Source organism: Amblyomma americanum, chromosome 1, assembly GCF_052857255.1.
Source record: "Amblyomma americanum isolate KBUSLIRL-KWMA chromosome 1, ASM5285725v1, whole genome shotgun sequence".
Taxonomy (NCBI): Eukaryota; Metazoa; Arthropoda; class Arachnida; order Ixodida; family Ixodidae; genus Amblyomma; species Amblyomma americanum.
In genome coordinates, this window is record NC_135497.1 from 375,828,301 (window position 1) to 375,900,389 (window position 72,089).

The 72,089-nt window shown below is 48.1% G+C and overlaps 1 protein-coding gene across 1 annotated transcript; it reads left to right on the forward strand.

Annotated features, from left to right (window-relative positions):
• The first annotated feature begins 28,379 nt into the window (after positions 1-28,379).
• LOC144101308 (uncharacterized) lies at positions 28,380-53,738 on the forward strand. The gene is made up of 4 exons (XM_077634415.1): positions 28,380-28,706; positions 44,685-44,908; positions 51,149-51,481; positions 52,963-53,738. The coding sequence occupies exons 1-4, from the start codon at positions 28,502-28,504 to the stop codon at positions 53,455-53,457; spliced, it is 1,257 nt and encodes a 418-aa protein (XP_077490541.1). The 5' UTR covers positions 28,380-28,501; the 3' UTR covers positions 53,458-53,738.
• The last annotated feature ends 18,351 nt before the right edge of the window (positions 53,739-72,089 follow it).

Consider the following 72,089-nt stretch of genomic DNA (forward strand, 5'->3'; position numbering starts at 1 on the left):
CACTTCGGCTCGGTTGCAGTGCGAATAGGCCTAGCGAGTCCACCGGGTTTGTATGTGCGATGTCGGCGATTGTGGAGAGCGAGTTCACGAGTTTTAGCGAATACAAATTGTCATCTGGCGTAGTTTTGACAACAGTGACCTGAAATCGAGGATTGCTTACATCATAGGACACAAATACCTCGAGCGGGAAGCGCCGCTGCTAGACGGTGTCACCCAGTCTGTCGACCATTGCTGCAGGCGCCCGCGGCGGCAGCTAGCAGTTGTCGGAGTCGCTTGAGGGCAACAAATTAAGCCATTTTGTTTATAACAATTGGGCGACGAGCATACCTCTAGAAAAATCAATTTAAATTCAAGTACTGCACTCATCAGAAAAACCAAAAAAGCAGTTACGGGTCAGAAGCGCCGGTCCTACGCGGTGTCAACAACCTGGCTATGAAGCATTTCCGAGGCTGGCGCTGGCATTCTTCGGTGATTCTTGCAAAGTTATCGCACTGTGCAAAACAAGTAAATGCACAAGCGGGGCAAAAGAGGAGGGCTTGTTTAACCTACCTAATAAGTAGGACGCAGCTTGGAATTCATGCCGAACTAACGTGCAATTGGTGCCTGTATACAGATGCAGATATATAAACTAAAGTAGCGCCGAGATGCAGTCGCCGTCACGGGCGCATTCTTGGGGGAGTTACGTAGCCGTGCGGTAAATTCTGGCTGGAAGCATTCATTTAGCGAATGCATGCACTGTTTGCTAAACAAGCCGCAGATATCGTAATCAGCAGCCACGGGACCCTGAGCAACCTCGCGGCTGCTCGGGCAGAGTGAAGTGAAGAGAGGGACGGGTATCGGTCGGTAGAAAAGGGAGGCATCGTGTCGCTGTAATGTGACCTGGGTCAGTTATGGGCCACGGAGATAGACGTCCGCCGAGTATCGGCGTCGGCGCGGCAAAGGGAAATACAACGCAGAAACCGCGCTGGCATTCACGGTATACCGACTGAGATCGGCCGAAACGAGCTGCTTGGTTTCAAGACTCGGTGTCGTCCCTCGCTCGCTCGGCTTTTCTCCGCATAATCGCAGTACCCAGCAAGTTTGCCGGCACGTGATTTCGAAAGGCGCAGCAATGCACAGCACGTGTACGGGAGCAGACGACGCAGAAATACGTGCGCCACAATTTTTGGGGCCCACGTGACCAAGGTTGCTGATCTTTTCATGATAGTGGCGTCACAACACATCCCGGCGCCCAGAAACCGAAACCGAAATCGCTCACTATAAAGAATGGAACAATAAATTTTTTTACCGCACATATATGGATTACGCAGCGTACATCACGCGTCCTGGGGCAATACGCATTGTTTGAAAAAAAAACATGCCAACCAAAAATTTGGTGTCGCCACCCCTTTAAAATTGTGTAAAGTCTTCGTTGAAACAACGCGTATATTGAAAGTCCCTCTCACTGATAGCAGAACGCTCGGAACATCACGTACATAACATGTCGAAAATGATGTTGAACTTAACGTAGCTCAATACCGTGAAGAATGAGAGAAGCAGCATCATGGCACGGTGACCGGGAGTGCAGCGACACACTATGTACACTGATTGCTAGTCAGAGTGAGAATGTGGGTTAAATGACAAGCATTCACGTAATTTTCCTTTTGACGTAGTTTCATTTGACTCACTAAGGTGGCAGACTGGGCATGTTGGTGATTCATAATGGAAATCTACAGCGCAAATACAGACAAGGACACAAGAAAGAATGACATGGAACACACGAGCGCTGACTTGCAACAGGTTTATTTCGAAATTCGGACCAGTATTTATAGCAAAACCAGGCAATCATCACGCATGCGCAGTAGGAGTCAAATGTTGTCTCAAATATAACAGCTCTTTGTTAGTTAGAGCAATAGATGACTAGGCCACGCAGGACTCACCCAACCGGTCTATCAATTCAGCCTCTACTATCTCTCGAGTTAGTTGGCAACGGTGTTTGGCAATCACAGAACAATCTTTGTACACAGGCCGACACACAAAATCTTCATCAGAATCGCTGTCATCATTACCGTTCTTACATTTTCTGCAGTGAGCGTCCAGGAACCCTCCTCGCCGTTCAGACACATTATTGCAGTGTTCTCGGAGGCGGTCATTCAAACATCTACCGCTTTGCCCTACATAACTCTTTCCACATTTCAAAGGGATGCTGTAGACGATGGACTGCGTACATTCAACGAACTTAGTTCGGTGCTTCTTTTTGCAGTTCTGATTTTTTGAATCAGTGGGCCTGGACAGTCTGCACAATTTTTGCAGCTTATCGGGTGCAGAGAAAAGAACTTTTACGTTCCCCCGTTCACCGATCTTTTTAAGGCGATGGGACAGGCCATGAATGTACGGGATCACAGCAATCCGTTTTGTTGAAGGCAGTAGTGACGTACGAGGCTCTGTTGAGCACAGGCGCTTAAGGAGGGTTTCCGCGACACTGATCAAAACATGAGTGGGATACCCCGCTGCTCTGAGACGAAGGATCTGTTCACTGAAGCTAGCAGCCATTAGCTCAGGACTAGATTTACAAAGCGCATTTTTGAAGCATGGTCTTACAATTCCCCTCTTCACCAATTTGGAATGCGCGGAGCCGAATGGAAGCAGTGGCTTGTTAGCGCGTGGCTCGTACTTCCAGTAAATCTGTGCGTTACGAAATAAAAGCCTGACGTCCAGAAATCGAATACTGTCGTCAGAAGGCATCTCATGCGTTAATTCTAGAGGCGATAAGCCTGCACGTAAGAAGGTCAGTGTGTTAGTAGCTAGTACTTCAAAAGAGTCCGAACTGCAGTCAAGGAATATTAGAAAATCATCAACATACCTAAAAATTTTGGTTACATTAAAATCTGGGAGGCATGCGGTTACGTGGAAGGAATGAAGCTCCTATTTCGCCGCGCTGATCCCGATATGACTGAGGGAAAGAATGCCCAGTTCTTAATTCGCGGCGTCAGGGGACAACTCTTGGTCAGCTTCGTCCGCCAGCTGCCAAAATCCATCGAGGAAATCATGCAAGAAGCCTGCATCATCGAGAAGACCTTTGACGTCCGGACTCGGCAGCAGAACTGCCCAGCTTGCGTCTCTGCATTTCGTCCGAATACGATGACCAACACCAGCAACCGCTTGCGGAAAGTTATCCGCGAAATCATCCACGAGGAGCTGTATACGACGACTGCTGCCATCCTCCCCACAGACGCAAGCAGCGGCTCTCATGGATTTGGTAGTGAAGAAGTGCAACAGGTACTTGGCACACCGCAGGCCACAGAGTCTCAGGCTATTACGCCGCTGCAGTACGTGCTCCTCAGCCTCAATGACACCCCCTACGTCTTTTCCGACATGGACAGCTTGTTCCAGAGCGCCGCTTACCTGCTCCTGCCCGCTCAGCCTTCGAGCGACGCTCAAGCCCCAGGAAATGCGACGCCTGAAGGACTTCCGAAAACCGGCCGTTGTACTTCATTGCGGTCAGGTAGGTCATATGCTTCGTCACTGCTCGTACCTACGTGTCGGTCTTCGCGGATTTACCGTTGGCGCACCACAATCACGCTTCGGCCAACGTCCGCAAGAAATCGACGAGTACCTGCGTCGGGAGGAGCATTCACTGAACCGCCTTTTGCGCTCGGTATCGCCGTCAACCTAACGCTTTGCGTCGCCACGCCGCAGCTACGCAGCCGCGGTACGAGGAACGTCTCCTAGCCCCCGTAGGGAAGGCTAAAGGCAGAAACCACTGGAGTAGAGGTTGCTCACGAGCGAAACTTCGAAGATCCTCCAACGACCATGCCGCGTGAAGACGCCACGCCTCGACACACCGAATGCCGCATACAATGACAACCTCGACCACGAAAAGTACCGCCTTCAAATCGACGCCGCCACCCAGAAAAGCTTCGACGACACGCCCTATCCCCGATATACATACCGGACGAAGCAGTGACCCGACGCCGAGGACAACGTACAACGCTCACAGCCAGTACATCCGACTTAGAAGTGGTCATCAACGGCCGGAAGGTTACAGCTCTAGCCGACACAGGAGCCGATTTCAAAGTTTCAGCGCTGCAAGCTTTCAAACATGGGACGTCAAGATCAGAATGGCCCTCCGTGACCACTGCTATGAATTGAAAGGCGATCTAGTGCAGCCTCAGGGATCCGTGCTTGACAGCTTTCTTGGCGTCACTGCACTGGCGAAACCACCTGCTGGTGGCGACATTTGCTTAACCTTTTTTTAATTTTTCAAGCTTTTAAAAGCTGTTTTCAGGTCAGGGACGCTCTTCATTGTAACGAGGTGGTCTATCGATTCAGGCCAGCTTCAATTTGCCTCCACTGACGACAAATTAAATCGACCAGTATATTAAACCTCCCCCTCGTCTAGCTGCAGTACAAGCAACCGGAACGGGCTGAACGAACCTCACTTAAGGTCACCTTGTAGTTTCTCCTTCACTGCTATGCGTGGGCTCGCCAAAAGGTACGGCACCTTTTCCAAACGCCTTCGCCAAAGGCCTAACCACGTCCTGAAAGTGCCCAACGTTTACATACATTCCAATGCAGTCTCCTTGAAAGGTAAACTTGATGCACTTTGTCCTCCCAACGCGCGGAGATTGTAGTATGGCTACACCGTCCATAGCTGGTTGGATCAAAATGGGCAGATGTGAGTCACGGATGGCCACATCGACGTCGGATACGACGCCTGCCGTAGTGCCGCTGCCCAGGAGGACATGAGAACGAACGCGGATGCCGCCCAGCGTTTTGATGTTTCTCAAACTTTAAAGCACGTTCCGGTGCGTGACATCAATGGCGGCGACATTCCTAAAACGATTCACTCACTCATCTTTAACTGCTCCCGGGACGCGAGCCTCTAGGAACGCAGACGTGGCTTGCCTGTTGATGTGGTTGAGATTGTCGGTGGGAGTCGACGACGGCGAGTCCTCACAATTGCGCAGTCTTCGTATGGCCTTCTTGCTTAGGATTCTGATGAAGCCGTCGTCAGCCGAAGAGTCATCACACGTGGCAGAGTACACCACGGTGGTCTGGCTGCTTGCGTCATTTGGGAGACTCAGACGTTTCTTGTGGGCGGCAACGGCTGACAAACCTGACTGAGGTCCAAGAGCGTCCACTTCCATCGCCGCCACCAAAAAAATAAACAGTGACTTCATTATAATGTCGTAAATTAGGAAAACAACTTTCCATTTAATCGTCCTATTGCCAGCATTACGAATGGAATGCAGTGCAGATACATTGAAACGGTAGTCAAAACTTTTCAAGCCCCCTTGCTGGAAATACTTGATGACTGGTTTCAAAGAGGTCTCACCAGAAACCTTCTACTGAATTTAACAGCTTCTACTAAATCTACCGACGCTGCGCCTTTCCTCCTAGATTTTGACAAATGTTTTGCATTTTTTATTTTCTACTGAGTGAGTTCCTCATCTTTCCGTGACGCTGTTTTGTTCGTCTGCGTGGATAAATATGCTTATAAAAATGAATGGTTGCAAGCGCGTTGTTTTGTAATAATCATGTCAGCTAAGTCTACCACCTGTAGATTTTTTCTGCGGTGGCCATTTGCAAATTTACGTTCCGTAGATCCTGATGTCATGCTCACAGCACTAGTTACTGCATGGGAGCGCGCAAACATGCCAGCATAGATGTTTTTATGCTGGATATGACTGCGAAAGGCCGCTAGCATGTGGATTCACCAATGGAACAGGACTTCTCAACATTTCAAAGACGCCCACACAAATCATTTCTAGCTGTCTGCAGGATGGGGAAAGGACGCAGAAACATTGAGGACGGAAGAAGAAAAGGGCTGATTTTCTGTTTTGTTTTCAAAAATGCCGCGTCTTCTAGGTCAGCTGCCCGCACAGTTCCTATTGTTCCAATGGTGCCGAGAAACGTGCGGAAAACGCTTCTCGGGCAGTTCTTTTGTGAGCATTGGGTATGAATTGTGATCGATTTTGCTCTGAAGTGCTCCTATATAAAACAAGCTTTCCTCGTCTACCTATCGTAACTTAACTTTGTTCCATGGTCATAAACACTTCGTTGAATCTCCTACTAGCAGCACACATGTTTCACTTCACATGTTTGGGCGTAGGCGCATAAGCCATCTTTTCATGATTACGGACATTGTCTTGTTTTTAATCTCATATACAATTGGAATGTAGAACAATCAGTTCCTTCACATAAACCTGTGTTAGGCATCCTACATTTGTGCTATCCTGGGATTCTAGCATAGAGCACTTGACAAACAATTTCCTGGGTTTACCAGACACTACTACTTCAACCGTTTCGCCTTGGTACCAGTCCAACTTGAAACTTTCGGTACGCGTCGCGCCGCCGAGCATGCATGGAGATGGGTGCGAGGAAACTGTCGTTGTGGATGCACCGAAAACTCTCGAGTGCTTGACAATGTCCGAATATGATGGACTCACTTAATCCCTCAGATCAGGCTGAAATGAGGCTAGGCGTTGAGTCAACAACATACGCATCGGAATTTACGCGGTTGAAGAGGACATTAGCTCGCTCGTCGTTGGCAGCATACAAAAGCGCCGTTACATATTCGTCTGAAACGTCATGAGTCATTGGTTGGTGCTATATCTCCGACATCTCTGGTCAAATGGATCCATTCTTTTCTTTGTACGACCTCCAAAAAGTAGCGGAATGCCTCTTCATCGTGTCGAAAAACAGAAGCAACCAGTATTGCGTCGCTGCTCCTCTGCGCAACCTAGAGGCCACCCGCGAACTTCGCCGCGAGATCTTCAGCGGCGTGCGTTACAGGTAGAATCAATATAAAAGAACGTTATGCTCGCAATCTGATAAATTCATTACCTCTATCAAACCTGACAGCTCTTTTTGTAAAATACATCAGGTGAGTCAAATGAAACTACGTCAAGAGGAAAATTACGTGCATGCTTGTCATTTAACCCACATTCTCACTCTGACTAGCAATCAGTGTACATAGTGTGTCGCTGCACTCCCGGTCACCGTGCCATGATGCTGCTTCTCTCATTCTTCACGGTATTGAGCTACGTTAAGTTCAACATCATTTTCAACATGTTATGTACGTGACGCTCCGAGCGTTCTGCTATCAGTGAGAGGGACTTTCAATATACGCATTGTTTCAACGAAGACTTTACACAATTTTAAAGGGGTGGCGACACCAAATTTTTGGTTGGCATGTTTTTTTTTGGTTCCAACAATGCGTATTGCCCCAGGACGCGTGATGTACGCTGCGTAATCCATATATGTGCGGTAAAAAAAAATTATTGTTCCATTCTTTATAGTGAGCGATTTCGGTTTCGGTTTCTGGGCGCCGGGATGTGTTGTGACGCCACTATCATGAAAAGATCAGCAACCTTCGACACGTGGGCCCCAAAAATTGTGGCGCACGTATTTCTGCGTCGTCTGCTCCCGTACACGTGCTGTGCATTGCTGCGCCTTTCGAAATCACGTGCCGGCAAACTTGCTGGGTACTGCGATTGTGCGGAGAAAAGCCGAGCGAGCGAGGGACGACACCGAGTCTTGAAACCAAGCAGCTCGTTTCGGCCGATCTCAGTCGGTATACCGTGAATGCCAGCGCGGTTTCTGCGTTGTATTTCCCTTTGCCGCGCCGACGCCGATACTCGGCGGACGTCTATCTCCGTGGCCCATAACTGACCCAGGTCACATTACAGCGACACGATGCCTCCCTTTTCTACCGACCGATACCCGTCCCTCTCTTCACTTCACTCTGCCCGAGCAGCCGCGAGGTTGCTCAGGGTCCCGTGGCTGCTGATTACGATATCTGCGGCGTGTTTATACAAACAGTGCATGCATTCGCTAAATGAATGCTTCCAGCCAGAATTTACCGCACGGCTACGTAACTCCCCCAAGAATGCGCCCGTGACGGCGACTGCATCTCGGCGCTACTTTAGTTTATATATCTGCATCTGTATACAGGCACCAATTGCACGTTAGTTCGGCATGAATTCCAAGCTGCGTCCTACTTATTAGGTAGGTTAAACAAGCCCTCCTCTTTTGCCCCGCTTGTGCATTTACTTGTTTTGCACAGTGCGATAACTTTGCAAGAATCACCGAAGAATGCCAGCGCCAGCCTCGGAAATGCTTCATAGCCAGGTTGTTGACACCGCGTAGGACCGGCGCTTCTGACTCGTAACTGCTTTTTTGGTTTTTCCGATGAGTGCAGTACTTGAATTTAAATTGATTTTTCTAGAGGTATGCTCGTCGCCCAATTGTTATAAACAAAATGGCTTAATTTGTTGCCCTCAAGCGACTCCGACAACTGCTAGCTGCCGCCGCGGGCGCCTGCAGCAATGGTCGACAGACTGGGTGACACCGTCTAGCAGCGGCGCTTCCCGCTCGAGGTATTTGTGTCCTATGATGTAAGCAATCCTCGATTTCAGGTCACTGTTGTCAAAACTACGCCAGATGACAATTTGTATTCGCTAAAACTCGTGAACTCGCTCTCCACAATCGCCGACATCGCACATACAAACCCGGTGGACTCGCTAGGCCTATTCGCACTGCAGCCGAGCCGAAGTGTGAACATAAGAAATCTAGTCGCTCGTTTCGCTTATTCGTTGTACGGAGAAGGCATAAACAAGATCAACTGTAGTCATCGTCTCATCTAAGGGAAGGTTACGCTCGGCCGCCGATATATGGTGCCGGCTGATGCGTCAGCAACGGCAGACGTATATGCCGATCAGCACACCGACCGCCGATTCGTCGATGCAGTGCCTCGCTGATGTCGCGCGTCGTCGTTCATGTACGTCACGCTACTGTGCTCAGATGCCACTGCTATTCACTGATATGGTTCCATATTTCTACGTCACCAACTATAACGCTAGCGATGGGTCTATATCGTGAGAAAGAGCATTTAAGGACTTTTTAGAGCTTAACTGAAATATATTTTAAGCGTTTCTTGCATCCAATACTTCAGAGCGGGTGACCTTACATACAGAGGAAGCCCTTAACGAGAGTATTGGAGCCTCAAAATTTGATGTCGCAACCCCCTTAAAAAGGGCTTTTTTTGAATTAGAAGAGTGCAATTTTCGGCTATCGATAACCCATGCATTGCACCTTGGAAAATAAAATCAGCATACAGCGGTACGCGTCATAGAGATTGCTATTATAACCTTAGAATAGTGCTAACGCGCTTTACAAACTCCACAATCTGTATATCTGACTGGTCTTCGTAGAAGCCCTATAACGATCATGACATCACGGGGCATTCTGAAAAAATTCAGAACACCACAGGAGCTCTCAAGTGATTATTTACATTCATTTGAGTGTAGACTTTCGACAGGAAAAAAAAGTCACATACAGTGCATGGAGTTTGCGAGCGCTCCATTTCTCCGCTTTATATGTTTTAGTTACTTTAAAAGGTGCAAAGTACTCTTTAAGCAAGGGTTGGATGGATAAGGCTGAGCCCTTTAAATCAGGCGTTGGATGAAGCCACCTAGCCATGACTTATGAAATTTTACTCGTCTTGATTTTCGCCACCAATCAGATAACCTTCGCTTGCTTACTTATACCCGCTTAAAATCTACTTTCCCTTAACTGTCCTTAAACCCCAATGCTTTGGATAAATCAACCCCACTGCTTTCCACTGCAGTGTGATGCCCTTTACAGAAAAGTATCAAGTGTTCAGCCGTTTCCTCCTCCTCTCCGCATGCAATGCACAATGTGTCTATCTCGTGGTACCTGACTCAGAATGCCTTATTCTGCAAAACTCCCGTCCTGGCCTCAAACAACAAAGAGCTTCCCTACAATTATCACAAATATTTTCTTTGACAATTTCCTGTTTAGATATACTGTATGTTCCCAGTGCCGATTTGCAGGGTGCAGGGTGCGAAGCGATTTCAGCGGCAATGGTGGCGGGTTCAGAATTGCACCTGTGAGTTGAGCCGAACACACCGGCGCTCGCCATACGTTTCCACACTGTTGTCTCATCTTGAACTGCATATATATTTTTCCTCCTAGCGTCTCGATTAGCAACACCCGCTACCGGAGTACTGCGACAGATTTGTGAGCACGTTCAGCAGCACGGTTGTTAGGTTTTGAAACTCTCAAAGCCCGCACCGAGACAATGTTACGTGTTCCCAGCTCGGTCGGCAACACGACAGGGAGTGCAGTGCGATCACATTATTGCATCGCTTTTTATTTCCGACTTTTAATTTTTTAACATAAATTACGGACACTGGCCGATGCCGAGTTACCGAGTACTGGCCGATGCCGAGTTACCGAGTGGAATTGTTGAGGTGCTGAAGAAAGGACCGAAGTTCAGCATTGAGCCTAGTGTGCCTGCGCACGAGCTGCTTTCATTGAACCGGCAGCTGGCGCGGAAGGCATCCGATGAGGACCAGGAGCGGTGCCTACTAGATGGTGTTGACAGCCTTCTACGGACCGCTGCTAGGCCACGGAGGTCTGCGAGTGGGAGCACTTCAAGCCTCAAGACATCAGTAAAAGAAGTTGTCTATTTCTTCAAAGACAACGGCTTGGCCCTTCTGCGAGCTGATAAAGAGGGAGGCTTCGTCGTCCTGCCTTAGGGGATATTTGGTGAAAAAGCTGCTCAAGCAGTCGAGAAGAACTGTTCGGAAGAAGGTGAAACCGTCAAAGGTAAAGACCAAGCTTCTGTGCTGTGCAAGGACCTTGCTTTAGATAAACTGTCTAGAGCAGTTATTAACTCCAAGCGCGATAGCTTAGAACTGTTTTTCACTGTTAAAACGCATAAGGTTGACAAGCCCTTTAGGTGCATAGTAAGTGAAAAAGGTACTTGGCAGCGTGAAGTAAGTGTGTTTATTCAAAAGTGTTTGAAATTGGTGGTAGTGGAAGACCCATTCTTGACTAGGAACTCGGATGATATAGTCGCCTACCTACAGGATGCTCCACCTGTAGGCTACGCCTTTTCAATTGACGTTGAAAACCTGTTCTTTTCAATACCCTACGATGCCCTGTTATGCTCCGACAGGTCGTGTATTGAAGATAGGGGTGTAATAGCTTTTCAGAATGCCTGCGGTATAACGCTGAACAATTTTATGTCTTTACTTGAGTTTTATCTTGGTTCTACCTTTGTATCTTTTAGCGATCAGGTCCTTGATCAGCGCAAAGGAATTTGCATTGGTTCCTGCGTGGCACCTGTACTGGCTGACATCTTCTTGTCCAGCATTGACTGTGATCTGGTGCGCTATTTTGACGATGAGACAACTCTGAAAATATTTAGGTACGTTGATGACTATTTAGTGTTTCTTAAAGATCGACCTGGCACGACGTACACTGTGATTGTGGGAGAATTTTTGTCGATTTTCAGACGACATGGGAAGGGTCTGATCTTTACTCACGAGTTACCGGAACATGACAAGCTACAGTTTTTAGATATTAACCTGACTTTAACACCAGATCACGTTTGCTGGATGTACTTACAACGTGCACGGAAAGACCTGTTGCCTTTCAGGTCAGCACATTCCAAGACTGTTAAACGGGCTATCGGAACGTATTGCTTGCAGGGCGCCCTGTCTAAGTCTTGCGCTCACCTGGTGCACGAGAGCCTCAATAATCAGGTAATTAGGATGACGAAGGCTGGTTTTCCTGCTTCAATCATTGTTGCAGTGGCAGAGAAGCTTCTGCGCAAACTGAAAGATAGGACGTGCCGGGATAGTGGCCGTTCTAAGGAAATGAGGCCAGTGGTTCTACCGTATATTCACAGAATTTCCCACAACTTGAAGAACGTGGCGAAACGCTACGGCGTGCCGGTAGTTTTTACCTCCCCATGCAAGTTGGCCTCGTGCCCTCAGGTCATGTCCGGAGGGAAGAGGAAAGCGGACTGCGAGAAGCGTCATGCCACTCGTTTTGTCAGGTGCCAGACGGGTGTCGTATACCAGATTCCCCTCACCTGTGGCAGGGTATACATCGGTCAGACAGGCCGATGTCTGAATGAGCGCTTAAGGGAACACCAGCGTTCCATGAAATCAGGGAAAGGGTCGAATCTACCCCTGCATTGTGGCGCATGCCCGGATGCTACGCGCAATAACCCTTGCCTGCCTTTGCTGACAGGTACAAAAGTTTTGAGGAGGAGCCGTGACCAGGTGGCGCGTGAGTTAGCGGAGGCGTTTTGTATCAAACAGAAGGATAAAGATTGCGTAAGTGACCCTTCTATCAAACTATCAGAATGAAGACAAGTTTTTGGTTTCCACATGTGTGTGATGTGACAGTTTGAAACTATTAAAGGAGTGTCGTGTTGTCAATAAAGTTAGTCGCGAGTCTGCGCCTGTTGTGTTATCTTCTTGTCCTTGTCTTTTTGTGCGCAGTACCACCCCCCTTGTATTTACCATGATTGACCGACTAGCCCAACAACGTACGCTCTTAAACAGTATGAGAATTTTATTTTTTGTGCCGCATTAGTAACACATTAGTGTGACTAATGCATTAATCTGATGCATTAGTCTCACAACTTCATGCAATAATGAAAACGCATTCTGGCGAATTCAAGGGGCCAATGAAGTCATTGGCCACTTGTTCCATAGTTCGGGTTTCAGCCGATGGTTTCAGAAAGGGACAATGGGCAGATCCAAAACACGCTTTAATTTCGACCACGCAACTGGCTTTGTGCGAGGGAAGCAAGAACACTGGAACACTGGCACTTGTCAAAGCATTTTCAGCTCTGGATTAGTGATGGAGAAGAAACGGTTCCTGGACATCCGCCACCATGATGTACTTCCGCACATGCAACCAGCAATCTTCATTCAGTTCGTCCAGCTGCATCTGGCCGTCGCGGCGGGCGCAGGTCGCCCTCAAGAAGCCATTCATGCCGGCGATGCTGTACAGCGCCCGCCTTATCATTGCCTTTGCTTCGTCACACTTCACGGCCGCCAAATCTGCAACCATTTCTGCGAACTTGGGATGTTCGGAAACAAACTCCAGGGCACGTGCGCAGTGGCTTCTCTCGTCGCCCAGCACGAAGCTGGTTGCCCGAATGAGGACGCTGGTGTTGCGTCTCGTAGGCTCCTGCGCTGTGAAGTGTTCTCGCTTGGCTTCATCACAATAGGGCACGTGAAATCGAAGGAGGTTGTAACTATCAGCGACCACTGCGACCAAGCGTTCCTCTGCGCGGAGCTTACGGATAGCGGGATGCCCAAAGACTTCGGTTAGGCTGGATTTGAGAGCCGCCCAGGTGGAGATGTCGGCCTCATGGTTACGAAACCACAGATTTGCCACGTTGGTCCAATAGAAAATGACGTTCGTAAGCTTAACAGTATCGTCCCAACGGTTTTAAGCGCTTACGCGTTCGTAGGACGCCAACCAATCTTCTACGTCGGTGTCATCCGTGCCACTGAAAATGGCGGGATCTCGCGGTCGCGCGGCGCCGGAACAGATGACGGCGGGTGACGGGGGCGCAGGTTAGGGCGTAGTCTCGGTCATGATGGAACTGGGAGGCAGGACACGGCTGCGGAGCTCCAGGGTAAATAGACCGTGGCACCTCCACCACTTGTAGTGTAAGACGTCAACTGGCCTTCAACCAAGAGGTCCTTCAGAAACCAGGAACCCGGTACGGCACGACGCAGGAGCCTTTTTTTATAGCGTTCGGCACGTCGTCGGCTTCTTCTTCAACACCACCCACACTGTGTCGTCGTCTTCTTTTGTCACCGGCCGCTGGCGCTTCGCCTCAGTTCTGTCAAAAATCTATATATATATATATATATATATATATATATATATATATATATATATATATATATATATATATATATATATATATATATATATATATATATATATATATATATATATCTGCTATCTGCTGCCTAATTAGCATGCGCTGGGGGAGAGGACAGGAAATGAAGGAGGAACGTATTAAAAAATTCAAGAGACTGGAGTCTACTTTAAAAGAAAATCAGGGTACCTGAGAGCAGACGTTGTAGTAGTTAAATTGGTGTAATGCAATTACAGTAATTTAATTACTAACATGTCTGGTCTCACGTACCCTGATTTTCCTTTAGAGTAATTACTGTAATTCAGTTACCGTAAATTAATTATTTTTAGGTAATTTAAAATTTAAGGAATTTCCTTTCGTGGCCAGTAATTTTGTAACGTAGTTAATTATTTTGAGGCAGTAATTTCGGAGCAAATATGATATATTATTTTGGCATTACTTTAGTTCAGAAATTCAACGAGCACGCTTGGCAGGCTTTTAAGTCTCGCATTTGCCGTGTCGGGCGCCTCGAAAGCAGTAGCGATACGCGAAACGCTTGGGCCAGCAAGCAAGTGAAGTTGAATATGTGGACGAGGGGCAATGGGCACGCATGGTGGAGCCGCCACTTTGACGCAGAGTATAACGAAAGGGAAGAGGCATTATTTTCGCCACTGCACACTCACGCGCACACATACCTTCCGCACTTCTACCATTTTCGAGTAAGTTCTACCCTAGGCTGAATTTTCAGCATGCCCCAGGATTTCCTCCCTTCAAACGCTATAAGAAGAAATTGGCAGTGGATTAGCTCGGCTATGCCAGGATATACGTCGCGAGAGGTACGTTGCCGTGGCTGAGCTTGTTTTTCGGAAACTCGAATGGTGTGATCAGTCACTCGATGGGCCTTCACAAACTCTTCTGTTGGCTCCCGTTGATTGACGCCTCCCATAGGCTCCACCTCGGCGGCTATGCGCAATCTATTACGCTCGGTAGCCTGGCATCTCTGTTTGGCAAGGGGTTCCTCTCTCTGTTCAGGCGTCTCCGCTGCTCTCTTCGCCTTCTGACGCTCATCCTCTCTTTGTTGAGTAGCCAGCAGCCAGGCGACAACACCAGGATTGAAAGAGTTAATCTTCTCTCGTCTATAACGCCGTTTAGCAGCGGCTGGACTCTCTTTCTCTGCAGGCGTCAAACGTTGTGACACAGACGCCAAATACATCTCCGCCTTATACGCAATGCTGCGCATGCGACACGCGGTCCGGGTGATAGAGCGGCGTGCGGTGAGGCGGCGACGAAGAACGCGGCGCAGCTGGAGGGTCTCTCTGGTTACCATGGTATCAAAGCATGCGTACAACTGCTCATCTCTGTGACGTCAAGCTCGGCTTCGACGGTGGAGCGGGCGCGCCGCCGCGGTGACGGCGAAGCGCATGCCGCATCTAACTCCTCTCTGGTTGCCATGGTAACGGCGCATGCCGAGAACTGGCCTTTCCCGTGCACCGCGAAATGCTCGACTGGTAGCCCAGTGTAGCTTTCGGTACAAACTATCTCGTATATATGCGTCATATATGTGTCCAGATATGCCACACATGTCCACATATGTCATACAGGTGTTATCTGTCTCGTATACAAGGTTATTAGGAAAAAAAAATAGCTTGGCTTGAGTTAAAAAGGGAACAGTAAAAGGGACCTATAAAGGAGCTGCTATACAATATACAACCATTATCCGTGAAGTTTCGAGACTGATTTTTTTTTCGTCTCTACAAATTATTCCCGAAAACAAATGTTGTTGCTTGCACCCTTCAATAGAGTAAAAGTAACAACATCTCCTCCCTCCTCCTCCTATGCCGGCGCTCCTTCTCTCGGCTCTTCCCGGGCGCCGACGGCGGCAGCACCTAGGCTGGGGGATGCTAGCAGACGCTCCCAACGCTCGCCTTTAGGCGCGAAGCAGACCGCGCGCCCGAATTAATTTTGTGTTGAGTTTTTGTAGCGAGAGCTACACTGGGAAACTGGACTACCTGTCGAGCATTTCGCGGTACATGGGGGATGCCAGTTGTGCTCGTGCGCCGTTACCATGGCAACCGAAGAGGAGCAAAGTGCGGCGTACGCTTCGCTGTCGCCGCGACCGCGCGACCGCTCAACCGTCAAAGCCGAGCATGACGTCACGCGGATGAGCAGTTGTGCGCATGCGCCGATACCATGGCAACCAGACAGACCCCACAGCTGCGCCGCGTTCTTTGTCGCCGCCTCGCCGCACGCCGCTCTATCAGGCCAACCCCGCGTCGCATGCACTGGATTGCATATAAAAGGCGGATATGTAGTGGGCGTCTGTATCACAACGCTTGACATGCATGAAGAGAAGGAGAGTCCAGCCGCTGCTAAACGGCGGTACAGCGGTATAGACAACAGAAGATTAACTTTATTTTAGATTTATTGCTTTAGATTTTAGTTTAGATTTATTGCTTAGAACACATGGACTTCTGAATGCAATCAAAATGCCAACGCGTGTTACGATCACGTCTTCATCGCTGATCGATTTGTTTATCACTAACCATGACCCTAGTATAATCACATCTGGAGTAATAATTTCTGACATCAGCGATCACTTGCCAATATTTATGTGTGTTAAAAACATGTCTAAAAAGAAACGTAGTTCAACATATTCTTTCCAACTTATATCTGAAAAAACACTGTCCACATTTAGAAACTCGGTAGAAAAGAACAACTGGAGGCCTGTCCTTTTAGAAAATGACGCCAATAATGCTTACGAGGCATTCTTAGGCATTCTGAAGCCGATTTACGAGGCCTGTTTCCCAATATTAACAAAAAAACAAAGGCGTCACAGTCGCAAACCATGGATCACACCGGAGTTGGTGGCAAAGATAAACACAAAGAACATCCTATACCATAAGTTTATTAAATCGAGAGCTGAATGTGATCTGACAGCGTTTAAAAAATATCGAAACCGCTTGAATACTGAGCTCAAGAAAGCCAGAAACGCCTATTACACAAATCAATTCACGTAAACTTGTGGTCGTGTCGACATTATGTGGAAGCGGCTAAACGCAATTTTGGGGAGAAATAGCAAATCAGGTGAATTAAATATGCTAAATATTGATGGTGTAAGTATAACTGGAAAATAATTAGCAGATACGTTTAATACGCACTTTGTTTGCGCTTCTAGAAATCAAGTCCCGCATAACAATCTCAGTGATGTTGTTCATATAGGCGACACTGTATTTCTCAAACCGGTTGAAGAAGCAGATGTAACGGCAGCCTTCCACGAACTAAACAATAGCACATCCATTGATATTGATGGCCTCCAGATAAAGCCTATACGGTATATTTTTGACCTTATTTTACCATACATCACGCATATCTTAAACCTTTGTGTCAGTACCGCTGTATTTCCTCGTAAAATGCAGATTGCACGTGTAACAGTTATCTTTAAAAAGGGTGATAAAAACCAGCTCGGGAATTACAGGCCAATATCTATCTTACCCGTGTTTTCTAAGCTACTAGAAAAAGTAATACTTAGAAACTTTTTGCAGTTTGAAGAAAAACACAAAATTATAACAGCAGCTCAGTATGGCTTCCGTAAGCACCGCTCTACTGAACTTGCACTATTAGATCAACGAGAATATATATTGAACGAACTCGAACATAATAGGATAGTCATTGGTATTTTTCTTGATTTTTCGAAGGCATTCGACTTATTAAACCATACAATACTTCTTCGTAAACTTGAGCGTTGTGGCTTCCGCGGCCATGCACTATCCCTTGTGCAGTCATACCTCATGGATCGCAAACAGGCAGTGGCAATAAATGGTCTCCTCTCAGATATGCAATCTGTAGGCTGTGGCGTTCCACAAGGTAGCATTTTGGGTCCATTTCTGTTTAATCTTTACATCAATGACATTGTACATGCAACTCCATTCGTTAAATTTATCATCTATGCTGATGACACCAGTATTTTTCTTGCCGGAGATAATGCAGCTGAACTCACAGATACTGCAAACAATGCACTGAAGCAAATAGAAAACTGGAGTAGCAGAAATGCGTTGCGGATTAACACAGCAAAGACTAAAGTCGTTGTTTTCAGAGGTAAAAACAAGAAGGTCTGTCTCACTAAGAACATATTCCTGCAGTCCGTACCCTTAGAAGTTGTGCCTTCATTTAAAACATTAGGTATATTATTTAATGAAAGAATGTCATGGGATGATCATGTTAGCTTTGTAACAAATAAATGTTCACGTATTATTGGTCTTCTTTACAAGAACCGTGAGATACTGCCGCGAAATGTAATGCTAATGCTATATAATTCATTGATACAATCTCATTTCAGCTATTGCCATTTAACCTGGGGTGCAACAACAGCAGGCAATCTTCAGAAACTACACTTGTTACAGAAAAAATTTCTAAGAATTGTTGAAAATGTTTCGCATACCTACCATACGGCCGCACTTTTCTTAAAGTATAACTTACTACCAATTACTAAGCTTTATGACTATCGTCTGAGCAAGTGTGTGAAAAACGAGGTGTTGAAGAACATATCTTTTCTATCAAAATTAGCTGGTTTAGAAAAACGAGATGCAATGTACAGCACAAGAAATATAGCACAATGGAACGTAAAAACATACAGAACGTTCTATGGTAATCAAACATTAGAAAATAAACTACCACGACTTCTTAACAAACTCGCACAAAACGATATTGATCTCCAAAACACAACACGCCACAAACTGTTCGAGTATTTTTTTTTTTACACTACACCTAACCTTTTTTTCTGTGATTTGTCTACCTAATTCTTCTTTCTTTCACCATCATTGTAAGTTTTCTTTCCAGCCAGGACAATGCTGTTGATTTTATGCTGACTACTGTAACCGGATAAACAGCTCTGCTATATGTATTTTTTTGTTATCTGTATTTCCTGTATTTTCTTTATTGTATTGTATTGTATTTTCTTTATTTCTTTACTGTATTGCTGTCAAAGTGGGGGCCCGTGGCCTTGTCAAGCTGTCAAACGGCAGCTTTTACTACGGGTCCCCGCCATCATCTGTACCATGGTGGCAAATAAATTTGAATTTGAATTTGAAATTTGAATTTGAACTCTTCCTATTTTGAGGTTATCGTCTGGCAGTCGGCTTGAACCAAATAAGAACGCTGGGTCAGTGCGTACGTGAAACAAGTTATCACCGCTCTCAGACATCTCAATTAGATCGCGGTGAATAATGGTAAAGCCGGCTGTGTACGGCTTCTGGAAAGCGGAATTGTCATCTAAGGAGTCTACGTGGCACCGGGAACATCTGTCAAGCAGACGATTGATGTGGTTGCCACGTGTATACCAGCCTACGGCACGGTTTCAAAGTTGTGTGCGACTTTGGGTGATTTCAACAGGAAACAGACTCTCCTAGTCAGTGTATGAAATTAAAGTTTGACTTTAATTTAGCTTCGGACCCTCACGTCCAGACCAAGAGCCCCTACCAAATCGAAATACCGTATCGACAAAATTGAGACCGCTGCATGCTGCTTCACAGATCATCAGGCAGTCTTCGTCTCGTCAAGAAAAATGAATGAAAGGTGTATATATCCAATGCCTCTCACTGCTAGACATAAAGTGACCACAACAAGCTCAGGCAGGGAAACGTACCTCTCGCTACGTATAGGCGACAGAGACGGTCCAGGGTATGAGCATTCCGATCAAGAAAGAGATCAAGATCCTGGGAGCTATCATACCGAGCGGCAACACTAACACCACTACAATCAGACAGCTCCAAGCCTATTCCGAACAAGTCTCTAGAATGCTACGCCGGGTAATCAAGAAAAGAAATGGGCTAAGAGAGAAGGAGGCCCTAAGACTAGTTCAGGCTTTCATTCTCTCTAAACTAACATACGCCACCCCGTACTTACGGCTTAGCAAAAAGGAGAAAGACCAACTAGATGTTATTATTCGAAAGGCAGTTAAGACGGCGCTGGGACTCCCTTTATGCACATCCACTAAGCGCTTACTACAGCTGGGGATCCATAACACCATCGACGAACTAATAGAGGCCCACCGTGTAAATCAAATTGTCAGGCTCTCAACATCTAAGCCTGGTAGGAAAATATTACAGAAGCTGAGAATCAGTCCACCCCGGGAAGTCGCTGACAAGATCGACATGCCCATGCAGATGAGATCACACATCACGACTCACCCCATACCAAAACGCATGGATGAGGATTATAACAGAGGACGGAGACTAGCCAGAGCTAGAAACCTGTCTAAGCGCTGGGATGGAAACAAGGACACGATCTACGTCGATGCGGCTGGACCCGTTAACGGAGTCGCGGCAATTGCAGCAGTTTAACCCCGGGGGGATATCATTGCAAGCAGCCTTATCCAAGCGGTGGATACCACATCGGCTGAAGAAGCAGCTATCGCACTAGCGATATCAAAGAACAGCGAGGCAACGGTTATGTCCGACTCACAAGCAGCGGTACGCAATTACCTAAGAGGCCGCGTTGGCGCTCCGTGTTGGGAAATTTTGGAAAGGTCGAATCCTTCCAACATCCAGATTTTCTGGACGCCAGGGCACCTCTCAACGACGGGCAATGAGGCGGCCAACACAGCTGCTCGAGCTCTCCTCCTCCGAGCATCTGGCACGCAGCCTCTCTCTGACATAGTTGACAACCCCTCACCCTTACTAAGCTACGCAGAAATTACGGAGTACTGTAAGATCACAAGAAGAAAATATCCTCTTCCTCACAAAACCCTAAGTAAATATGAAGAGCACATAATCAGGCGACTACAAACTAATACTCTGCCCAATCCTTACCTAATGAGTAAATGGTACCCAGAAACCTACCATTCGTCCTGCCCCTTCTGTGGAGCAGTTGGCACACTCTTTCACGCGGTTTGGGAATGTCAAGAAAACCCAGACTTGGACAGCAATCCCGATCCGACTCATGAGCGCTGGGAGGCAACCCTTCAAAGCCACAGCCCACTCGACCAGAAATCGCTGGTTGAGAGGGGCCGGATTATGATGACGACCAATGGTTTCTCGTACTGAACCCACCCAGTTTTTGTGCTCTGAATAAATGTTTTTCCTCCTCCTTCTCTCGCTACGTATATCCTGGCATAGCCGAGCTAAGCCACCGCCAATTTTTTTTGCCTCGGCTTCGGTCAATATGCCATGATGACATGAAATATCGAAAAATCAGTTACTGAAGTGACTGCCATGACCAACGCTGCGCAGCTTTATCGAGACCTTTTGTCCTGCGATCGCTTTGATTGTGGAGCATACGTTAGAAGTGGCGTGCGCGAGCGAGTTCGCGGCACTATGGTGAATATACTCAGCGCGTTGTGTTCCCAACGCTCGCGCTTTGGCGCGCAATGGACCGCGCGCCAGAATTATTATTTTTTTGTTGCATTTTGTGCCTCTACGCGGAATTTACGCGGAAGGGGCAGCCACCTCAGAAGTGCAAACACTATGAATATTGGGAATGCTTATAAAGTCAAACCAAACAAAAATGACACACTAATTAAGAAACTGAGAAACACAGTCAACCAAATCTCCCTCCTCATCAGACGCATCGCGAATAGGCGAGGAGGAGTTAAAGAAGCCGAGACCAGGAAACTAATCCAAGCCTTCGTTCTTAGCAGAGTCATCTACTCTACACCATACGTCACCCTCACAGTCAGAGAAAGAGACGACCTGGATGATCTAATTAGACAATCCTCCAAAATTGCGCTCAACCTCCCCCGTGATACCCCAAATGAAAAACTACTACAGTTAGAAATTCATAACACCTTAGCGGAACTGATGGAAGCACACCTCACCGCACAATACGAAAGACTATCAGGCACTGAAACGGGAGGTTTCATCCTAAAGAAGGCAGGAATACTATATGAAGAAATCCGTGCACACACCTTGCCAATTCTAAGACACGTGCACGAACGCTTAATAGTCCATCCTCTGCCTAAAAACATGCATCCACACTACGATACGGACAGAAGAAAGGCTAGGGCATAAAAAACTTCACGAAAAATGTTCAGTTCAGAAAGACACGGCGCATGTTGACGTGGCAGAACATGCGGACAGAGACGCCTTTTTCCTGGCAGTTGATCATCTTGGTTCTCCCCTCGCATCGGCGACAATCGTTCAAACAAAATTACCGGGGGAGGCCGAAGAAGCTGCCATAGCTTTAGCCATTACCTCCACCACTGCCGAATACATCATCAGGGAGTCTAAAACCGCAATTCGCAATTTTGCCAAAGGAAGGGCCCACTCCGCCGGCATCAAAAAATTACTAAAAGATCTCCAATACTCGCCAGATCAAATTGATCTGGGTCCCCGCCCATTCGGGTCATTCTGGAAACGAGGCCGCGCACCAATTTGTCCGATGATTCGTAGTTTACCGGGAGGTGTACCGCCCAGAGCTCAGGTCGGCCAAGGAGCGAATGACGACCTACAAAGAAATTACTGCCCACTTCAAGAAAGAAAGACAAATATTCCCAGAACCACATAGATCTCTAAGTAAAACACAACGAGTCAGCTGGCGGCAGTTCCAAACAGACACTTTCCTTATTCCGTACACGTATTCTATATCGTTCCCAGAGCAGTTTACCCCCGTCTGTTCTCTCTGTGGACACCATAAGGCAGACACACCACACATCCTGTACTCATGTAATCAAGACAAGCCGTCGAACAGTCTGCAGATCTCTACCCAATCGCAGTTGGAGGCCGCGCTGCCCAGCTCGGGCCCGGAGGTTCAACTCCGAATCACGGAGCGGGCCAAAGAGACCGCCGAACGACATCGTCGGTCGACCACCTGGCGTCCGGCCCAGAAGAGGAGCCCACCGCGCGATGGGAATGTCACCCCAACCCGCGCCTAAGACCTCTTCTTTAATAAACTTTACCTCCTCCTCCTCCTGCCTCTGATTCGGCCCCATAGCATGAGATACAAAAATTACCCAAATAACTGCCCCGACCCACGTTGCACTGCTTTATGGGAACATTTCGTACTGCGATTGCTTTGATCGCGATGCACGCGGTTGAAGTGGAGTGAGCGAGCGAGCTCGCGGCAATGCGGCATGGGAGATACAAAAATTGCTTACCCAAATAACTGCCCCAACCCACGTTGCACTGCTTTATGGGAACTTTTCGTACTGCGATTGCTTTGGTCTCGATGCACACGGTGGAAGTGGAGTGAGCGAGCGAGATCGCGGCACTATAGTGAATGTGACAATAGTGAAAACAGCGCTAAAGAAGAAGCCTTCCGGCTTCTTCTTTAGCGCTGTTTTCACTATTGTCAGTATGGACCAACTAGCCCAGCAAAAAGTTCTATAGTGAATGTCTCGGAGCCGTGTTTTTGAACCGGCGTCTTTAGCCCAATCCTATTAAAAATTTAACTGCGCAAAGAGGAAGTTTACCCGCCGCGGTGGCTCAGTGGTTCGGACGCTCGACTACTGATCCGGAATTCCCGGGTTCGAAAACGACCGCGGCGGCTGCGTTTTTATGGAGGAAAAACGCCAAGGCGCCCGTGTGCTGTGTGATGTCAGTGCACGTTAAAGATCCTCAGGTGGTCTAAATTATCCCGGAGCCCTCCACTACGGCACCTCTCTTTTCCTTTCTTCTTTCATTCCCTCCTTTATTCCTTCCCTTACGGCGCGGTTCAGGTGTCCAACGATATATGAGACAGATACTGCGCCATTTCCTTTCCCCAAAAACCAATTATTATTATTATTAAGGAGGAAGTGGACCGACATGCTACTAGATGTGCGGCCTAGGCTTTATTTGAACGGATGGCGGTTTAATGCTCCGATAAAGTATTCTCTCAAAGGCGCATTCGCTCGTGCAATGGGCTGTGCTATTCAATGTGTAGGTGATTACTCTCTCAATTTTAATTATTTTAGTGCGGGAAAGCTCGGAGATTATTTCGGAGTTAAAATACCTCGGACACCTCGCAGGCTACCCTTAAAAATATCTGACTCACTGTAGCCACGTAACGTTTGTAAATAGGCGAATACGATGCCCGATAGTTGCGCACTGTAACACGGTTGTGATCAGAATTTTGATTTAGGGTTAATTGTTTGGGCTGATAACAGCAACCAAAAAAAAGGCATTTAAACGCTGTTTCCTGGCCCGCCGCGGTGGCTCAGTGTTTAGGGCGCTCGGCTACTGATCCAGAGCTCCTGGGTTCAAACCCGACCGCGGCAGCTGCGTTTTTATGGAGTAAAAACGTTAAGGCGCCCGTGTGCTATGCGATGTTAGGGCACGTTAAAGATCCCCAGGTGGTCTAAATTATTATTATTCTTCTTCACCTCAGGTATAATTCTTCTTCTTCTTCTTCTTCTTTTTCTTCACCCCAGGTATATGGCACATACCCACGCGGGGGTATTGGCCAAGGTGTAGTAGAATATACAAAGAAGTTTCCATGGAAGATAACGACAAAATTGTAGCACCAATCGTGAATTTTGAAAAATCAATGAATAAAAACAACACAACAATATTGACAGTTAAATAACAGACAGCATTTTGGTGAAAAGAGAAGAGCTCGTAGAACTTTAAAAGAATTAGCACATCAACCTACCAGTTGCAATTATGTAATCGTGGAGAAACCCACAAATAGAACCCAATGCAAATCCCTTGGCGTTCGCACCAAACGATAATAATACTGGCAAAGGTAAAGGGAGCCCTAACCTGGAGAGAGGGACATCCAGGTAAATCTTTCTCATAAGGTATAATTATTCCGGAGCCTTCTTCTTCTTCTTCTTCTTCTTCTTCTTCTTCTTCTTCTTCTTCTTCTTCTTCTTCTTCTTCTTCTTCTTCTTCTTCTTCTTCTTCTTCTTCTTCTTCTTCTTCTTCTTCTTCTTCTTCTTCTTCTTCTTCTTCTTCTTCTTCTTCTTCTTCTTCTTCTTCTTCTTCTTCTTCTTCTTCTTCTTCTTCTTCTCCTCCTCCTCCTCCTCCTCCTCCTCCTTAATAAGCATGGCACATACCCACGCAGGGGGACTGGCCAAGGTTCAGTATATAATCCCGATGAAGTATTTGCGCGAGGAAAAATACGCGTGCGAAGATTGAATCAAGATAAAAATTATAAACCTTAAATTAATTAAAGAAATATGAATTGCCAGGAATAAAATCGAGCATTTTTGGACATGCGACCAAATTTTATATCCTGAAGGTATCCGCAAACACTGCTTAACGGGAATCCATTTGCGCTCGCACCGAACGAAAGAACTGCAAGAGACAGAGGGAGTCCTAACCTCGATAGAGGGACCTCCAAATAATGTTTTCTGTGAACTGTGAACCGCCGGCAAGAGAGGAGAAAAGGATCTATTGTTTCAACTTGCCCACATGATACACAAAGGTTTGTCGCAGCGAACCCACATCTGCACAAGTACAAATTTAAGTGAGGGATTCTGCATCGCAGAAGCGTCATTGTCAACTCACAAATCCTTGATTTACACCACTGAATATTCCATGGGTACTTTAAGTGGTGAAAATCCACGGTATTGAGCAAAGGATCACTCAAGTTGGATGAAATATGTTGGAAGCGCTGGAAACGTGAAGTTTCTAACAGAATGAGGTGAGGGATGGGATAGATTACAGGAGCGCTGAGAACCCACCTTTCCAATAAATCAGCCACCTCGTTAAAATAGACGCCCGAATGCCCAGGTACCCAGACAAAGCGGATCTCACGCACTGTGCGCGGAACAAAAAACCTAAGCGAACGATTCAATAAAGATTTTCCCGAATTTTGGAGAGAGACTAGAACTGAAAGGCAGTCTGCAAGAATAAGAACCCTTGCTATATTCCTAGCAATTTTGAGAATAGCCAAACCAACGGCCAGAAACTCTGCGAAGAATATAGGAGTATAATCTGGGATACAAACGGTAATAGCTCCAAGCCAGCTCCTGCGAATATATCCCAATCGCCGCCTTCTGACAGCTGCCGGAGGCATCAGCGGAGATAACAGTATGAAGATGAAAATTCTGTAGGTGTTCAGAAAGGAGACCATTTAGGATATTTGCGGAGCCCTCCACTACGGCACCTCTCCTTTCTTTTCTTCTTTCACTCCCTCCTTTATCCTCTCCTTTACGGCGCGGTTCAGGTGTACAAAGATATATGAGACAGATACTGCGCCATTTCCTTTCCAAAAAAATAATTATTATTAACGCTGTTTCGTGACCAACTGCAGCGCCGCGTGAGTCACTTGAGTGCTGCTTGTTTAGGTGATTATTATCTTGGGTCAGCATATGCAATAATGGCTTGTAAGAATAATGGCTTGCAATAATGGCCTTCCCTCTTGTAATCTCCATGCCTAACGCGCAGTAGTCTGGACTGGCGCAGTTAAAGGGACTATGCAGTGAATAAAAAGTCACTTGTAAATGTTTTCAATGCTTAGAAATGATGCTAAGACGCACTCACACCAAGTATGTGTCTTCGGAACTGATCCGCAATTTATTATGGATTTTTAAAAACCGTGTTTTTTTTAATTCGCGGGCCGATTGTGTGCTCGTAGTGGCCGATTTTGAAACTAAAATCGTGATAAAAGACGCCACTGTACCCATCACGTTGCAAGACCACCACACGCTCTCATTCGCTGGACCCACGGCAGCCACAACGTAACGGGCACACTTCCCCTAGCCGTGAAAATCGTCTGCTCGTGCCGCCTCGCGACCCTCTCAGGCAAGCGCGAGCCAGGGAATTGCCTTCGCGCATATGGTTTCAATTTTCCTCTGCCGCCTCCTTCTGTCGGGAGTACCGGAGCCACTCGCACTGGCTCGCCGAGTCGCTACTGTCGTCGCTGGCGTTCAGCCGGTACGGCGTGAACACATAGCGCTCGATGCCCATCGCGGCCGTAAGAGCGAGCAGTCGCGCCTCGAGGTCCGGGTTCATTACTGCTAACTGCAACAGACGACAAGCAAACAAACCCGACGCGCGCCGCAATCACGCCGCCGACGCTGCTTCAGGGGCGCTAGAAGCGACGACCGAAAATTGCAAAAGGAACGTCAGCGGATGACGTATTCATGGGCGGAGCCCAGTCCCAGAGCTGTTTTCTTTATTTCTGTCTGGTACCCCGCGTGTACGAGTTGAGGGGGGAGAGGAGGAGCGTAATTTTCAATCGTGTATATCTTCGGTGTTATTGATGCTAGCTTAAAAATTCTTGCGTTGGGGTGACGAGTGATGAAATGCCTCTCTCTCATCTGCTTTACGTAATCTCAATTAATATATTGTATAGTCCCTTTAAGGGAGCGGGAGGGTAGAAAGTATCGCCCGCGGATTTGAACGCTGCGGATTTGAATGACCATTGCTCTTAGCACGGTCTCCAATCTTAGTAGTCGGGCTGGCCGTAGAGAGACTAGTGGCATAAAGTAGGAGAGAAGCGGCTGCGGCTAAGAGCCTGAGGCCTGAGCTTGGTTCACGATCATTGCCCCTGACGAGGAGTTGGTCGTGCCTTGCACGACCAACTCTTTGGATATGAGGGTGGAGGGCCATCTCCGCTTGGATCCTGGAATCCAGGTCAGCCGATTAACTATTGTTAGGCCATGGCCTGCTTTTTACCTGGGGCTTCCATGGGATGCTTGTGTTATTCAGCTACAATGTGGCCACCCGGGATCTTGCTCCTGTTTTATAGTTCCGGGGGGCATCTGACTTGCACGCCGAGGGAGAGTCTTTGTGACAACTCTGTAAGGAAAGCGTCAAGCCCATAGGTACGGTTAAGTGGGAATCACCTACGCACGCCTGGGGAAATCAGTTGAGGGAACAAAACACAACCGTGCAATCAGGGAGGAGAGGTACGTGGGGGTGATAGGAAAAGGAGAAAGAGGTGCCGTAGTGCAAGGCTCTAGATTAATTTCGGCTACCCAAGGTTGCTTAACGCGTGCACTGGCATTGCACAGCACACGAACAGAATTTGCATACTACCCCCATAGAAACGCCGTTGCCACGGCTGGGATTTGATTCCGCCCGCTTAGCCGCTGCGGCAGACCATGCATACAGGCGTGCGTGCTTTGTATTTCTCGGCCATATTGGCGCCTTCACCCCTTCCCTCGCGGCGTGGTTCAGCTGCCTACAAACACCCAGGCACCTGCCGCTTTCTGGTTGTGACATTCATTTACTGAGCAAGGGGGCGCGATAAACCCAGCTGCAGCGGTCGCGTTTCGATGGAGGTCAAACGCAAAAGACGCCCTTGTGTTGCGCGATGTCAGTGGACGTTAAAGATCCCCAGGTGGTCGCAATTAGTGCTTACATTCAAAGCTCAAAGACGAACACGGACACGAGGGGAGACACCGCAAAGCGCTGCTTTGTGGTGTCTCCCCTCGTGTCCGTGTTCGTCATTTCTGTGAATGTAAGCATTAAATACCAACTCGCCCAGCAATTGATTTTACCCAATTATTGCAGAGCCCTCCCCTACAGCACCAAAGAATTTTTTCTCTCTCTTTACTTATTTCACTCTTTCCTCCACCTTTTCTCTCACACTGTGGATCAGGTGTCCACTGAGAGAGAGGCAGTGCTGCGGGTTTCATTTCCTCATAACCATTTTTTTTAAATTGCCGCTCATTACTTCCCTTACCACGACCTCCTCGTCCTCCTCCGTGCTTCCCCAGTGCCATGGCTCTGCCGATCGCGCGTTCGAGTCCTCGTGCGCCACGTGCGCGTGGAGCTAGGGCATAAAAAATAAGCGCTTTGTCTTCGCCATTCCGGGCAGGCCACGAGGCGTCACGTGCTCGCCCGTTGCACGAGGCAGCGGCTACGTTCTAGCTCTCGAAGCAGCGACGGCGGGGCGACAATCGTCATTCGAGAGACTCGACTGCGGCAAGACGTCGGCTTAGGAGCCATGGAGTCCGCGGGCAGCTCGACAAGTGGCGGCGGTCAGCGCAGCACCAACAAGAGTTGGACGAACGAGAAGGAGGCTCGACTTATCAGCCTGTACGGAACGCACCGCCTGCTGTGGGACAGCCGTCACCCCGCGTACTATAACAAGGCCAGCCGCGAACACGCCATCAAGGCCATCGCTCAAGGCTTGGACAACGAGTTTAATGGTGAGCTTTCCGATGCTTCGCCGTCGTTCTGTTTCCCTTTGTACGTGTGGGAGGACGTTGCTTCTTGCATTATTTTTCTTCCTTGTCTTGGTCTAAAGCAGGCGCACCTTTTATACAAGCGTCTTTGTAGAGTGTAGCGATTTGTAGATGTATCCTGCGTTCCGTATTCGGGGAAAATTTCTGGGTCACTGCGGTGAACGCCGTAGAAGCTGAAAGCGCGAGCTGTCGGCTCCCGGACGCGGTAGGTCGCGAACGCTTGAGAACAGCACGCCTTCAGATACCGTATTCTCCCGCTTCTAGCTTCCATTTCAAGGTCACAGACTCCTTTGGACACCATCTGTTCGCATTCATAGCTTTCATTTCAAAGTCACAAGAAATGTCCATTCGAGGCTTATGGTGTAACCCACCGCAATGGCTCAGTAGTTAGGGCGCTCGGCTACTGATCCGGAGTTCCCGGGTTCGAGCCCGACCGCGGCGGCTGCGTTTTTACGGAGGCGAAACGCTAAGGCGCCTGTGTGCTATGTCAGTGCACGTTAAAGATCCCCAGGTGGTCGAAATTATTCCGGAGTCGCACCTCTTTATTCCTTTCTTCTTTCACTCCCTCCTTTATCCCTTCCCTTACGGCGCGGTTTAGGTGTCCCCGTATATGAGACAGATACTGTGCCAATTGCTCTCTCCAAAAACCAATTATCATTATGGTATAACTAAGCCTAACGCGGCAAAAAGTATAGCCATTGTGCTGTAAGGTCGTGGGCTGTAAGCGAATGCAGTTTATGACGGCCTTTTCTTTCCCCAGTTTGTCTTCGATAGCGTTTTGTTTTTATGACGCCTCATTCACTGAGATACACGGATGCCAGTACTTTTTGATGCGACAGCGTTAAGGAGCTCGTGTCGCAGAAAAGCCGGTGTCGTCGGCGTCTGTGGCCGTGAGCAAAAAATTGCGCATCTCGGTGGACGCCTGAACCGCGCCGTAAGGGAAAGGATTTTCCTTCCCTTACGGCCCACTTCGGGTGTCCACCGAGATATGTGAGACAGACGTCATTTCCTTAAATTGTCCTACGGGCCACGCGTCGCGCCGAACGGGCGTTGGCGTCCAGTGGACTCCTTGGCAGCGCTGCAACACGCTGTCGCGTCTCACTCTTAAAGACTGAGCTTAAGCGTCCTCCAAATTTTTTTCTTTTTGTTTGCGCAGCGCCCGCGTTGCTTTCGGTTTCCGGACTGCACGGCGTTCGGGCAGTTTTTCGCGACTGCATCGCTAGCGTGGTACGCGACTCCGCAGCTTCTTTCTTACCCACCCCGGTGGCTCAGTGGTTAGGGCTACTGATCCATAGTACCGAGGTTCGAACCCGACCGCTGCGGCAGCGTCTTGGTGGAGGGGGGACGCGGTGGCAGCGCAGCAGTGCAGGGGCAGGGGAATCCCCGGCTCCTCCGCCGACATCTGGCGCGCTGAAAAAAGGCGGGAAAGGAGCGCAGCGGCAGTCTCGGCAGAGGCTGCCCCCGCTCCCCAGGGACGATTTCAAGATTATTTTGCGACCGAAGGGACTCGTAGTGAAGTCGCTCCAGCAATTTCAAGTGGCCCGGGCCGTAGCCGCGGCATGTAGCAACAAGTTCGAGGGAAGAGACATGATCGCCAGGCTGCGCACAGGATCCAACACAATAATCGTGAACGCGCCGAATGAAGAGGCCGCCCAGCTCGCGAGGCGCATCACTAGCATCACGATCGAGGGACGCTCATACGACGTGAATGCCTACGTGGCCGCACCGGAAGACACCCGGCGTGGCGTGGTACACGTAGTGGACCCCGGAGCGACACCGGAGGAACTGAAAGCCGTCTTGTGGACGCGCACACAGCGTGTCACCATCCACAGCGCCCGAAGACTAGGCAAGACCAAGACGGCCGTCATCACCTTTACCGGCCCCATCACACCGAAACGCGTCATCTACTGCGGAACCGAGTAATTATGCTACCCGTACCGGCCCACAAGACAAATCTGCTACGTTTGCTGCCAACAAGGTCACCGCTCCGACGTGTGCCCCACACCGGAAGCCAAGGCTTGCAAACAGTGCGGGATGCAGAACCCGCCAAATGATCACCAGTGTACCCCGATATGCCTGATGTGCGGAGGCAACCAAGTTACCGGATCAAGGGAGTGCCAAGAGCGACTAAAGAAAGCCAGGGAGCTGAGAGGCAAGGCCAACAGCGGCGGACGCGATAGCAGACGCCGCAGCCGTGACGACCGCGGCAAGAAGCCGAGGTGGTTCAGCTCGGAGGAGGAGACCTCGCGGAGCCGTTCGAGATCCCGGGCGTCGCGGAGCCGTCCACAGAGCCGGTCATGGTCCTTCCCGCCCCTGCCGCCCCCGACTATCAAGGGAAGGAGCCAGCAGCAGCAGAAAAAGGAGCCTACCCGAAAGAGCAGCGGCGTCAAGGTGAGCTGGCGAGCCGAAAACCCCTGGATTGCTCCGCACTCGGGTGGGGTAGCTAAAAAACAAAACAACAACACAGACAGCAGCCGTGAACAGCCTAGACAGGATGACGCGGAAAAAATAGCGCAGAGACGCTAATTAGAGCTTTCACACGCTAGGCAGAAAGGGCTAGAACGCCAAATAGCAGAGCTAACGAAGGCACTGCGAGGCCTTAGGTCGAACAGCCCTCCGCAGCCGCAAACCGTACAGACCCAAGCCCCGTCGCAAGCTGGAAACGAGTATTTCGCCATGTTTTAAGCAGAGATTCAGCAAATGATACAGCAGATGATGCAGCAACAGCTCCAACAAATACAGCAAGTTCAATTACATCCGCACACTACACCGAAGCTTAAACATGGCCAGTACAGCTTTAAGCAAGCCGGAAACCTAAGATATATGGAAATGGAACTGCAGTGGCTACCGTAAGAAGCAGGGCCTCCTCCAACAATACATTCACACACAACAAACACCGCCCGACATTATAGCGCTTCAAGAGACGGGAACCACACCGACACTCGCGGGATACACGTGTTACGAGACTCACGATAAAGGGAGAACGGCAACCCTAGTCAGCAAGGCACTCATCGCCATAAGCCACGACAGGCTAGCCGACACCGACGTAGAGCACGTGAGGGTAGAAATTATACCAAATAACAAGGAGAAAGAAGCAGTATCTTTATTGTGAGTGCATGCAGGCCCCTGAAACAGAGGAAGGCAAAATTCTGCGAGTGTTTCCACGGTGCACGAAAACTAGCGAAAGACAACACGCTAATAGACAACACGCTCCTGAGAGTTTGGCGAGGAAAGCAAAACCGCACAGTCCCCACCAGCGACGAGTTAAAGCTCAACGTCTACCTCGAGGGAAACCTGATACCGGAAAATGCGCTGATCAGAATCTTAGGGATGTGGATACTGTCAAACCAATGCTGCACCCACACCCTCGCCCTACTCAAAGCATCCACCCTACAAGTGGCCCGCATGATCACGCGCATCTCACACAGACGCCACGGCATGCGAGAGGAGGACACACTCAAGCGGGTCAGAAGCCTGGTGGTCAGCCGAGTGGCATACAGCCTCCCCTACTACAATCTCATCAAGAGTGAGGTACAACAGGCGAACGCGATTCAACGCAAAGCCTACAAAACCGCACTCCCCCTTCCCCACAACACCTCAACCTAAAAGCTCCTAGCCTTAGAACTACACCACACCTTCGAGCAATTGAGAGAGGCGCAACTAGTCTCCCAACTGCGCAGACTACAGCAGACCCCTTCTGGCAGGGAGCTCCTGAAGAAAATTGACTGCGCCGTTCAACTTCAAAAGATACAGAGGACCGAAACAATTTCGGACTAGTATCGCAACACACTAAAAGTAGCACCCATACCCAGGAACATGGATCCCGTCCTACACAAAGCACGCAGAGAGGCGAGGGCTGAATACCTACAAAAGACACTAGCACCCCAAGAAACGACGGTATACGTGGACGCAGCCACTTACGTCAGAGCAGCGGGGCAGAGCAATAGCAACGCGGTAGCAACGGTGATTGATTCGAACCTACGCGAGATCGCCAGCGGATCACTACAAGACTGTACGATAGTCGAGGCTGAAGAAGCGGCCGTCGCTCTAGCGGCAGCGTAGGGCTATCGGTCTAAACGGTCCCTAACGATCCTTACAGACTCACAAACGGCAAACCGGAACTACCTACGCGGCAGGATAGAGCACGGAGTGCTCCGCATACTCCGCTCCGGAGACCACATAACACAACGACAACCAAAGAACCAATTAAGCATACGATAGTATGGACGCCGGGACAAACGGGAGTGGCAGGGAACCATGATGCGGACAGGATAGCTCGAAGGTACACTTATTATCGAGCATCCAACGTAGGCGACCTCGAGAGGACCTAACCTGTACCCCAAGACTATTCGGCGATACTAAATTTCTACAAGGGCGGCAGAAAGCGGTATCCACCACCGCACAACTTCCTTAACAGAGAGATTTCTGTCACAGTTAGGCAGCTACAAACGTGTTCGTACCCGGACCTAAACGTATCCCACACAATACAATGACAAATGCCACTGGTGCCACGAAACACCCACGCTGTATCACATAACGTGGACATGCCAGCAGATAGACGTGGTTCCCGTTATACCAAACCCGAGTGCGGAGCAATGGAAGGGAGTGCTCTCCAGCGATCGCCGGGTCGACCAAGAAGGTCTGATTCGGCGAGCAGAACTGGCAACAGCATCCAGTGGAGGCCTGGACTAAGGGCAACCAACCGTTGTGCAAGAAGATGGACGAAGCAATCTGAAGACAGCAGAAGAAAGTTTTTCACTTACTCGGTGGAGGCGAAACGCAAAGGCGTCCGTGTGCTTGGTGATGTCAGTGCACGTTAAAGATCTCCAGGTGGTCGAAATTATTCCAGAAACCTCCACGACGACACCTCTTCCTTTCTTCTTTCACGTACCGCTCCTTTATCCCTTCCCTTACGGCGCAGTTCAGGTGTCCGCCAAGATATGAGACAGACACTGCGCCATCCATTTCCTTTCCCCCAAACCGAAATTTCAACCCAAAATTAACAACTGGTTTTTGGGGAAAGGAAATGGCGCAGTATCTGTCTCATATATCGTTGAATACCTGAACCGCGCCTTAAGGGAAAAGATAAAGGAGGGAGTGCGAAGAAAGGAAGAAAGAGGTGCCGTAGTGGAGGGCTCCGGAATCATTTCGACCACCTGAGCATCTTTAACGGGCACTGACATCGCACAGCGCACGGGCACCTTAGCGTTTTGACTCCAAGAAAACGCAGCTGCCGCGGTCGGGTTCGAACCCGCGAACTCCGGCTCAGTAGCCGAGCGCTCTAACCACTCAGCCATCGCGGCGGGTCTACCCAAAACCCAAATTTTCAATTTTTACTCAATCACGCGCACAAACTGAACACATTTCTCATTGTGTAAATAGTTTGTGTATATTACCTCTCCCCCTATCCTCTCCTCCTGTCCCTCACCTCTTTCATTTCATTTCTCCATTCTGCCTTCTATCCTTTATTTCCGCTGCCCCAGCTCAGGTGCTTCACAATCGATGGCAGATGCCGGGGCTAGCAAAAATCTTTATTTATTATTATTTTAATAAAAACCACTCACTACTACTACTTATAGCCCAGCTTCGAGCGCGTTTTGCAATCTTTTTCGCGGAAGCATGAAAAAACAAAATGCTCCTCGCTGCAGCTGCATTTCTTCTGGATTCAGGACGCGAAGCCGCTGACAGTCCTGGGCGCGCGGCCGCTGTTCTTGCTTCAGAGAAACAAAAGACGCCTGGTTTAATTATGTGCTTCTAGATTCTCTGCGGTCCTTCTCAACAGCAGCTGCAAAACCAGTGACTATACATTCGCAGACGTGAGCGTCTACTTAGATCTCCTCGTCGGCGCATGAGCCCGCCGCGCTGGTGTATGGCGTGCGGCTGGCGGGCAACAAAGTCGCAGGTTCGGATCCTGATACGGCGTCCGCATTTCCCCGTGCTGTTCGTGCTAGCGCATGTAAAAATTGACGGAATATCTCAAAAACTGATGCAGAGAAGTTAGTACGGTTACTTTTTTCTGTCTGCTACGAATGCTTTGCCCTCTGGCAGACGCAGCGACAGGCGGCGTCTAGCTTTGCCGCAGCTTTGTGCATTAATAATTTCATGACGGTGATGATGGATTTGCAAAACGGTATTAGTCCTGGATAGTCGGTACATTTCACAAGAAAAGGTACAGCGCAAAAAGACGGGACTAAAGGAGCGGACAGACAGGCGCTCAGTTGCGACTTGTGATTTTATTCCTGTGATACACAATAAATATGAGAAGCTAAGCACAATCAACGTGTGGCATTGCATCGCTGATTGAGTACGTCAACAAGACATAAGAAAAGGAGGAAAAGGTAAAACCAGCTCTAGTCAATCAGCAGCTAAGATAATCAATTTCTTTTTGAGTGAGTGCAAGATGTGGCTTAAGTGGTTTATGTGGGTTGAACGTCCCAAAGCGACTCAGGCTATGAGGGACGGCGTAGTGAAGAGCTCCGGAAACTTCGACCACCTGGGGTTCTTTTACGTGCACTGACATTGCACAGCACACGGGCCTCTAGAACCCGCGTCTTTCAGGCCGGCGCTGAGCGCCATAACCACTCAGCCACCGCGGCAGCGACTGAGTGCAAGAGATGGCTTGCTCACGCACTTTTCTTGCTTTTCATGTATCAGGAACGCTTCAACTATTTCCCGCGTGCGCTTGTCTCTATGCCTGTACAAAATTGTTGTCGTGCTGAAACCTGGGGTGCATTTCCAGTCAAGCTATTGTTAGGCATGATTAATTTTGGGAGGTGGTGCCAATGAGCGTTCATGTTCTCTTAAGCGTCCATTCACGCATCTCCCGTTTTGTCCCATGTAGCATAGTCCGCAAGATTCAAAAGCAAAATAATGAAGGTGGGAATGGCTGGTTCATGATGAGCGCAGTGGCGGAAAAGATGCTTGCCGATTTCCAACAAAGAAGAAAGGGTGCCTCCCGTAAAGATGTGCACAGCAGTGTTCTTGCATTAATACCTTATCTACACAAGGTATCGCACAACTTGAAAAGGATAGCCCTGAAATCCGCTGTGCGAGTAGTTTTTTCCGCTCCTAACAAATTGCAGCGTCTTTGCCGGAAAGTCAACTGTGAAAGACCGCCACCTGCCGATTGTAAGAAGAACCATAAATTCCGTTATGTGCCGTGTCGAAAAAATGTAGTGTACAAAACTGAGCTATATTGTGGACTATGCTACATCAGACAAACCGGGAGATGTGTAAATGAACGCTTAAGAGAACATGAACGCTCCTTGGCACCAGCCCCCAAAACTAATCTTGCCTTACATTGGCTTGACTGCTAATGCATGCACCCCAGCTTTCAGCACGACAACAGTTTTGTACAGGCATAGAGACCAGAGCACGCGGGAAATAGTTGAAGCGTTCGTAATTCACGAAAAGCAAGAAAAGTGCGTGAGCATGCTATCTCTTGCACTCGCGCAAAAAGAAATTGGTTATCTTAGCGGCTGAGTCACTAGTGCTGGTTTTAGTTCTTTCCTCCTTTCCTTCTGTTTTGTGGGCGTACTCAATCAGAAATGCAATGCCGCACGTTGATTGTACTTAGCTTCTCATATTTATTGTGCTATGGCAGCAATAAAATCATCAGTCGTAAGTCAGCGCCTGTGTCTGTCCGCTGCTTTAGTCCCGTCTTTTTGCGCTGTACTTTTTCCTGCGAGGGGTTTGCTTTTCATCATATATGATTTTACTTTCGGCTGGCGCAGCGTGTTCCTCTTGACGCTTGCGCGTCTTCGTCGCCTCAGCCTCTCCCTTCCTAAGCTCGGCGTCCCATTGGCGCCTACGGTCACGTTAGAGAGCGAGATCTCCAGCTTCTTTCCGCTGCCGCCTAAGCCGCTGATTAGTCAGCTGAGCGCATTCGGCTGCCTTAGGGTTACTCACTGAAGACCTTCCGTGCCATGCTCTTGATTCTGCATCCTTTGTTGAAGTTGCCCTGGAGTGGTGGGTTACCTGGGAGGTGGCGGTGGTATGGGGGACCGTGGTGGGCGAGCCAACCTTTGCGGAATGGCACTAGACCCCACCACTCCTACTCGCACCGGGAACGGCGTCTGCGCAAACACTACTCCTGACCTCACCTTCGCCCATCGCCTCCCTCACGCTGCGTGGTTGAGATTACATTACTACATTATCGAGATTCTCCTACAAGCAGACCCAACACGTCGACCCTCTCGTGATGCTACCATCACGAAGTGGGACTCGTCCCGCAACTCCCGAGCAGCCCGCACTCTACACACCATCTCAGAAATAGCTACCTTGTGCGACCAAGTCGAGCGTGACGTCCACGCGGTGACTCGCCAACTCCCAGAGGACTGCCCTGCAGACGCGATGGATTCCCATCTCCTGCACCTTTTTTGAGGCCAAGGCGGGTCTCGAACGGAGGGGGCGGCGTTAGCGCTGGAATAGAACACTCAGACGCCGGCTGGCCCGGCTCAAAAAGATTGAGACGCATGCTGCACCTCTGTCTCGACAAAATTGGGAATCCCTCTGTAACAGGCTGGATGGCAGCATGAGCCTGCGTCAGACCTGGAACCTATTCTGCCATTCATTGATTCGACTCAGTCCAAGACACACCAGAAACACAACCTCATAAAGCTCATACACACATCCGAGGCCTCCCCGCAAGAACTCCTCGAGGAGCTTCGTGATCTCTACTTTCCCACATAACTCTCCGCTGACCACCCTTACTACACAGGCTCCCTCAACGACCTTCTCGACCAACCCATCAGCGAGGCGGAAGTGAGGGCAGAACTCCAGCGCCGCAACGCGTCCTCAGCTCCTGGCCCCGACGGGGTGCACAAGGCACACCGCAACCTCAATTCCCCCTCCGTGAAAGCCCTAACTAACGACTACAACGAATGCTGGCTGCGCAGCGCCCTCCCACCTCAGTGGAAAGACGCCAAAGTAGACTTTATTCCCAAATCAAATCCGGCAAACCACTTCTCCCCGCTAACCTCTGTCCCATCTCTCTTATGCCGTGTGTGGGCAAGCTCATGAAGCACGTTCTCTAGACCCGGCTCTGCCGCTATTTGGGGAACAACCTTATACCTTCGTGCATCTTTGGTTTCCGCCAGGGCATATCCACCCAGGACGTCTTTATACAACTCAAGCACCACATTTTTTACCCCTCTGAGGGCGACACGAAGGCTATCCTTGGCGTCGACCTAACAAAAGCTTTCGACAACGTTACCCACGCAGCCATCCTTGATGGCCTCCACGCCCTAGGCGTAAGCCCGCGGATGTACAATTACGTCCATTATTTCCTTCCGTGATTCTCCTTCATGCCCGCTACCCCGATCAATTCTTCTCTTCCTGCAAGCTCTGCGGAAAACCGGGAGACTTTCTTCACGTCCTCCTCACATGTCCTACCTTCCCACACCCTCCATCCTCAACCGCGGCGTAGTCATACTGGGAGACTCTCCTGGCCAGCGCCGCTGCTGCTGACCGGCGCCGGATAATTACCGACGCCCTGAAGTGGATAGCCCTCCAATGTCCTTTGCCCTGTAAGGGCAGCCCACTAAGGGTTGCCTCATGGTATGCTAGGGGGTTTGCGCTCTTTGTATTGCTTGACAATAAATGTTTCCACCGCCACCTACTGCTGTTGTCGCTGCACAACAGATAAGATGCCGCCACCGTCTGGAAGTAACGAGCGTTAGCTGTTCGGTTTACTAGAATTGATGTGAATGAGATTAAAGTGCGGTCCACCAATGGAGATACGAATCTGATATCTTCGATTTATAAGTGGTGTCACCAATTACCCCCATAATATACCAATTACATCACCAGCCAATCACCAATTCGGTTGCTATATCAATTTAATATGGAGGCCGCCATCTTCAATTCCTCGGACTAAGAAAAGTTCACGCCGAAGGGAGGTGGTAGCAGACACCAAGAAATCGAGAAACGTGATAAATAAGAGCTCACGCTCTTAAAAGAATCAAAAATGGGTGGTGGTGTAGCATTGCTGAGCACAAGATATTGCGCGAAAATCACGGTGGGCCGCCTAAATTTTGGGGTTGGGCCAAACCTATTGTGGAGGTGTCTCATGTCGGTGCCGAATATGGGTCAACTTTATTTTCAAATTTTCGGAGATGGACCAAGCCCATTGTGGGGGTGTCCCAGGCTGGTTCAGAACGTGGGCCAACTTTTTAATTTTTAATTGGTTTTTGGTGAAAGGAAATGGCGCACTGTTTCACATGTTGGCGGACAACTGAACCGCGCCGTTAGGGAAAGGATAAAGGAGGGACTAAGATAAAAAAAAAAGGAAGAGGTGTAGTGGAGGGTTCCGGAATAATTTCGACCACCTGGTGATCTTTAACGTGCATTGACATGGCACAGCACGCTCGATATTCAAATGTTCGGAGGTAGGCCACTTCAATTTAGGGACAAATTTCATTTGGACACCAGCTGAAGCCTGTCTTACACGAGAGCACACCCAGACTCACAGGCAGTAAAATTCGGTCAACCTCACTTTGCCAAATTTCGTGTAGTCTGAACCATTTTTGGGCATGGGCCACGTTGGAAAAGTGCCATACTACCTCTCAGTAACCTATCATTAACTCTCTCGCAGTAACTCTCTCACTCATCGTGAACACCCAACCTGCGCCACGAGGAAAGGAGTGAAGGAGAGGTTGAAAGGTGGGAGGAAGAGAGCATCGGCCAATAATAATAATAATAATAATAATAATAATAATAATAATAATTAGTTTTTGGGAAAAGGAAATGGCGCAGTATCTGTCTCATATATCGTTGGACACCTGAACCGCGCCGTAAGGGAAGGGTAAAGGAGGGAGTGAAAGAAGAAAGGAAGAGAGAGGTGCCGTAATGGAGGGCTCCGGAATAATTTCGTCCACCTGGGGATTTTTAACGTGCACTGATTACTTCTCCCCCTGTCCTCTATTCCTGTCCCCTCACCTCTTTCATTTCATTTCTCCATTCTGCCTGCTGTCCTTTATTTCCGCTGCCCCAGCTCAGGTGCTTCAGTATCGATGGCAGATGCCGGGGCTAGCAAAAATCTTTTCCTTCCTTTTTACTATTATTTTTAATAAAACCACTACCACCACCACATCGCACAGAATCCGGGAACTCCGGATAGGTAGTCGAGCGCCCTAACCACTGAGCCACCGCGGCGGGTGCATCGGCCAAGGAGGCTTCGGGTTCTTCAAATGCAAAAGCACTTCTAAATGCACTCTCGGCGAAAATGTGAAGCCTCCTGGTGGGTCACGTGATTCAATTTCCAGTGGTGGAGATATTTGTCAATCGTCCTGAAGGTTGAATTGGCTGTTGGCTGTAGGGGAAAGGAACTGGCGCAGTATCTGTCTCACATATCGGCGGACACCTGAACCGCGCCGTAAGGGAGGGATAAAGGAGGAACTGATAGAAGAAAGGAAGAAAGAGGTGCTGTAGTGGGGGGCTCCGCAATAATTTCGACCACCTGGGAATCTTTAACCTGTACTGACATCGCGCAGCACACAGGCGCCTTTGCTTTTCGCCTCCATCGAAACGCGGTCGCCGCGGCTGGGTTTGAACCCGGGTACTCCGGCACAGTAAACGAGCGCTCTAACCACTGTGCCACCACGGCAGGTCATTTTGCAATTTGGATCCATCAGAACGCGGAAAGTGAAGGGCTCCGGAAATTTCCACCTCCTGGGGTTCTTTAACGCGCGCTGACATCGCACAGTACACGGGCCTCTAGCATTTCGCCTCTATCGAAATGCGCATGCCACTGCCGGGTTTTGAGAAAATGAAGTGAAAGACGCAGTTCCATTCTCACTCCTGCCACGCCGCGGTGGTTCAGAGGTTATGGCGCTCAGCTGCTGACCCGAAAGGCGCGAGTTCGATCCCGGCCGCGTCGGTCGAATTTCGATGCCATAGGCCCATGAACTGTGCGATGCCAGTGCACGTTAAGAAACCCTAGGTGGCCGAAATTTCCGGAGCCCTTCACTACGGCGTCCCTCATACCCTGAGTCACATTGGGACATTAAACCCCTATAAATCAAACTTCCTCACTTCTCAGTAAACATGCCAACCGCGCCGTGAGGGAAAGGAGGAGAGAGGGGGTGAAATGAGATAGACAGGTCCGCCGCATTGACAACTGCGATCGGCTGCTGACCCGAAAGACGCAGCTTCGATCCCGGCCGCCGCGGTCGCATTTCGCTACTATCCAGATATACGAATGCGGTTTATTTTCATGTTTGTTCAAAAAATGGGGAGGTGGAAGAAAAAGCTGCTGGACAGCAGCTTGACAAGCTTCCACCCCCCTTGTGTACATAGGCAACAGGAGCTCGTAGAATGTACAGTACTCACGGATTGAAATAGGACATTCGGAGCGCTAGCCTTGCAGTGCCACGCAGGCATGTGGTAAACCACAGGCCGGCTGATTGGCTACTGGAAGGAACAATTCTGCTTTGTAGATGTTCTCCCTCTCACGCCATACCACAATGCACCACCTTGGTTCCATGAGCGTCTACGGGCGGCGCTCCATGAAGCGACGGCCACGCGCTCCGAATGTCCTATTTCAATCCGTGAGTACTGTACATATACGGATCAGTATACACACAAAAAAAAACCGTTTTGAAGCATATTATATACACCAATAAAAAATGGCGAAAGACAATTTTCGTGAAATGTACAAGTACGAAACGCTGTGTAAGTATGCATTATTGAAAATACTTTGAAGCTTTGAAAGAATAGCAGTTATAAAACTAAACAGAAGAATTAACAGGTACACAGAGCTTACAGATCAAACCCGAGAAAAAAATTTTCATAAAAGTAGTGCAGAGGTTTGTAGCATTTAGGAAAAAAAGGAAAAAGGAAGAGAAAAAAGAAGGAATTATTTTTTCTCAACGCTATTTCTAAACTAAAGGAATAAATCTCTGAATTCTGTTTTCGAAATGGTCATCAGATCAATTTCTTTGCGATAAAAATAATTTATTACACTTGATACTGTGTATCGTAACATTTGTTCCCCGTAATTAGTGCGGTTACGATGGACTTTCCAGTGCTTAGGATGTCTAGTTGTATAATAATGGGTATTCGTTTGCAAGTTTGCCAGATTAGTTATGAGATTAATGTCTTGCTTCTTTTCAACCCTTAACTTAAACCTTAACCCTTAAAGTTGATATGAAAACTCTTTATCAGACAAGGTTACCGAGGTTTTGCTGACACACGAGCCAGATTCCTTCTTAATACCGTAGGCCTCTTACAATTCTCTACATAGTTTAGACGCGAATTTTTTAAAGATTGTGGTCTCGCGGAACGGAGGCGTGCAACCACGGCAGTGGCGCCAATCGTCGACCACATGCCCTCCCCACGCCAATGTGCCTACTCCTGCGTGGTGCTCCTAAGTCTGACGTTTATACAACGTCCAGTTTGCCCAATGAACCTTTGGCCACAAGACAGGGGTGTTAGATAAATGACCGCACTTTTCCACGGGAGAAATCTGTCTGTGCGCTTGATACTACATTCTTCCTTGTACCTTTCCGGCACCTTATTACATAGGCCGGCCAGTTTTTGGGGTGCGGTGAAGACCACCAGCAAGTCACCTTAGAGAGCCACTTTTTTCAAGCGATGCGAGATCTGGTGGTAATATGGGATGAGAACGGGTCTCTTCAGTTGCGCTTCTTTCCTGCGGAGGTGCTCAGGCATGCCCCTAGCTTCACTGGCAAGGGCCTCTAGAACTAAGGTGATTAATTCCTGGGGAAAACCAGCACTGGTCCGCCTTTGTAGCTAGAAACCCACGCTGTGTGACATTTCACGATTGTTGGACTTGTCCAGAGCAGCACGCAGGCAGTTATTTTCAATACCCCTTGTAACACGCTTATAGTGAGCGGACTGGTGGCTTAAAATATCTTTTTTTGAGCAAGGCTGATACCTCCAGCACGCTTGGGTTTCGTAGACAACGATGCAGATATCCAGGAATTGCGAGGATCCTCGCGCTGGCACCTCGTGGGTGAAGCTATACAAGACCAAAAGAGCACTCGGAGATTTCTAGAATCCGGTGCACAGATGTCATAACCGCCTCATGCAAAAACCCATTTCAGGAGAATAGCTTAATCATCCACGTATTTAAAAACCTTAGCCTACTAGGCTGTGTCAAGGCATTCAGCAATTCGCTTGTCAAAGTATGATAAAAATATGTTGCTCAACAAAGGGGCTTTCCAAGAACCAATACAAACGCCACGCTTTTGAATCAAGTTCTTCCCTTCAATATTCACAATGCTATATGAAAGATAAAACTTAAGCATTTCTAAAATGTTATCTACACTTAATCCGCATGTATCCTGAAAAGCCACATGCTCATAGTCATCAACTATCTTTAAGGGCGCAAAAGAGTTTGTCCTGAGGTATGGAATAAAACAGTGCGGTTGCGGCTGTTGAAAAAAAGAACAAAGATTGATTTGAGCTTTAATGGTCACGAATAAATTCAATAACCTCTTCAGAATTCTTTATCATGAACGGGTTCGCTATTCGAAGTATACGCAAATGTTTTGTAGAAACTTGGAGGAAGCCCCTGCCACGTATCGCACTCAGAAACAATTACTTTATTTAGCTTTTTTAGCACTTCCTGGCGAAAGTTTTTTGAAACGACTTGCTTCGCTTTTTTGCGATAATCTGGAACAGGTAGAACAGCAGAGCAACCCACTTTATCCGAAATAATTAAGACGAGATCATTGTGCTAGAGATAGTCGATGATTTCTCCAACTTGTAGTCGGTGGTTTTTCCTGGCCCGCTTCGACAAAATAGAGTTAACACCTTCCGAAATACACCAGCCTTTTTCATCTTCAGGCATACGTTTAGCTATATCCTTAACCTGGGACAAGAGTTCCTCTGGGGAGACTTTAGGCTCAGTGCAGAATTTGGGACCATTGGACGAAACGTTATCAACAAATTTCGGCACATTGCACGGACCGACATAAGAAACTTTTCCTTGTGAATTAACACTTCTCCGACACTTAACTAATCAAGGAGTGCTGGAAGACACTGAGACCACAGCAGTTCAGTGCAATATCTAGATTCACGGGAGTACCTTCTGTACACAGCAACATGGTCCTCTGGTCTCCCAGGCTGAGACGCTGCCAGCACACGCAGGTTACCTCGAAGATGTCGGAATATCCTCCAAAGTTCAGAGCGGAGTATCGTCATCAATCTTGTAGCATGCCTGCGCGAAGGGGTTCACGGGAAAAAGAGGGCGACGACCTCCAGCAGGACGAACAGGTGTTTCACGGCAAACGCACGCGCACGACAGGTGATGACCCCTGTCAAGTAAACAAGTGTAACAGTGGTATTGTCATAGAGAAAGCAAGGTAGGGCGCATTGAACTAGAAAGTAACGAGTATAATAGTGAAGAGGGCTAGTTGGTGACTAGTAGTAGAATGCTTCTTGAAACCGCGCAAAAAGGCAAAGAACGAGGCAAAGAACAATTACAAGATGCAGTCCAAAAATAGCTGCGTTCTCACTATTCGTTGGCAGCTGGCCAGGAAATCGTGCATTATAGCGGTGCGTGTTTGGCCGGCACTTTTGTTATCGCAAGCCGAGTGGTCAGAATTTCCGGTTTGTGGTGGTGGTGAAAACCTTTATTAAGGAAGGTAAAAAAGAAAAGAAAATTATGATGCCGCCACTCCGCGGGTGGCCTTCTGGCTGCCGGTCGTGGCCTCCCGGTTGCCAGTCGTAGCCTTCATGTCATGCTTGGCGGCTATTTCCGCTGCCTAGGTCGTAAGCCGTAGCTTAATATGCCGGAGTCGCAGCCGCAAGCCGACCAACCGCATTTCTAACGTTCGAGGCTCTTCGGGTGTGCGGCTTCTGATCTACCTGCATCGGATGTCGCTTCAGCATCGACCAACTGTGAGGCAGTGGGTACAATCGCGGTGACCAGCAGAGGCCGACAACTGTCTTTCCGCCTTTTCTTTTTCTTTCCAGTGGTGAACGTGAAGGACAAGATCAAGTCCTTGCGCGACTACTTCGTGAAGGAACTGAAGAAGGAGGCTGCATCGAGGAAGTCGCCGGCCGTGCGTCCTTACGTCTCCCGCTGGGAGCACTTCCGCTCGTGGGACTTCCTGCGGAGTGTCATCTGCTGCGACCCGCGCGTGCAGTCGCCGCCCACCGCCGACCTGCCGTCAGGACCCCTCGACGGGCCACACTGCGTAAGCGACGTCATGCTGCCCACACTTGTGCGCCAACGGGCGTCGCGTCGAACTGTGAGTGTACGCGCTGTCGTGTCGGTTCATTTTGCTGTCACACTGCCGCTTTGGCTGCAATGGCGACTTGTCCTTCAGCACCGTAGTCACCGCTACGTTGCTGAGGTGCAACTCTGAGAGACCTTTGGGCAACCTCCTGTTGCTCGGTTCCTCTCGGGTTAAATGCTTGGAAAAGCGCCTTTTTCTAACCTCACCGAGAGGGGCGAGGTTTGACAAAGGCCCTTTTCCAAGCATTTCACCCGAGAGGAGCCGAGCAACAGGCCGGGGGAAATCTTGTACCCATTGGAAATTCGGTGGGTGCCCAGAGGCACTGAAGATCGAATCCAGCACTTCCCGAATAAGAGGCTACGCCACACTAAAAAAACGTCCCTCCGCTATAGTTTCCTTCATTTTTTTTGTTCCTCCGGTATGCATACACAGCCGTGCCTCATTAGTATGATGCCTTTAGTTTGGGGATACCTTTAGTTTTGGGGGTTTTAACGCTCACACCCCTTTTTGGGGAAGCGAGCGCTGCGACTCTAGGGGGCGAACAATCGAAGATTTTATCCTCTCAAATAACATTTGCCTTTTAAATACAGGAAAAGCCACTTATTGTTGCCCGAGCTCGGCAAAAATGAGCTTCCTCGATTTAGCTTTCGCATCAGCATCACTTTTTAACGATTTTAAATGGGATGTTTTAAATGACCCTCTGGGAAGTGATCACTTGCCTATTATCATCAACCTCTCATCGTCTACTCCAGTCATCCCCACAAGACCACGGCGCTGCAAACTTCACCTCGCCGACTGGTCACTTTTTACAGTTAAAGCCACACGAGAAAAAAAAAATTTGTGAAGACTTCACCATAGACGAAATTAACGAAAAGTTTACTACATGGATAATATCGGCCGCTACACTAGCCATACCACAAACAACAGGACTCGTACACAAAATACATAAAGTATGGTGGACACAAGAATGCACATTAGCAAAAAAAACAACAAAATAAAGCTTGGGGCTCTCTACGTCGGTATCCAACAGCGGAGAACTTGATTGCCTTTAAGAGGGCCAAGGCTAGAGCGCGATTCATTCGAAGAAATGCCGATAAATCCTCTTGGCAGAAATATGTGTCCTCAATAAACAGCTCAATAACCTCAGATGCGGGAGAAAGTTCGTAGATTCAGTAGTGACCATACCCCTTTAACACTTCCTCTATTGACTACGCCTGGGACACAAACATCATTAGAAGAACAGGCCAACATACTGGGTGAGCATTTTTCTGAAGTTTCCAGTTCGTCCAATTACACAAACACGTTCCAGAAGCACAAAGCAATAGCAGAAAAACAAAAACTTCCATTTGCAGCAGGTATGCATGAGGACTACAACCAACCCATCAATGTCCAAGAATTGAATAGACTATTATCTTCGGGTAAAAAGACAGCAGCAGGCCCAGACAATGTGCATTACACTATGCTCGCCCATCTCTCTGAGGCTGCCGTGTAGGCATTGTTGAAATTCTTTAACAAAATATGGACAACTGGGTATATACCTGAGGAGTGGAAGAAAGCAATAATAGTACATTTTCTGAAACCCGGAAAACCACCAACAAGTCCTAACAATTACAGACCGATAGCCCTCACCAGCTGCATTGCTAAATCTTTCGAAAGCATAATAAACATTAGACTGACCTTCACACTTGAATCTCGTCGACTCCTAGATTTACATCAATGTGGATTTAAGAAAGCATGCTCGACCACTGATCAACTTGTCCGCCTCAAAAACACCATCCGGGAGGCGTTCATCCACAAACAGCACTGTATCGGGGTCTTCTTCGATTTGGAGAAGGCCTATGATACCACCTGGAAGTAAGGCATCCTCCATGACCTAGCAGAGCTAGGGATCCGCGGCAGGATGCTGAACTCCTTGAACGACTTCCTGTCCAACCGCACATTCAGAGTCCGTCTAGGAGCAACTCTATCAATGACATTCACCCAAGAGAATGGCGTACCCCAGGGATGCATTTTAAGTACGACACTCTTCATTGTAAAAATGAATTCTTTGGCCAAAGTAATACCCAAGTCCGTAATGTATTCAGTTTATGTAGATGACCTACAGATAGCATACACTTCTTCCAGCATACTGTCCTGCGAGAGACAAATACAAATCACACTAAAGAAACGGGCTGCTTGGGCAGAGAAAACTGGATTCAAATTCTCTCCTCAAAAAACAGTAGCTGTTCGGTTCCCGTTACGACTAGTCTTACAGGTCGATCCCAATCTGTGTTTGAATCAAACCACACTCCCAGTCAAACAGGAACATAAATTTTTAAGCGTCACCTTTGACAAGAAACTTACATTTCTACCACACATTAACAACCTTAAAAAGAAAGCATCCCAAGCCCTCAATGTATTAAAGGTACAATCGCGAAAACGGTGGGGGTCCGATAGAGCATGCCTATTACAAATATACCGGTCTTTGGTGCGCTCCAAGCTGGACTACGGGTGCATAGTATATGGTTCAACAAGAGCATCCTACTTGAAACGACTAGACCCTGTTCATAATCTTGGTCTGCGCCTATCAACTGGAGCATATAGAATATCCCCGGTAAATAGTCTTTATGTTGAAGCTAATGAACCCACACTAGAGGATAGAAGAGTCACACTTACATGCGCGTACATCCTAAAAACCCGTTCTCTTCCTAAACATCTCTGCTATCCCACTGTTACCATGTGCCCATCTAGAAGATTATTCAATAATAAACCACATTTTATCAGGCCACTAATAATACGTTTTGAGGATAAATGTGAAGAGTTAGCAGTGCTGGACGCCCTACCGAATATTGCACAAAGACATGAATATCTGCCACCATGGTACAGCCTCCCTATGGTGTGTGACTTCACACTGACACACGTAAACAAAGAGAAAATGCCACACGAGCACATCCTGCAAGAGTTCTTTGCCTTACAAGAAAAATATGACACCTACACTAAATTTTACACTGATGGCACAAAAACAGAACGTCATGTCGGAAGTGCAGTAATTTAAGGAAAAATGAAAAAAATGATACGATTACCACAGTATGCATCGGTATTCACTGCGGAGTATTATGCCATCTTTGTAGCCGTAGAACGCTCAAAGTGCTGCACTATACAAATGCTGCTGAACGCATAATAGGAAAAATCATACATAACATAGTTGAAATCACAAAGCAAAAACATAACATCATATTCTGCTGGGTCCCTAGCCATGTTGTAAATTAATGTAATGAGAGAGCAGATGTTTGCGCAGCGCAAGCTCGAATTGGCCATATAAAACAAGTTAACATACCACAGAGGGATTTTTCTAATTTACTGACAGTAAACTCAGGCATAAGTAGCAGGTTGCATGGGAAGAACATACAAACTACACTTTATAAAACCCGTTTTGGGAGAGTGGAGATCATCTAAACATCAGGAACGTTTTACAGAAGTTTTGTGTCTACTACGCATTGGACACACACACCTTACACACAACTTCATATTGACCAAAAAAGACAAACCTCTTTGCGAAATGTGTGGCAATGAACTCACGGTAAACCAGATTTTAATTGTATGCACAAAACTGGAACAACTGAGGAAAAAATATTTCACAACATTCTGCAATGAATACATCCCACTACACCCAATGTTACTTTTGGGTGATCAAGCACAGGTTGATTTTTCAAGAATTTTAAGTTTCTCAGAGACGCTAATGTTTTAAACAAACTTTAGATATAAAAAGCGTAACCTTTAACAAAATCTCTAACCGTGTGCTTGACGCATCATAGCCTCAGTTGCTTTTGCGCCATTAAAATCAATATAACTAACTAGTTCCAAGAAAAAGTGTCCAGAAAGCGAGCTGACCGCGATAACGAATAACGAAGAAACAAAAAATGTTATGAAAAAAACGCTGCATGATTACGAATTGCTTGTGTGCATAGTGGCTGGCAGTGAAGTGAAAATTAGGCAATCTTGGAAGCTCGAGGTGCATTGTTCTAGTTGCGATTATCTTCAAAATCATGCGGTGTAGGTTAAAGCACGTTTGGAGCGCCTAGTGCTTCACAAAACGCGTGATGACGCTTCTTGGTGTGAGGAAGTATCTCTTACTGCAACACGCACACACACACACGAGGCCATTACAGCGGCATTTGTCCTTTTGTATTGCATTTTCTTGTTGTTCTGCCCTCAAAATACAAGAGGCGGGACATTAGGTAGAGGCGCTCGGGATTCTGTGCTCATCGCTCTCCGTACTAATGGGACAAAAATACATGAGTACTATTCGGCTGCGTCCATTTTCACCCGGTGCGTTGTCTGGGTTTTGTAGTAACAAGGAGTACATACATTGAAAAAGCTTGGTCCCCAGAAAAAACTCCTATAATTTGAGTCTTCAGTATAAACCGGGGAAATTAACAGGGTACATCCTTTCATCTCCTTACCCATATTGTGTTAGAGAGGTAATTTACAGGTGCATGTCGTCGGTTTTAAGCATGGTAGAGACGAGATTGTCTGGTGTCCTGGCAATCATTTACGGCACCATTTAATTAAACTTTCTGCCGGCTGACACGACAGTTTGTAAGTTTTTCCGAGTTTGAGCACTCCCCAGGGTACGGCAAATTCAGAAAAAAAAACAGAGTGGGAGACTACTCTGCGATGCCCCGATCTAAAGCTACAAATCTTCATAACCCATCTGGCGACTGAGGCTGTTGCAAAGTTCTTCCACTAGCCCTTAGTGTGCGGTGAGGGACACCCTCCGGTCGCCTGCGTGCGTTCTGCGAGGTGTGAACCCCCACCATTTCCTGGTGGAAATAAAGGTTTTCTCTTTCTCCCTTTAGGCGACATTATTGGAAAATGGTTGCTCGTGGGTGACTGCACAACTGTGAAGATTGTAGCGCCCTAAAGCTGCACAGTATATTCTGTCGCACTCAGTGTGGCTTTCAATACAAGGAAACGTGCGAAGCCTCCTCGGCGAAGTTGTGAGACCCTGGCAGCGCAGGAAAGTTATCCATGTAGCTGCAGGTCGAAACACCAGGGTTGGCTGCAGTGTCTCGGTGTGTTTAAGAGCTGTCCATCAAGCTCCATTCGTTTGCGATAAAGCCCAAACGACAGTATACAATCAACGCCGGCACGTTGTAGGTAACAGAATTTACTGGACGCCTCCTGCGCATGCGCGGTGGCAAGGGCGTGGCCATCTGGGACCACTACGCTTGCGCTGCCGGCGTCTGGTAGTCCCACGTACGCCTATTCTAGTACGCCTCCTCTATGCTGAAACCAGATAGATTTAGCATAGCTGAAGCGTATACCGGAAAACTAGACGCCGACTGCGCTTGGTCGCGCCCTTGCCACTCCGGTAAAACGTTATACGCCTCTGCTAGTACGTCTACGTTATGGTAAATCTGTCCACTGTCTGATAATGAACGCAATAGTACGCATTCTCTGCTTGATCTTTCTCCTCTGTAGTGTAAACAAAGACAGACGTTAGGCTACAAGTGAAAGAACAAGAGCAACAACTAGGATCTGATGTGCACAAGCGAAAGCCCCGCAGGAGCTTGCGCCATCAACGTCGTAGCGTAGATAGTGACATCTTAGACCATATACATCCGGTCACGTGACCAGCGCCGTCCACGCGACCGTGAACCCATTGTGACCGTTGTAACAGCGCAGGCTGCCACAAAATCTGTAGCCTTAGACTTTGCTGGTGGTAAGCAGCACAGCGAAAGCTTTCTCTGAGCTCAGCACGCAGTAGAGCGTAAACATCTATCACCTATCGATTCTATTCTATTATTATTGCGTGTCGTGCCGAGTTGGCTCGTGGTGGTATAGCGGATAAGTAAAAGAGCGTGGTAAACAAAAACGGGGAGGGGGTTTGGACTGGAATGCGTCTGAATCCATATTGTCTCTGCGCTGGTGGCTAGGGGGTCATGGCTCTAGTGCAACTATTAAAAGGGCATGAGCAATGGCAGGAAGAAATTTTTTAAAGAATGTATCGAATGTCATCATTGATCCACTATAGTCATTTCGACCCTGTCAACGAGCTTGTACCACACGCGTGTCTGAAAAAAAACGAACCTATTTATACGCGAATGAATGAATGAATGAATGAATAAAACCGAGCTCAAGGTTGGCAGACTTTATGAGGTCTAATATCTGTATCGCCTTAGTGTGGACTGACGTTACACAATGGCGCGAGCGCAGGGTGTCAAGAAGGAGCTCCAGGAGGTGTATCCGGTGTTCTTTATTGCCGAAGAACCGGACATGATCCTCCCTTCGTCTCCGGAGTGCTCGTTGGATGAGGACGAGGAGCGGCCGAGCTCGACGAAGACCACATCCTTGTCACCTCCTTCTTCGCCGTTGCCGCAGGCGTCCGGCAGCAGCGGACTTCAACCTCGGGACCACGCTGTGCTGCGACCGCAACCCAATACTGAGCAAGGATCTTCGCCTTCCTCCCCTTCCTACCCTGCTCCTGACAGTGTGACGTCACCGAATGTTCCGCCGCCCAAAAGAGCACGCCCGTCCACGAGCCCTGAGGTAAGTTCACTACAGTTCAGCGTTACACCTTCAGATGTTCATTTCTTCAGAGTGCTGTGGTTTTTTAAACGCACACCGCAGTCATATCTGTACAATGATTTGATTCTGACAGGCGTGCAGTTAAGTCCTGTGACAGAACGGCCTGTAACGAAGTGATATAAAGAAGAAAACAGTGTTCTGTGAGGAGCGTAGCTCATTAAGCATACACATTTTTGTGCCATGTTTTGATGAAGCGAAATTTCCCTTCCAATGAGGACAAGGAACCCTTTTTTCTTAGAACCAAATGTAAACCACAACCTCCCATCCGGTGTTGGGGTTTGCCTTGAAACTGTGCGACCTTCTTCAGCACTCATGTGGTACGGAATTTCAGGACACCCACTTCTTCAGCTGTGTGGTGGCCTTCGAAACTGTTCGCTGTTGACATCGTCGTATGTCGTGACTAAAAGAATCCTGCAATGCGCTGCAGCCCAAATATAAAGTTGCAGGTGATTCTGAGCAGTGCGGTGCAGACTTTAGCGTCTCACAGAGAAAACCGAAGAATTATTCTCTCGCCTTAACTGCTGTCTTCTTCGCGCGAAAATTTCACGCAGATTTAGCATTCCGTTCACTTTATACTACGATTTAAAGAAGCACTTGTCTGATTCTGTGAAAGTATGCTTTGCAAACGCAAGTGCCCGGGCCAAGAAAAGCTTTCTCCCAAAAGCTGCACCAGCAGCGCCTTCTTTCATCTTTGGCAGAATGACGGAAGCAGACGACGCGAGACACGACGTGAAAAGTGCTCCCCATCGTCTGGGGAGCGAGAGATGGCACTGCCGGCACAGCTGTTGCGAAAAAAATTTTTTTTGGTGCGGCATCGCTGACGATGAGCTTATGAGGTCTGCGGCAATAATGTGACCTCAGCTGTCACGGGACCGGATTAATTGGAGGCACGAGGGAAAGGCCTTCGTCTTGCAGTGGATGTAGTTAGCCTGATGATTATTACCGCTTGATATAATGCGGACTTACGATTTATTTTCATACTCAGTCTGGTCAATAAACATGTTCAACTACAATACCGAATCAGGTCGCTAAACATTACCTCTGTGCGAAATTTCAGCGCAAACAAGCCAGCAGCTTAGCCGAGAGGAAGATTCTTCGACACTCGTATGACCAACGCAACCGTCAGTATATATGTGAGGCAGAGATTAGGCTCTTTCGAGTTTCTGCAAAGACAGTATTTGTTTGTGCTGTAAACTCATTTATATACCAACTTCTTTCGCTACTTTGCGTATTGCACGCACTCTGGACCATTTTTTTGGGAAGTTTTCATGAGTTGCTTCTCTACGAAAAGCTCGAGGACATCACTTAACCAAGTGCTTGTTTCCTGTTGCCAGCTATACAAACCTGAAGCCATGGACAGCTTGTGCGGGGCGAGTACCATCCTGGTCACAATCTTCTTAACATTCTCCCCGCCTTCCCCTTTTTCTAATTTTTCTCCGCAGCGATCACAGGAGAACCACCGACGCGCCACGCCCGCGAGCTGCAGTGGTGGTCAGCCGTCCAGCGTGGATAGCTCGCCTGTCCCGTCACCAGTGGCTACCTGCGCCGCTTCCTTGCCCGTCGGCTCGGAGTCCAGCAACCCGACTTCGTTGACGGGCATCAATATCGGCGGCGGCGATGGTCGCGGCGATGGTGGCGGCGGCGATGGTTCCGGCGGCGACGGTGCCGGCGACAATGGCGGCGATGTTGGCGGCGGCGATGGTGCCGGCGGCGACGGTGCCGGAGATGGTGGCGGCGGCGATGATGCCGGCGGCGGCCCAGTTCCATTCGATCTTGATCTGTTCGAAGAGGGGCTGTTCTGCCGACAAGTCCTCATGGAGCTACGCCAAATGGACAGGTACCACCGAGACCTGGCCAAGCTGCGCATCCGGCAGATAATCTTCGAGACCAAGTACATGGATCTGGATGCCGCATTTCGCGGCCAAGGGGGTAACTGAAATCACGGCGGGGCTTTCAACCCGCTGAAAAAAATCACCCGGTGGATCAACGCTCACCATTGACGCCTTCCTGCAACCTGAAACGTATGTGACGTTGATCTTGAAGAGAAGCAGCAGAGAAACGTTTTTTTCGTGTCTCTTCTTTTTGTTTTTATGTCACTTGCACGTTGTGCGCTTTTCGTACTGCAACTTTCTTGTTTCGGCTGTGTTGTTATTGCATGTATTTGTCTCGGCTCCCGGCCACTCTTGCAGAATAAAGCTCGAAGGAGCGCTCTCTTTCATTTGTTGTTTCTTTCCAGCCTTGCCCAAAATACGACAAAACATATTGCCGTTCTGTCGCGACGATAGATTTTTCTGTGCATTGCAAAGTCTCCTGTTGTTACGAAAGACCTGCCCTGTCTCTAAGGCAAGTGGCTCCGCAATACTACAGCAAGGTTTATTGTTACTAGGCCACTGTCCGAAAACATTTTGTGATGAGGCTTTCGGTCCCGAAGAGTTCGACTGGTGGAAGTACTAGTTTCGAATATTGTTAGCACACCGCGATGACCTTGTTCCCGGCAGTCGTGGACACAGAACAAAAAGTTTCGCCTTAAGGGTATGACGCGATAGCGCAATGGGTTAATTCCCATATATGCAGGCCATTCTCTGCTTTTCATATATATATCCCTGGGAGTCCTCATGCCCCTCCTGGTGCAGCCGTTAAGTGATGCGCCACTGGCCTGCGTTGGGCTTTGTGCAGCCCAGGTTGCTCTTCCAGAGGGAGCAATCATTAATTCAGCTGCCACGGAGTGCAGCTTGTTCATTATCCGGTGGGAAGGTTGTGAAGACTCCTCAAAGTCACGTGACAAAGGTGGCCTACCGGCCTCCTAGGTTGCTCTCTGGGGACCACCTGCCAGAGCCATTTCCGTCATTTTTCGCTCACTACGCCAACGTGCGAAATGTCGTTCTATAAACGGGCGAAAACATAATGCATGATCAGCGCTTTAAAGGTAACCGCATGAAAAGACACGGCACGAGCAGCGCACGTCCATTGCCGCCGCGCGGTTCGCGTGATTCCGACGCCGATGGCTCTCGGGTGTCGGGAGCGGCTATCGCCTTCTGTTGAAGTAGCATGCAAAATAAGAAAAAAACTCAAATACTCAAAAATCAAAACGCGAATTTACTCGGTTCTCTCTGAAGCAAACAGGTTGGTTCGTTTAGGATGTTGCTTGAAGTGAAAATTAAAAAAACAAAGAGAAAATGGGAGAAAATAGAATGGGGTATGTCTCCCATATTGCTGCTGAAACATTGTCAATGTCTCGACACCAAACTTTTATAAGCTCACCTGCTTTAAGCAACTATACGTTTCGGACAGTTATGAGAAATAGGTTCTTACAAGGTTTGTTATGGTAACAAGAAAACATGTGATTACAAAGTAGTATGTCGGGTGTTAGGTTCCGAGCCTTCCCTTTCCCATATGCGCGAAAGAATTTATTACTGCTATATGTTTCTGAAGAATGATCAACATCACGCTATTTCAACCATATTGCTGCGAGGTTGACGGCGATGGTGAGAGCGAAAAGCGTTTCGGTGTGTACTCCTCTCGACGCAGGTACTCGTCGTTTCCTGCGGACGTTGTCCGAAGCCTAGTCGTGGGGCGTTAACGGCAAATCCTCGAATTCCGATACGTCAGTACGGGCAGTGACGAAGAATATGGCCGGCCTCACCGCAATGCAAGCACAACGGCCGGTTGTCGGAAGGCCTCCAGGCGTCGCATTTCTTGGGGCTTCAGCGCCGCTCATAGGCTGGACGGGCGGGAGCTGGGAGGTGGCGTTGTGGAACAAGCGGCTCATCTCGGGGAGGACGTAGGGGTTGTCGTTGGGCCTGAGCAGTCCTTACTGCGGCGGCGTAGGTTATGGCCTGGGGTTCTGTGGCCGTCGGGGTGCCAAGTGCCTGTTGCGCTTCTTCCCGTACCACATCCATCAGAGTCACCGCTTGTGGATGTGGAGAGGACGGCAGTAATCGGCGTAGCTCCTCTCGGACGATTTGGCGGATAACTTACCGCAAGCTGTTGCTGGTGGTGGCCGTCGTGTCCGATTGCATTGCACAGGCAGAGGAACGGCGATTGTACTGCCGAGCTCGGACGTCGAGGGTCTTCTCAATCGTGCAGGCTTCTTGCATGAATTCCTCGACTGTTTTTGGCGGCTGGCGGATGAGGCTGCCAAAGAGTTGTTCTTTTACGCCGCGCATTGAAAACTGAACTTTCTTTTCCTCGGACATCTCGGGGTCGGCGTGGCGAAATAGGCGCTTCATCTCCTCGACGTAACCGCGGACGGGCTCATTGGGAAGCTGGATCCTGGACTCGAGGAGTCGTTCGGCTCTTTCTTTCCTCACGACACTCGTGAATACCTCCAATAGTTCTCTCTTAATAGCTCCCATGTCGTAAGAGATCCGACTCGTAGTTTTCGTACCACGTGCGTGCGGAGCCATCCAATGAGAACACGTGTCCAATTTTTGCCGCATCATCCCACTTTTTGAATGACGCCGCGCGCACAAATTGGTCCAACCATTCTTCAGGGTGTTCGCATAGGGATCCATTGAAAGTTGGCGGCACCCGCGGCTGATGCAGTATGGTCGGTGTCGACATCTTCGGCGAGGTTGCGGTGCTCGTAGCAGCGTCTTTTCGCTGTCTGGTGCGGTCCGGCAGGGTCCTGAACTCAGGCTCCTCTTTCTGGAGATGTCGGCTGGCTCGCTGAGCTGCTGGCTCGTCCTCGGGGGCGAAGCGCTGAGGGCTGGCTTCACGACTTGAAGGGGGCGTCCGGAACATGGAAGGTACCCAGCACCTCCACCAGATGGCACGTAGTGGTGACGGCAGTCGAAGCAGCGATGAAGACGGACAAATGGTCTTAAAGAAAACTGTTTATTGGGCTGACGCACCCAACATGAACTGAATCACTCGCTGGCAGCGATGCGACAAGTGTGCTCGGCGGTCGTCGAACAGAATGCCCGCCGTTGTCGCCCGTGCTCAATTTAAAGCTGATAGCGAACGTTCGAGATAAAGCGTGCAAAGTCACTAGAACATTCTGGACCAACGTAGAATCAGCTCTGCCTGGCTGAGATCAATCGAGATAAATCTAGTCGTGTCTTGCGTCGCAAACAAAGCGATAAAGTCACACACAGCACATGTGTGATCTTCGTTAAATTTCTTTTTTGTAGCGGCGCATTCTAATACACCCTGATCTAGGTTCAAAGAGGAGGGCACTGCCTCTTGAGTTATCATAAAACCTTTCCTTCCGGATCTGCCTTTTCCAGCATCAATATAGTTCTACGCTATGCTTTCTTTCGTTGAATCAATCCAATTTTTACCTTCGACGTTTTTATCCTGTCGTTTAATGCTCTTTCTTTCTCCTTCCGCGTCTCTGGCAAACTTACTGGCCAGCTTTCTAGTTCGTTTCCGGCACTGTGTGTCAACGCTCTATCTGTACAGGTATTTAAATACGTTAGCTTCCCACCTGTTATCGTTCAATTTCCCCAGGTGTTCTTCGTATAGTACTTTACTCGGAGCTTCCCGTGCTTCGAACGTTGCCCAGCCCATATCCCCCGTACTGTCTCGTTTGTGGTTTTCCTGTGGGCACCTAGCGCTAATCTTCCAACAGTTCTCTGATTTACTTCTAATCACGACTGAACTTCAGCCCTTAAGCATAGAACAGGGGCTGTGCTATGTAGCCGCCACCTGGCTTACAGTCTGCAAGAGAGCCTATTGAGCTTTAATCCGAATATCCCATGGTTCCCTGCCTCCGACGAATAACGTTGTTCGAGTACATTTGAGACGAGGGCCCGCAGGGCTTGCACGCGCACTTTCAAAACGGTGTTCGCGGCTCGTGTTCTGGGACTTGAAGCAGACTGTACTGCCACGGAGTGTAGATTGTTTATTTTAAAGAGCACAGATGAAAACACTTCCAGCTAAACTCTCCATGAGGCCAACAATAAAAAAATACAAAACGAAAAGTGCGGGTTTTGCCTGCATTTCTTCTGCCCTTCTAGCGCGCACGCCCTAAGCGGAGGTTGGATTTTGGATTGGAAAACGTTTATTATCGGCTTGAGTTATAAATAAGTTTGTTGACCTTGTTAGGTGGCCGTCAGTGGAGACTGGCGGCAACGTCTTCGGCTCTCGTCACCACCTGTACTTGGGTTTTCAGGTCGGAGCTGAGCAACAAGGTCTTCCACGGGCCCGGGAGCGCGAGCCTCTTGAGCGATATTGGTGGGGGATCTCTCGGACAGTCCCAGAAGATGTGGTTTACGGTGGCTTTGCCGCCGCATTTGCTGCACTCCGGCTTAAATCTATCCGGGTACATATGGCTTAGGACAGCTGGATTAGGGAGAGTTTTTGTTTGAAGTTGTCACCACAGTACGTCCTGTTTTTTGTTTAGGCTTTTATGCGGAGCAGCGAAGGTTAGCCTTTCTAGCCTGTAATGCTGAGTAATCTCGTGGTAGGTATTAAGGCCGTCTCTCGTCATTTCGAAGTCCGAGTTAGCGTCCACAGCTCGGCCGATAGATCCTCGAGCTTTATCGTGGGCTGCCTCGTTGCCCGGGTTTGACGAGTGAGCCGGTACCGAAACCAGTTCCACGTCTGTCTTGCCTTTCGGGTAATTCTTAAGAATTCCCAAGGAGATGGGAAATATTCTGCCCTTGGCGAAATTGCCAATGGCTGCTTTTGAATCGCTGACAATCACTTCTGCTCGCGGGTTTGTCAACGCCAAGGCGATTGCCGCTTTTTCGGCTATTTCTGAAGAGTTGGTGCGTACTGTCGCTTTTGGTATGAGTTGGCCTTCCGCGGTCACCGCGGCTATCGTGAATGCTTTCTCGGGTGTTGGGTAAGCTGTGAAGTCTACGTAGACTGTGTCCTGTCGGCCCTCAAGTTTCTTAGCTAGGGCTTTTGCTCTGGCCTTGCGTCTTCCTTCGTGATGAACGGGGTGCATATTTTTCAGTAATGGTTTTACCGTGATTGTGGTGCATATTTTTCAGTAATGGTTTTACCGTGATTGTCCTTCGGAGGTTGGACGTGATTTTTTTACTATCCGCGTTGAGGTTGGAAGCCGACGGCGGCGGCCGCGTTTTGATGCATGAAGGCGAAACTTCCGTGTGGTGTGCAAGAGCAGAGCAGGTGACATTCGCAGGAGGTTGAAATTATCCCGGCGCCTCTTTCTTTCACTCTCCCCTTCCTCCCTTCCCTAACGGCGCAATCGTGGGGTCCGTCGATAAGTGAGACGATTACAGCTCCTTGCATTTCCTCAAACAAAAAAACAAACAAACGCAGGCGTCGTTTTCATTGCCTCTCGCCTCTCCGGCAGGGGAGAAAGCCAGCATCGCTGAACAAACTCAAACTTGGGGGTTTTCTGTTTTGAAGCAACGCGGCCTGATTGCTTGATACGTCGTGTTGGCTCCTCGCCAGTTGAGCTTAGTCGAGCTAGAAACATGGATGAAGCGGCAGGTTCCTCTAAGAAGCGCAAATCAGACGATGACTCAGGATTGACAATCAAAAGCTACAGAATAGATAATGATTTAAGGGGACATTTTACGTACCTCGGTCATATGAAAAACTCAAGCCCAGTGACACTGAGATGCACCAACTGCAACAAGGAACTGCGAGGAAAAGGAAGCGACAAATGGAATTTCATCCGGCAGATGAAGGTAACGTGCATTCTTTATTCCTTGTGTGATAGCAGTTTTCTACGACTGCTTGTGCTATTATGCATGCGCTCTGACGTCGTTAAATACAAACCGGGTTATCTAATCCTAATTTTATAACTGATTTTGACCGCATTGCAGACGGTCCATCCGGATAAATTTCGTGACAATTCTCACCTCGGTCAGCCGTCAGTGGAAGCATTTCTTAAGTAAAGTAAGGATGCTGTCGCAAAAAGATTTTGAGAAAGTTCTGCTCGATCTTGTAGCAGTTGTTGGGATGCCACTCAGCGTTGTGGAAGGGATTGCTTTTAGGAGCTTTACCGAAAAGCTCCTGCCATGTTTCAATCATGTGTACAGGAGGACAATAACCCGTCGGTATGTGTGAATTTTATACAGGCTTCATGCAAGAATATTTTGTTCCATTTGCAAAGCTTCCCTTGCAAGGTTTGAATTGCCTGCCCATTTCTATTTTAGCTTGAAGTCTGGACACATTGTCAACTGCACTCTGTACTTTTTAATGTTTTGTTTAGGTTCACCATAGAGGCCGAAAGCACAGTGAAGCCAGTGTTGAGATTAGAACTGCGTCTTGTCGCCTGCGGCTGCTTGCACCTGTCCTTGGACTTGTGGACGTGCTTCTATAAGGAATCTGTCATCGGAGTTAAGGTGCACTTCATAGACTCAGCATGGGAACTGAGGTCGGACGTTCTAGCATTTGCGACATTCGAAGAGGTTCACACAGGTTGGTTATGAGATTATTACCGCTCTCTTAAATTGTTTTCTGTACTCTTAGGCTGCGTTATTTTTGTGCAAAATTTTTTTAATAGGAAAGAACATGGAATGTTAGGTTGAAAGGTTGCTACACAAGCACGATCTAACGCCAGAACACATTGATTTTGTCATGGCGGACAACGCTGCAAACGTCGTGAAAGCATTCAAGGTGCCGTCGACTGCGCAACAGGAATGGAAAAGTGTGGTCCATTTAAAAAACGCGGAGCGCAGCATTGCCGAAGACGATAGCGACGACGACGAAGGAAGCGAAGATGAAGGCCAGGAAGACTGTGATCTTCTGGTCGACGCCATCACAAGGCTAAAGTGGGAGAGGCTGCCGTGCTATGCGCACACCCTCCAACTGTGCCTGAACAGCGCAATCAAGTATGACGAAGACAAGCTCGTAGACAACATATCTTCAATGGTCTCTGTCTTCAGCCGCTCGCCACACTGGCTCTCAATGCTGAAGAAATCGTGCGGAAAAGGCCTCAAATTGCCCGGCAGGACCATATGGAATTCACCACTTTACGCAGCAGAGCGCCTGTGCGAGGCAAGAAGGAGGGAATCGGGCTAAGCGTCGGGTGTATGCATTGGAGCGTATACCCGCCTAATTAATAAGTTTCCTTACGTCAGCAGGTAGTACATTGGAACAAGCAGTAGTGTATGTGTGCAGCATTCCGTAGCACGTAGTGCTATTCCATCAGATTCTTGAGAACGTCAATAATGCTTTCATCTATTGTTAAAATAGTCATAGCGCTGGCAACGCAGTGGCGGGAATGATTTTCAGTTGTTCGCGTTGGGCATTGCGCTCGCGAGTAACCTCTGGGGATAGATGTAGGTCTTAGATTGTTTGAAATTATTAATAGTAATATTAATAATAATAATCGGCTTTTTGCGGAAATGAAATGGTGGAATATCTGTCTGACCTATCATTGGACACCTGAACCGCGCCGTAAGGGAAGGGTAAAGGAGGGAGTGAAAGAAGAAAGGAAGAAAGAGGTGCCGTAGTGGAGGGCTCCGGAATAATTTCGACCACTTGGAGATCTTTGACGTGCACTGACATCGTACAGCAAACGGCGTCTTAGGGTTTTGCCTCCATCGAAACGCGGGCGCCGCGGCCGGGTTCGAACCCGGGAACTCCGGATCAGTAGCCGGGCGCCTAACCAGTGAGCCACCGCGGCGGATAAAAAAATCGAGTTTGAGAAAAAAGCATTTTCGGAATATTTGTACCTTCCAGAACCTGCCCTTAAAATATTAACGCTAAATTCGATTGGGATGTACGATATTACTAGTAAAGATAGGTTCTTCCTCACTTCCTTCGAGGCGCTCATTTATTTCGCGTTGTATTCATAACAGACTGCCAGATAATGGACGAACAAAGGAACTGGACTATTATAACAGTTAAAATAAACTGTACAGATCAATTACGCACAAAAGAAACAAGGGCTATGCACTCAGGTACCAAAGCTGTCATAAAAACAACGCTCGAGCTCCAAGCTCATTCTACACGGCTTTCCGAGAGCCGGGGCCTGTAATCGCTGCGGGAAGCCTGACCTAGAACCCCGTAATATGATGCAACACGCTCTTGAATTGCGTAGTTTCATATTTCCATACAAGAGCGAGGGTGCCGAGTGAGAGAGGAAGCGTCGCAGCACACGTTAAGCTAGGCCTCCCTTTTCTGCCTTCTCGAGAGCGCTGTATCTGAAAATCTGTCCGGGCGCATGCTTCTTCAATGTCGTGGGGGGAGGGGGGTACTCCCGTGAGCTTGGAGGCTGGGATGCGCTTACAGCTGCGCGCGCCTTCAGGAATGTTAGGAAGAGTGTTTTATCTTCTTATTTCGGCCGCGCACTGAAAACGCCTTGCGTATTGTTTGCCCCGCTCACGCGCAGCTTCTCTACTTTTGTATCGCAGCGCTTCGAACGCAAGAGGCCATTATCTGGCAGCGTGCCGTCGTCCTTGGTACAAAGTTTCTCTTCAGGTAATTAAAAAAGTTGGAAATTTTTCCACATGAAAGTAAAATGCAGCACTAAAAAATTCCAGAATATACAAAATTTGGTACAATGCCTCTATGACAACTTTGAGGCAAAAGAACTTTGCAAGTTTATGTAAATTTTTTCTGTGTGCGTGATTTCTCACACCACTGTCACACGACTCACTTCTGTGCACGCTCTCTGTGCCACTCAAGGAAGCAGTTCCGCAAAGCATTGAAGGTCAAATGCGCGTTGCAGTCACAGCAGAAAACAGTAGTTTTCACCTCATTTTTTGTTGCTGATAGCACAGCTTGCCTCTCCACTTTTACGGGCTTGTGAAGTGGGGGCTTTGCGGGTGGTGGTGGAGGAGCACGAGTTTGCTTGGCTCCTTCAAGATGAAGAAGCTGTTGCAGCAGTTCCTCCCTGAAAGCTAAATGGTCGAAGGAAGCATTTCTGGCCAGCCCAGGGACTTCTGGATGTAATTTGCGGTATTCTTGGAATAGTATGAAACTATTCACACATGCAATGTCGATACAGTGGAAGAAGAGAGACTTCCACCAGCGGACGCTACGCATCAGTACATTGTAATAGCCAATCATCTTATCCGATTTACCCACTCCAAGCATTCCAGAATTGTAATCATGAATTAGCAAAGGTTTTGGGATCGAAATTTGGGTCCAGGTACTTCCACTTCTTTGTCTTTTTTTTGCGGTGACTGTCTCGTAGGCTTCGTGAATCGTGCTCATCATGTTAACTACACGTTGGTCTTTCCATTGCAGATAGAGAATTTCTTGGTCGCGCAGCCATCTAATTTCACCTCGGTGAGCTTTCTTTTCCCAGTGTGCATCTTTCAGTTCAGCAGGGAATCCCCGGCGGTCTTTTCGCGTTGTCCCGCAAGCCAATGTTTTCCGGTCGAGGAGGTGACTGAACAGGTGTGTGGAGGTGTAAAAGTTATCCATAAAAATTTTGTAGCCCTGATCAAATTATTCTGCACACAGCTGGCCAATTACATCAAAAGCCAACCCGTGGGGTCCTGGCTGGTTACGCTTACCTGTGTATACAGCAAACTGCACTATATACCCGGTTTCCGGGTCTGCAAGGACCCACAGCTTGTAGCCCCACTTCGTTACTTTATCTTTCATATACTGCCGTATCCCTGATCTCCCTTTAGATTTCACCATGCGCTCTTCCACAGAGAGGTCTCGATGAGGCTGGAAGAGCTTTGCCGACACTTTGTTTATGTGTTGCAGAAGCCACCATACGAAGCGAAGCTTTCCTTTTGACATCTGGGTGACATTGTCCAAGTCAGCGACATGTAGTATCGCAAGAATGTTTATGTGTTGCAGAAGCCACCATACGAAGCGAAGCTTTCCTTTTGACATCTGGGTGACATTGTCCAAGTCAGCGACATGTAGCATCGCAAGAAGTGCGATAAAGCGACGCCGCGGCATAATTCGGGGTGGCAGCAGACCACTGTAGATGCTTCCCACGTTCCAGTACAGCTCGATGCGTGGTGCTTTCAAGATGCCCTTATGGATTATGAGGCCAATGAACTTTATCATTTCACTCGTAGTGACCTCTTCCCAGGACCCATCGGGACGGGCATGAGTGGGCTTCTCCAAGATCTTCATCCAAGCATATTTGTTGGTGTTTTCACAAATAGTTTGGATTACTTCCGCCGAGAAAAAAGGAAAAAGAAGTCGAGGGCGGTCAGGAATCTCTTTGTGGTGCTCCGGAGTGCCACACCCACATCCTCGGTCAGATGCACACCAGGTTCCCGCCTGGGAGAAAACTGAATACGCTTCTGTCGCGGGGGCAGGACGTCGTTCCCATAGCTTGTGGAAACCCTACCAAACACAGAAAAGTAACGAGAACATATAGGGATCCTGCGTAAATACTCAAGAGCGAGCGGAAAGTGAAACTATAGACTCACCTTCGAACACTAGTTGACGGTCCAGGTGATCGCGATACTGGATCACTTTCTGAACTGAAATCAGAGCTTGAGAAATCATTTTGGGACTCATCGCTGCTCGTTGGATCAGAAAGATCCGCAGTCGAAGCAGCTGAATCACGCGACAGAGGCTTCTTTCCTCGCGCGGCCTGACGCGACGTCGACACCATGCTTCTTAATCTTGGCCGCCGTCGCGCCCAAGATTAAAATCTCTCCTACGTCGCCGCCTGACGCGAGAGAGTCAAACTACGCAAAAACGAAAACTACAGATGTGCAACGCCCCCACTAGATGGTGCCACATAAACAAACGCGAGAATTTCACGCTTGAGAGCGCGGGAAGTTTGATCGTTCATTTTTGCAAGTTAGAAGGCAAAGACGTCGTCATGACGTCGTACATCGCCCCTCCGGACAGGGCCCTGCAAGGCATCATCTATCGGGCTTACGATGGCGAAACTCCCCAAGAAATGATGACAGAATTCCGCAAAAGAAACCCTGACATCGTACAAGCACGAACCATGGGAAGAACATCGAAGTCCCTTCTGCTCCACTTCGACGCGGACGAACTACCAGATAGCATTGTCTACTTCGGAGTCCTGTACCCAGTCTACCCCTTCATTCCGAAAGTAGAGGCGTGCACGAACTGCAGAAGAGTCGGACGCAGAAGAGACGTATGTCCGGAGCCAACGCAACAACGGTGCCCGTACTGCGGCAACCAGCACCTAAAGGAAGAAATCTGCGACCCAGTTTCCACTGTCTGCGGAGGCGGGCACCGCACAGGCGATAAGAGTTGCAAGAAACGATTTCAACGACCACCCCAAACGAAAACATCGGAGGACCAGTCAAGATCCAAATTCCGGACCTGCGACGACCCACCATCCACCCGAAGGAAGGACCGCTCGAGCTCCTTCCAGTCCTTGGACAGCGGACGCAGCAGCAGTCGCAGCGGAGGTGGCAACGGCACCAGCAGCCGGACTCAGAGTCCCGGACCGAAACAGGTGAGCTGGGCGGGAGTGGCCTCTCACGGAAAGAAGACGGAGCTGCAGTCATTACAGTCTAAACTCGATCAGGCACTCCACCACATTCAAATGCTCACTGACCGCATTAAACACTTGGAACAGGAAAATAGTAAACTAAAAGCCCCTGCAAAATCTAAGGACCCTCTTCCAACACCGCTCCCAATGCCGGAGGTCATAGAAATGGAAACTACTGTGGCCGCATCAGTCGAAACACCGGTAAGCGTAGTAAGCAAGGAAGAAACACCTCGCAAAAAACGAGCAGTAGCTGACGTAAGAAATACCTCACTCGAACAAAAAGTGGAAGAGCACAGCCAGAGACTCGATAATCTAACCCAAAGAGTTGACAATTTAACACAAAGCCTGGAACAACACATACAGGATGTAAATCACAAGTTTGGAGTACTCGAGACCGTTTTACAGGAAATTTTACGTCGCCTTCCCCCGTCAGCTCAAGGGGCGCCAATCGATCAATCCCAGCAAAATGGCCAATCCTAAAACCATAACAATTTGGCAGTGGAACTGCAGGTCTATGCGCAACAAAAAAGCACATCTGCAGTTACACATTCAATCGCAATCCGAAAAACCTGACGTAATTGCGATCCAAGAACCCAGAATGTCTCGACTAAAACTGCCAGGGTACCGGGCAGTTCTGCCATGTCACATCGCAGAACAGCCATTAACCACTACAATGGTACATAGAAACCTTACCGTGGTTAACCACGAGATTGAAGACGTAGAGCTCGATTGTATATTAATCGAAATTCTACCCAGCAAAAGAAACTCCTCTTCTCTGTTCATACTTAACGCATACAGCCACCCCAGGGCACAGGCTAGACCAGCGAAAGCCGCTATACTCAAAGCCCTACAAATTGCAGGCCAAAACTCAATCTTAATTGTGGGCGTCTTCAACGCTCAATACGTGCAATGGGGACACGCAACAATATCCAGGAAAGGCACGGCCCTAATGGATATTATCGAGCAAAGAGGGCTAACCCAATATACGGACCCCATGCAGCCTACCAGGATAGGCAACAGCGTGAACAGGGACACGTGCCCGGACCTCACGATGGGCAAAAATCTCCCAGACTTAAGCTGGAGCAACACCAGACAAAATCTGGGAAGTGACCATTATATCATATTGTACAAAATCGTCATTGGCAATCTCAAACCCCAACCCAGAAAAAACAGAATCACTGACTGGGACAAATTTAGGACGATGCGTGACCAAAATCAGGAACAGATCGCAGACCTAGCACAGTGGACACAAACCCTCCTATCGGACGTGGGAAAGGCCACTAAAGACGTAGTGCATGACCTAGGCGTCAGTATGATTGACAGCCGCCTCACACACATGTGGGAGGCAAGGCAAAGCCTAGAAAAAAGATGGCTTAAGCAAAAATACAACAAAAAGCTTAAAAATAGGATAGTCACACTCACGGAAGAAATTCAACACCACTCCGCAGAACTCGCGAGACAGCAGTGGAACCATATCTGCGAAAATATAAATGGTAATCTAGGCACGAGAGAGACGTGGAATCTTCTGCGGCATCTCCTTGATCCGGAATCAAACAAGCTACGACTCAAAAGGAAATCACCAAAATTCTAAATACAGACCCAGGCACGGATCAAGATATTATAAACACGCTCCAGCAGAAATACTTCTACACAACCCGAGAGACGCAGTCCCTACCCGATTATAAAGGACAACCTAACCCCATCCTTGACGCTGAGATAACGATGGCGGAAATAAGAGCAGCCCTCCTTAAGATACGCACGACATCCGCTCCGGGAGAAGACTGCATTAACAATAAGACACTCAGAAACCTAGGCGACGCTTCCATCACAGCCCTCACGGACTTTGCGAACGGATTTTGGAGGGAAGGAAAACTCCCAGCGTCTTGGAAACACGCCATCGTTAAATTCATTCCAAAACCGGGCAAAAAGCTCGCGCTCGAAAATCTCAGACCTATTTCGCTTACTTCTTGCTTAGGAAAAATGATTGAGCACGTCATATTCGACAGACTGCAGTCCCACATGCCCAAAGAGAATTTATATCCAAACACTATGGTCGGCTTTAGACCATATTTATCAACACAGGATACGATGCTCAGACTAGCAAACGAGGTCCTATCTCAGGAGCAAGAAAGGAGCACAAGGGCAATCCTGGCTCTAGATTTAACCAAAGCATTTGATAACGTCAAACACAAAGCAATCCTAGATTCTCTTTCACCGTTGAATGTAGGCGAAAGAACGTTTAACTACATCAAGGACTTTCTCTCCGATAGAACGGCTAAAATTCAAGTTGGCACAATCAAATCCGACACTTTCACTTTAGGAGACAGAGGAACGCCGCAAGGATCGGTCCTCTCCCCCTTCTTATTCAATATAACCATCATCAAAATGGCACGCGAACTCGCCAAAATTTCAGACCTAGAACACTTCTTGTACGCGGACTATATCACCCTTTGGACCACCAAGGGGAGTATCGGCACGATACAAGATACGCTACAACAAGCGGCAGATGTAGTAGTAGAGGAGGCACAAGCCGCGGGACTTGCGTGTTCCCCCCAAAAATCTGAACTCCTCATCCTACACCCAAAGCGTCAAAAAAAAAAAATAAAGCGCCTGAGATCAAAATATACGCGGAAGGGGCAGCCATCCCAGAAGTGGAAACACTAAGAATCTTGGGAATGCTGACAGAGTCAAACCGAAAAAACGACACACTAATTAAGAAGCTGAGAAACACCATCAACCAAATCTCCTTCCTCATCTGACGCATCGCGAATAGGCGAGGAGGAGTTAAAGAAGCCGAGACCAGGAAACTAATTCAGGCCTTCGTTCTTAGCAGAGTCATCTACTCCACACCATACGTCACCCTCACTGTCAGAGAAAGGGACGAAGTGGATTCTCTAATTCGACAATCCTACAAAATTGCGCTGAACCTCCCTCGTCATACCCCAAATGAAAAACTAATACAGTTAGGAATTCATAACACCTTAGCGGAAATGATGGAAGCACACCTCACCACACAATACGAAAGACTATCAGGCACTGAAACGGGACGTTTCATCCTAAAGAAGGCAGGAATATAATATGAAGGAATCCGTGCACACACCTTGCCAATTCCAAGACTCGTGCACGAACACTTAATAGTCCATCTTCTGCCCAAAAACATGCATCCACACTATGATACAGACAGAAAAAAGGCTAGGGCACAAAAACTTCACGAAAGATTTTCAGTTCAGAACATGGCAGAACATGCGGACAGAGACGCCTTTTCCCTGGCAGTTGTCGATCATCGAGGTTCTCCCGTGGTTTCGGCGACAATCGATAAAACAAAATTTCCGGAGGAGGCCGAAGAAGCTGCCATAGCTTTAGCAATTACCTCCACCTCTGCCAAATACATCATCAGCGACTCTAAAACCGCAATACGAAATTTTTGCAAAGGAAGGGCCCACTCAGCAGCCATCAATATATTACAAAAAATCTCCAATACCCGCCAGATCACATTGATCTGGGTCCCCGCCCATTCGGGCCATCCTGGAAACGAGGCGGCGCACCAATTTGCCCGAGGATTCGTAGTTAACCGGGAGGTGCGTTACCCCGAGCTCAGGTCGGCCAAGGAGCGAATGACGACCTACAAAGAAATTACTATCCACTTCAAGAAAGAAAGAACAATCTTCCCAGACCCACATAGATCTCTAAGTGAAACACAACAAGTCAGTTGGCGGCAGCTCCAAACAAACACTTTCTTTAATCCGTACATGTACTCCATATGGTTCCCAGAGCAGTTCAGCCCCATCTGTTTTCTCTGTGGGCACCATAAGGCAGACACACCCCACGTCCTATACTCATGTCCTCAAGACAAGCTGTCGAACAGTCTGCAGCTCTCTACCCAATCGCAGTGGGAGGCCGCGCTGCTCAGCTCGGACCCGGAGGTTCAACTCCGAGTCACGGAGCGGGCCGAAGAGGTCGTCGGTAGGCCACCTGGCTTCCGGCCTAGAAGAGGTGCCCACCGCGGGGAGGGGAATGTCTCCCCAACCCGCGCCAATGCCTTTTCTTTAATAAAGTTTACCTCCTCCTCCTCCGGACTGCGGTCCTGAAAGTTATATCATATTGGTTGCATGGGAGCAAATGGCTCTACGGCAAGCCTTTTTTTGTTATGTACGGCCATATGTTTCCAACGCCCTGCCCCGTGAAGTGCAGCGCTACTGTAAAATGATGCCATTAATGTTGCCATAGGTGCATTGTAGCAAAGGTTATAATTATATTGAGTTGAGTTGGATGCTTTTGGACACTGCAGCCAGTCTTACGAGGGCTTCTGTTTCTTGTGGGTGATGATAACAAATTTGGTACCGCTGTATTTGCATTAAAATATTATCGTACGGTGATGCTATGTTGCTGAAGCAGCTTATTTGCATTTTAAATTTAAAATAGTAATAGCAGAAAGTTGAACAAAAATAATCACTCTAAATGTCAGACTCATTTCTTACCTATATATTGCATTCAGGCGAATAAAAGTAGCATCACGTCATGGAGCATGTCTTTGGCATTGATGTCACACACTTACTTTTTGTGTTTGGAAAAGTGAAATTTTCAAAAGGCTCTGCAAGATATATCATATAGTTTATTATTTCAATATTAATATTTCTTGAACCAGGGTAGCTATGAAAAGACTGTTTATAGTTTTGAGGCCGGCGTGAAAAACTCACCAAGATTGGTTACTGGTATTAAATTGGGACCAAAATTAAAGAGAAAATTTCAAGCACCGCATTCGCCTTGAATCATTTATTTGTCGCAGTATGTGATATACGATTGAGCCTCAGCCCAGTTAAGATGCGCTTCGTTAGAAATTACAACAAAGCCGCTTGAGGAAAAGGTCCTCTCTGCCCGGTTCACTAAATGCAATACGTCGTTTTATAAGTAAACCAAATATCGATTGGTCTCAGGAATCGCTTCTCTATAACGCCTTTAATAAATGTTAAAGCCCTGGCAACCTAATTCCGTAGTTTAGCTTCAATTCACTGTGTAGTTCGAGTACTGGCCCCACTTTGTTCAGAAACCCTTCCATTTTCTAGGCTGATATTTTTGCAGCTGTCATGGACATTCTGCGAAGGTGCAACCAATATAAGAAGAACAACGTGTCTCTCTTCACCCTAGCCAACCTGAATGGTTTTGTTGCCTTGCTGAGGCCAATGGCCGACGCTACGAACACTGTGCAGCCCAAGTAGTAACATCGTCTTTGGTCATTGTTACGATCGTCAATGGTATGTCTGTTGTGCATTGTGACTGCTTTCAGAACCTTGCTGAGACTGGTGAAACAGCAAAGGGTCGAGCATCAGAAGTTTCTTTGCGCGTTATATCCGTAATGTGTTCTTATCGTATGTAAAAAAAAATGAAAGCCGTTGAAGCCAAATTGTCGCTACAACCGGAGTTTCACTTATGTTGCTACATTGTGTGACCAGCTAGCGAGATAACGACAAGGGTCAGGCTTTGTTACCCGCCGATCGCCCGCTGGCACCAGTAGTTTTTTTCGTGGCCATTCGAAACTCCATCTAACAGTGTCAATGCATGTCTCGCCTTTCTTCCCTTGACATTTGCGTTTGTGGTTCTTTTAGGCTAGCTTTATCAAATATATTTTGTAGACATTTAAAGACCCCTACCCGAAAAATCGCTTTCAGATAACATTCAACAAGGGGCGCCTATAGTATACAAAATGCGAGCTTTTGTTTTTCGATGATCAGCGATACAGGAAATGATGTGTAATTGCTCGTTTCACTATGGCGCCAATCGTACTTTCCTCTCTGTAACACCGATCTGCCCTGAGAGTAAAGAAATGAAATGAAATACAGCGAATTTTTCGGCTTTAACATGCTGTCTGTTGTCATAACGAAATAGAGCAGAGGCATTTACATGCCGGCTATACAGACAGATCAGAGGGGAGAAATTCTGAGGATTCGCTTATTGATTACTCTCTAATTTTGTGTGACAAGCGCAGTTTTTTCTGCTTTGTAATTAGTTGTCCTCTTGGAGTATATCCAAAAATCATTCTCAAAATTTAGAGGAGAAATAACGAAAATATTTTAAATTTTGCGTGAGAAGTTCTCTCTCACATTGCTTACGACAGTGCATCTTTGATCGTACCGCGGAATTCAAGCAAACGAGGAGAGAAGTTTTCCAGTCCTTCTCCGGGAGCTGCTCTTTCAACTGAAGGCGCGTTTCCATTCCATTGTTCTCGAAACGCCATTCATACTCGCTGCTGTACTCCACCCGAAGATCAGAACCTGCATATATTCAATGAGAAGTTATTCCAAGAATGATTCCTGGCGTTGTACGCCTTCACTACCAAACAGCCTCGTAATAAAAGAAGTGACGAGGGCCACATTATCAATGCCTGCGGTGACTCAACGTAGAAACGGTCTTAATGAAAATTGCCTTTTGATGTTCAGAATGATGCATTATTATCACATTTTACGGAAGGAATAATAGCTAAATGCTTATTTCACGGCTCCACATATTTTGGCTTGGATTCCCTAACACATACAGACAGCAGCAAAGCACTCGCCACTTTCCATGATCCGATTACTTCCACAGCTTGGTGTTTATGCCGAATGTAGAACTGCTCGTTTCACCAGAGTTTCGTAATGCGGTTCCAAGTTTCTGGAAATGGACTGGGAAAATTCGCAAGTTACAGCTCCTTATTACCTACTTATCGCGTAGATCTAACGCTGTAAATCTGTATTTATAGATTGAATATTGATGACTTAGAAGCTAGAAGGAGCAGGAAAAGTACCGAAGAGATGAGCACTGCTTTGTCCTTGAAACTGCTTCTTTTGAACCATTATCCTCATTCTAGTAGAATGATGCATTATTATTTAGGCAACCGTTGGGCGCTCCTGATCACACATCAGTGGATATAAACAGCGACATCCGTGATCCTGCGGCTTCTTGTGGAACAAAAATTTGATCTCGTCTTTTTTATGTATCATTTGTCGTAGTAAGTTTGAACGGAATCCAAAAAAAATAAAGTAGCTGAAAACGCCACAGAAGGCCTCAAGGCCGCTCTGGGAGTCAATATTTGACAAAAAAAAAGCGCGGCGCCGTGTGCATAATTGTTCTTTCGGGCTTTTGAAAAATAGCATACGCCTGTCCCCATTCTACGCAGTTTCTTAGAATGCATATCTCTATTTGCGTCATGAATAAGGCCCTGAGTCGTTTTTCTTTCGTTCATTTAAAAATATTGAGCATGTATTTGTTGCG

Coding starts and splice junctions, on each gene's coding strand:
- LOC144101308 (XM_077634415.1), top strand. CDS start 28,502: ATGGAGTCCGCGGGCAGCTCGACAAGTGGCGGCGGTCAGCGCAGCACC. Junction 28,707..44,684: donor CTTGGACAACGAGTTTAATG/GTGAGCTTTCCG, acceptor TTTTCTTTCCAG/TGGTGAACGTGAAGGACAAG. Junction 44,909..51,148: donor CCCTCGACGGGCCACACTGC/GTAAGCGACGTC, acceptor GCGCGAGCGCAG/GGTGTCAAGAAGGAGCTCCA.